Here is a 72,089-nt window from a genome sequence, read left to right on the forward strand (position 1 = left end):
CCGATAAGCCGTTCATAGGACTGCATGTTGGAAACTGGCATTATGGAAAACTGTATGCAGGTTCCCTAAGTGAATACACCAAGAACTACCCTGTGGCAACCCAAAGGCCCTCCAGGACAGATACAATTAGAACATCATCCTTGCAAATCACGATAGCACTCCTACATTGCTTGCAGACCTATTTATGATAACCAAGATATGGCACCCAAAAGACGGCCCAAAAACATATGATTGAAAAAAGATATAGTACATATATACAGAAGACTACTATACAACCATTACAAAGGATGAAAAAATGCAACTATAAAAACCTGGGGGGACATGAATGAGTCACATTTAGGATACTCAGTTAAACTGAAAAAGAAATTACATAGGATATCATTTCTCATTGGGTTTAAAAGTTGCTACAAGGAAACTATACATTAAAAACAAAGACCGAGTCACAGACATAGAAACAAATTTGTACCACATGGAGAAGGTTGTGAGAGGTATAACCTAGGAGACTGAGCTTAACATATGCACACTAAAATATAAGAAACTAATATAAGCCAAGACCTACATGGAACTCAAACAAATGTTCCCAACACTGTGGAATAAACTTCATGGGATCATAATCTAAAAGAGAATAGATATATGTACATATAGAAGAGCGTCAAGTGTCTGGAGCACTACCAAAACACAAAAAACTAATTAATTATGTTGCACTATAAAATAAAAATTCAGTTAATAATAAAATAAAAGAATGCACCCCTATTCCCCTCAGGCCTCGTTAAACTTGTCTGGAGTAACATCTTTGGAGCGTGAGCAGGCTTCGGTCCCAACGCTGGACTGTGGCCGGACTGAGTCAGCTGGGGAGGAGTTGCCAGCCAAGCAGACCCACATGAAGCTGTTAAACCACGTGCACCTTGGACGGCAGCACTATCTCCATATGTAGGAGTGCCTTCCTACAGCTAGCCAAGCACAATGAACTCAAAGAATGACGGATCCTGCGGCTGAAAACCGCTCTGACACCACCCGGTTTCAAGGTGTTTTGGTGTTGGGGTTCTCACCTCTAGCCTTGCTCCTCAGAATTGTCCCAGTTCCCTACCTCAACACTCTCGTCTCGGGGGACTTAACGAGATGCGGATCTGTCAATTACTGGAGTGTCAGGGGGAGAAAGTAATGAGACACACACTTTTGGGTGTTTGTGATGGCACATTCCACTCTAATTTCAATTCTGTAACACGAGTTTTCCGAAGGTCAGGATTCCCGGATAACAGGACAGTGCTAAAAAATAATTCTGCCCCCCTGTGACCGCTTCTTGTAACAGCATCTTAAAAATCGGTGGTTAGTGGAACTTCATAAGGAAAAATGCAGAGCCGCAATAAAGGACACCTACCCTCCAGAAAAGTCCTCGGGAAGGTCGTTGAAAAAGGATGCAAATGTGGGCCATGGTTCAACACGCCACTTTCAAGAGGTACATTTTATTCCCAGTGTTCTTCAAAATAAACTCACAATAGTGATCTACATCACTAAGTATTTGGAAAAGGGAAAGCAACTTACAGCAAGGTATCACTCCGCAGCAGTCAGAATGGGCAAGGTCAAATGTCTACAGGCAATCCATACGAGAGAGGACGTGGAGAAGTGAGAATTCCCCCAAGGCATTCGTAGCAGTGCCCATTAGAAACTTGTCTCATGGAAAACAGTATGCAGGTTCCCGCATATGTACACACAGTACTAACCTATGATCCGACAATGGCTTTCATGGAAGTATATGCGCAGAACACCATCCCTGAAAATCAGAAAGGCACCATTTTGTTCCTTGCAGAACCGTATATGTTAGCTGTGATACGCAGAAACCCCAATGCCCACCCACAGAGGAATGAAAATAGACTCTGAGGTACACATATAAAATGGAGGATTACACACCCATAAAAAAGTATGCACAAAATGCCCACTACAGCAACATGGATGGACCTGGATTTGATCACATTCAGGATTGTAAGTGAGACAGAGAAAGACACATATCCTGAGATATCTCTTATGGGTGGGGTTTAAAACTTGACACAAATAAACTCTACTATACAACACAGAAACCAGGTCCCAGACGTAGAGACCAAAGTATCGGTACCAAAGGGAGAAGTTTGGGGGGAGGCATAAACAAGGAGGTTGGGATTAACATATGCACACTAATATACATATTAAACAGAACACCAGCCAGGACTTAAGACTCAGTAAAATGTTCCCAACACTCTGCGATAAACTATACGGAGAGAGTATTGAAAAGAGCATATATAGATATAGATAGAGATATATACATACAGATATATAGATATACACGTATAACGGATTCAAGTGGCTGTGCACCCAGAGAACCACAGCAGTGTAAATTAAGGATGTTCCAGTATAAAATAAAAATTCAATTTAAATTAAAGGAATATTTCCTGTATTCCCTAAGGCCTTGGTGACCAAGCCAGGGGTCACATCACTGGAGCTGCAGTAGGCTTGGGTTAAAAAGCTGTACTGTGCTGGGACTGAGGCAGATGGGGCGGGTTTCCCACCAGAGGGTTCCAGCTTGCACCTGTAGTGCCTCGTCCACAATGAATGGCAAGATTATCTCCACATCGAGGAGTGCCTTCCTATAGCTACCTAAGCCCAGTGCACCCAAAGAATGATGGAACCTGTGGCTGCAAGAGCGATGTGAAAACACCCGGTGTTCAGGTCTCTTGGTGCTTGGGTTCCCACATCCAGGTACCTTCCTCAGAGTCGCCCCGATTACCGACGGCAAAACTCTCATCTCGGCGATTTACCCGGGATGGGGATCTGTCGAGTACTTGGAGGGTAAAAGGGAACAAATAATGGGACAGAATTCCTTGGGTACATGTTTGGCGCTTCCCGCTATAATTTGAATTCTGGGACAAGATTTTCCCGAACAACTGGAAATCCAGGTAACGGGACTCTGCTTGGAAGAGATCCTGCCGATCTGTGGCTGCTTTTTGTAACAACAACTTAAAAACCGGTTCTTAGGGGAACTTCATAATCAAAAAGTCAACGCCGCTGTAAAGGACACCTACACTCCAGTTATGTCCTGAGGAAGGTCACTGAAAAAGGATTCAAATCAAGGCTCTCTGTCAACAAGCCAATTTCAAAAGGTACATTTATTCCCAGGGTTTTTAAAAAGTAACTCACTCACCAGGAAAAGTGATCTACATCACTAACTATTTAAGAAAGGGAAATGCAACATGAAGCACGATATCACCTCACAAGACTCAGAATGCCTGTGTTCAAAATGTCTACAGGCAATACATGTGAGAGAGGCCTTGGAGAAGTGAGAATCCCACTAAGCTGTTCAGAGGACTGCATATTGGAAGGTGGCATTATGGAAAACTGTATGCAGGTTCCCTAAGTGAATACACCAAGAACTACCCTGTGGCAACCCAATGGCCCTCCGGGACAGATACAACTAGAACATCATCCTTGTAAATCACACCGGCACTCCCACATTGCTTGCAGACCTATTTATGATAACCAAGATATGGCACCCACCAAACGGCCCATCAAAAAATGATTGAAAAAAGATGTGGTACTTATATACAGTGGACTCTTACACAGCCATAGAAAAGGACGAAAAATGCAAATATAAAAACATGAAGGACCTGGATGGATCACATTCAGGACAGTAAGTTAGACAGAGAAAGACACATATCCTGGGATATCTCTATGGGTGGGATATAAAACTTGACACAATAAACTATGCTTTACAACACAGAAAATGAGTCACACACATATAGACCAAAGTATGGGTACCAAAGGGTGAATTTTGGGAGGAGGCATAAACAAGGAGTTTGGGATTAACATATGCACACTAATATACATATAAAAGAGAACACCAGCCAGGACTAAAGTTTTACTCAGGCAAATGTTCCCAACACTGCGGAATAAGCTATACGGAGAGAGAATTGAAAAGAGCATATATAGATATAGATAGAGATATATAGATAGAGATATATAGAGATATATAGATATACACGTAAAAAGGATTCAAGTGGCTGTACATCCAAAGAAATACAGCAGTTTAAATTAAGGATGTTCCAGTATAAAATAAAACTTCAATTTAAATTAAAGGAATACTTCCTGTATTATCTAAGGAATCGGTGACCTGGACAGGGGTCACACACCTGCAGCTGCAGTAGGCTTGGGTCCCAAAGCTGTACTGTGGTGGGACTGTGGAAGCTGGGGAGGATTGGCCAGCAGAGGGTTCCAGCTTGCACCTGTAGGGCCTCGTCCACTATGAACGGCAAGATTATCTCCACATCCAGGAGTGCTTTCCTATAGCTAGCTAAGCCCAATGCACCCAAAGAATGATGGAACCTGTGGCTGGAAGAGTGCTGTAAAAACACCCAGCGTCCAGGTCTCTTGGTGCTGGGGTTCGCACATCCAGCTTCCTTCATCAGAGTCGCCCCAATTACCGACGGCAAAACTCTCATCTCAGCGATTTTGCCGGGATGGGGATCTGTCGAGTAATTGGAGGGTAAAAGGGAAGAAGTCATGGGACACAATTGTTTGGTAACATGTTGTGGCACTTCCTGCTGAAATTTGAATTCTGAAAAATGATTTTCCCGAACATCTGGAAACCCCGATAACTGGACTCTGGTTGAAAAATTCCTGCCGATCTTTGGCCGCTTTTTGTACCACAACTTAAAAACCGTTTCTTACGGGAACTTCAAAATCAAAAAGTCAACAGCACTGTAAAGAACACCTACATTCCAGTTATGTCCTGTGGAAGGTCACTAAAAAGATTCAAATCAACGCTCTCTGTCAACAAGCCATTTTCAACGGGTACATTTTATTCCCGGTGTTCTTAAAAAATAACTCACCCACATGGAAAAGTGATCTATATCACTAACTATTTAAGAAAGGGAAATGCAATCTACAGCAAGCTATCACCTCACAAGAGTCAGAATGCCTGTGGTCAAAATGTCTACAGGCAATACTTGTGGGAGACGGCTTGGAGAAATAATAATCCCGCTAAGCCGTTCAGAGGACTGCATATTGGAAACTGGCATTATGCAAAACTGTATGCAGGTTCCCTAAATTAATACACCGAGAACTACCCTATGGAAACCTATTGGCCCTCTGGGACAGAAACAAACAGAACACCATCCTTGCAAATCATACAGGCACCCCTACGTTGCTTGTAGACCTATTTATGATAACCAAGACATGGCACCCACCAGACAGTCCATTAACAGATGATTTTAAAACGATGCGGTACATATATACAGTGGACTATTACACAGCCATAAAACAAGATGAAAAAATGGAAATATAAAAAGTGAAAGGACCTCGATGGATCACATTCAGGATACTAAGTTAGAAAAAGACATTTCATAGGATATCTCTTATTGTTTGGTTGAAAACTTGATACAAGTAAACTATACTTTAGAAACACAGACTGACAGACGTAGAAACAAATTTGTACCACATGGTGAAGGTTGGGAGACATATAAACTAGGAGGCTGGGTTTAACACATGCACACTAATGTATATCAAACTGATACCAGCCACGACCTACACTGAACTCAAACAACTGTTCCCAACACTGTGGAATAAATTTCATGGGAACACAATCCAAAAGAGAATACATATATGTACATATAGAATGGAGTCAAGCGTCTGGAGCACTACAAAAACACAACACACGAGTTAATTATGTTGCACTATAAAATAAAAATTCAATTAATAATAAAATAAAAGAATGCGCCCCTATTCCCCTCAGGCCTCGTTGACCTTGTCTGGAGTCACATCCTTGGAGGGTGAGCAGGCTTGGATCCCAACGCTGGACTGTGGTGGGAACGAGGCAGTTGGGGAGGATTTGCCAGCAAAGCAGTCCCACGGGCAGCTGTAGTGCCTCGTCCACCTTGGACGGCACCGCTATCTCCATATGTAGGAGTGCCTTCCTACAGCTAGCCAAGCACAATAAACTCTAAGAATGACGGATCCTGTGGCTGAAAGACCGCTCTGAAAACACCCGGTGTCCAGATGTTTTGGTGCTGGGGTTCTCACCTCTACCCTTCTTCCTCAGAATCGTCCCAGTTACCTACCTCAACACTCTCGTCTCGGGGAAGTTGCCGGGATGCGGGTCTGTCAAATATTGGAATGTCACGGGGAGAAAGTAATGAGACACACTCCTTTGGGTGTTTGTGATGGCACATTTCACTCTAATTTCCATTCCGGGACACGAGATTTCCAAAAATCAGGATTCCCGGATAATGGGACAAGCTAAAAATTCTGCCCCCTTGTGGCCGTTTCTTGTAACAGCAACTTAAAAACCGGTGGTTAGCGGAACTTCATAATCAAAATCCTGAGGCACTCTAAAGTACACCTACCCTCCAGAAAAGTCATGGGGAAGGTCGTTGAAAAAGGATTCAAATCAGGGCCCTTGTTCAACAAGCCAATTTCAAGAGGGACATTTTATTCCCTGTGTTCTTAAAAGTAACTCACAAGGAATAGTGATCTACGTCACTAAGTATTTGAGACAGGGAAACACAACTTACAGCAAGGTATCACTCCGCAGCAGTCAGAATCGGCAAGGTCAAATGTGTACAGGCAATACATATGAGAGAGGGCTTGGAGAAATGAGAATTCCCCCAAGGCATTCATAGCAGTGCCCATTAGAAACTGGCCTTATGGAAAACAGTATACAGTTTCCCACATATATACACCGAGTACTAACCTATGATCAGACAATGGCTTTCATGGAAGTATATGTGCAGAGCGCCATCCCTGAAAATCACAAAGGCACCCCTTTGCTCCTTGCAGAGTCATGTATCATAGCCCTGATACACTGAAACCACATTGCCCACCCACAGAGGTATGAAAATAGACAGTGGGCTACATATATACAATGGAGGATTACACAGCCATAAAAATGTATGAAAAAACGCCCACTAAAGCAATATGGAAGGACCTGGATTTGATCACATTCAGGATAGTAAGTTAGGCAGAGAAAGACACATATCCTGAGTTATCTCTTATGGGTGAGGTTTACAACTTGACACAAATAAACTATACTTTACAACACAGAAACTGAGTCACAAATGTAGACACTAAAGTATGTGTACCAAAGGGAGAAAGTTGGGTGGAAGCATAAACTACCAGTTTCGGATTCACATATGCACACTAATATACATAAAAGAGAATACCAGTCAGGAATAAAGTTGAACTAAGTCAGATTTTCCCAACACACTGGAATAACCTAAATGGAAACAGAATAGAAAATAGCCTAGATACATATACATGTATAATGGATTCAAGAGGCTATACAGCCAATGAAACACAACAGTGTAAATTAAGTGTGTTCCTGTAGAATATAAAACTTCAATTTAAATTAAAGGAATACCTCCTGTATTCCCTACGTCTTCGGTGACCCGGCCGGGGTCACATCCTTGGAGTCTCGGATGGCTTGGTTCACAAAGCTGTACTGTGGTGGGACTGAGGCAGCTGGGGAGGATTTTCCAGCTAAGGGGTCAAGCCTGCATCTGTAGTGCCTCATCCACTCTGAACGGCACCAGTATCTCCACATCCAGGAGTGCTTTGCTATAGCTACCTAAGGCCAATGGACCCAAAGAATGATGGACCATGAGGCTGCAAGTACGTGTGAAAACACGCATTGTCCAGGTTTCGTGGTGCTGGGGTTCTCACATCCAACCACCTACCTCAGAGTCTCCACATCTGCTGATGGCAAGACTCTCATCTAGGAGATTCTGCCAGGTTGGTGATCTGTCAAGTGGTTGGAGGGTAACGGGGAAGATGTAATGGGACACAATCCCTTGGGTATTTGTTTTTGTACCTATCGTTCTACTTTTAATTGTGGGACACAATTTTCCCGAATGACTGGATTCCCGGATAACCAGACTCTGGTTGATAAAAATCCTGCCGAGTTTTGGCTGCTTCTTTTAACAACAACCTAAAAACCGGTGCTTAGGGGAACTTCATAATCAAAAAGTCAGTGGCACTGTGAAGGACATCTACCCTCCAGGAAGGTCCTGGGGATGGTCATTGATAAATGATTCCAATCAGGGACCACTTTCAACAAGCCAATTTCAAGAGGAACATTTTATTCAAAGTGTTCTTGAAAAATAACTGAGACACAAGGAAATGTGACCTACATAGGTAAGTATTTCAGAAAGGGAAATGCAACTTACAGAAAGGTATCACCCTGCAGCAGTCAGAATGGGCAAGGGCAAAATGTCTACAGGCAATACATGTGGGAGGGGTCTTTGAGAAAAGAGAATCCCACTAAGCCATTCATAGGACTGCATATTGGAAATTGGCATTATAGAAAACTGTATGCAGGTTCCTTAAATTAATACACCAACACCTAACCTATGGAAACCCAATGGCCCTCCAGGAGAGATACAAATAGAACACCATCGTAGCAAATCACACTGGCACCCCTACATTGCTTGCAGATCTATTTATGATAACCAAGATATGGCACCCACCAGACGGCCCATCAACAGATGACTGAAAAAAGATGTGGTACATGTATACAGTGGACTATTACACAGCCATAGAAAAGGATGAAAAAATGAAAATACAAAACGTTGTAGGACCTGGATGGATCACATTCAGGATAGTCCGTTAGACAGAGAAAGACACATACCCTGGGATATCTCTTATGCGTGGGGTTTAAAACTTGACACAAATAAACTATACTTTACAACACAGAAACCGAGTCACAGACGTAGAGACCAGATTATGGGAACCAAATGGAGAAGTTTGGGGTGAGGCATAAACAAGGAGGTTGGGATTAACATATGTACACTAATATGCATATAAAAGAGAACACCAGCCGGGACTTAAGATTCACTCAGTCAAATGTTCCCAACACTCTGCAATAAACTATATGGAGAGAGTATTGAAAAGAGCATATATAGATATAGATAGAGATATATACATACAGATATATAGATATACACGTATAACGGATTCAAGTGGCTGTGCAGCCAAAGAACCACAGCAGTGTAAATTAACGATGTTCCAGTATAAAATAAAAATTCAATTAAAATTAAAGGAATACTTCCTGTATTCCCTAAGGCCTCGGTGACCAAGCCAGGGGTCACATCACTGGAGCCGCAGTAGGCTTGGGTGAAAAAGCTGTACTGAGCTGGGATTGAGGCAGTTGGGGCGGATTTCCCACCAGAGGGTTCCAGCTTGCACCTGTAGTGCCTTGTTCACTATGAACGGCAATATCATCTCGACATCCAGGAGTGCTTTCCTATAGCTAGCTACGTCCAGTGCACCCAAAGAATGATGCAATATATGGCTGGAAGGGCGCTGTGAAAACACCCAGCCTCCAGGTCTCTTGGTGCTGGGTTTCCTACATCCAGCTTCCTTCCTCAGAGTCGCCCCAATTACCGACGGCAAAACTCTCATCTCAGCGATTTTGCCGGGATGGGGATCTGTCGAGTAGTTGGAGGGTAAAAGGGAAGAAGTAATGGGACAGAATTCCTTGGGTACATGTTGTGGCACCTCCCGCTCTAATTTGAATTCTGGAACATGATTTTCCCGAACAACTGGAAAGCCCAATAACCGGACTCTGCTTGGAAAAAATCCTGCCGATCTGTGACCGCATTTTGTAACAACAACATAAAAACTAATTCTTAGGGGAACTTCAAAATCAAAAAGTCAACGGCACTGTAAAGGACACCTACATTCCAGTTATGTCCTGTGGAAGATCACTGAAAAAGGATTCAAATCAAGGCTCTCTCTCAACATGCCAATTTCAACACGTATATTTTATTCCCAGTGTTCTTAAAAATTAACTCACTCACAAGGAAAAGTGATCTACATCACTAACTATTTAAGAAAGGGAAATGCAACCTACAGCTAGGTATCACCTCACAAGGGTCAGAATGCCTGTGTTCAAAATGTCTACAGGCAATACATGTGGGAGAGTGCTTGGAGAAATGAGAATCCTTCTAAGGCATTCATAGGATCACATATTGGAAACTGGGATTATGGAAAACTGTATGCAGGTTCCTTAAAGTTATACACCAAGAACTACCCTATGGAACCAAATGGCCCTCCAGGAGAGATACAAATAGAACACCATCCTTGCAAATCACACCAGCACCCCTACATTGCTTGCACCTATTTATGATAACCAAGATATGGCACCCACCAGATGGCCCATCAACAGATGATTGGAAAAAGATGTGGTACATATATACAGTGGACTATTACACAGCCATAAAAAAGGATGAAAAATGTAAATATAAAAAGGTGGAAAGACCTGGATGGATCATATTCAGGATAGTCCGTTAGACAGAGAAAGACACATATCCTGGGATATCTGTTTTGGGTGGGTTTAAAACTTGACACAAATAAACTCTACTTTACAGCACAGAAACCAAGTCACAGACGTAGTGACCAAAGTATGGATACCAAAGGGAGAATTTTGGGGGAGGCATAAACAAGGAGGTTGGGATTAACATATGCACACTAATATACATATAAAAGAGAACACCAGCCAGGACTTAAGTTTTACTCAGTCAAATGGTCCCAATACTCTGGAATAAGCTGTATGGAGAGAGAATTGTAAAGAGCATATATAGATATAGATAGAGATATATACATACAGATATATAGATATACATGTATAATGGATTCAAGTGGCTGTACAGCCAATGAAACACAGCAGTGTTAATTAAGGATGTTCCAGTATAAAAAGAAATTCAATTTAAATTAAAGGAATACTTCCTGTATTCCCTAAGGCCTCTGTGACCAAGAGGTTGTACAGCTAAAAAAAGACCAGGCAGAATGGCCGTGGTCAAAATGTCTACAGGGAAAACATGCGGGAGAGGGTCTGGAGAAATTAGAATCCCTCTAAGCAGTTCGTAGGACTGCACCGAGAACTACCCAATAATCAGAGAATGCTCCTCCTGGACATGTATGCATAGAACACCATCCCTGAAAATCACACAGGCATTTCTCATGTAAAACATTGGCAAGCAGAAGGAACTAGGATTATATATTTCAACTGCTGAAAGAGAAAAAAAAACTGTCAACTGAGAATTCTATATCCACCAAAATTTCCCTTTTAAAATGAATGAGAATTTAGACATTCCCAGATACACAGAAGCTGACAGTGTTTATTTAATAGACCTGTCCTAAGAATTACCTAAGGGAATATCTACAGGTTAAACTAAAATAATTCTAGACAGTAATTAAAAACCATGTAAGAACGTGAATATCTCCATTAAAGAAAAATAAAAGTCAATATTTTGCAATTTTGGTTTCTAACCTCAGTTATTCTTTGTACAGGATTTTAAAGACAAATATATATAAATAATTATAAATCTTTTTCATTGGGCATAAAACGTATAAGGAAATTTTTTGATATTGGTAACATAAAGGAGGGTTAAAATAGTTGCATCATTGTATAGAGTAGAGATTTAGTATGGAATTTAAGTTTAATTGGTAACAATTTAAATTATATTATTATAGCTTTAGAATATTTGATGCAATCCCCATAATGATCATAACTACAATTTCTATAGAATGTACACAAAAGCAACTGAGAAGTTAACAATCTACTACAGAAATTTAACAAAACATAAAGAAATGTAATGGAGAAAATAAAGGACAAAAACTACATGTATAGGAAACAAACAACAAAATATGTGGAGTACGGTCTCCCTTATCATTAATTTCTTTAAATGTAAATAGATTAAAGTCTATAATCAAAGGAACATATTGGCAGAATAAATTTTTTTAAGAACACTAACTATATGCTTCCTGTACAGTGAGTCTTATCTAGAGCAAAAGACACAGATAGGTTGAAAATAAAGGGTTAGAAAAAAATTCATTTAATTAGCAATCAAATACTTGTAGCGGTTATATTATTACAAGACAAAATATACTTTAAGTCTAAAACTATTACAAGAAACAAAAAAGGAACATTTTATACATGTATATGTACCAAAGAACAAAAACCAATAGAGAAAAGAAGTATGCACGGAATTAAGGGAGAAATGGATAATTCTATAATAACAGTTGAAGCTTTCAAAACACAACTTTGAAACAAACAAATAGAGATTAAGAAGGAAATATAGGACTTGAACAACACTATAAACCAATTGGACATAATAGATATTGATATTAGGTCTCTACCAACAAAAGCAAAATACACATTTTAAAAAGTGCACTTGTAAGATTCTTGTAAGATTCTCCATGAGGGAGTTAAGCCACCAAACAACTATTAATAAATTTTATAAGGCAAAAATTGTAAAATGTGTTTTCTCAGATTACAATGAACTAAAACTAGGGATCAGTAATAGAAGATAAGGGGTCAATTTCCACATATCTATAAGTTGGAAACTTATAGATATGTGGAAATTGTATAATATACTCTAACAACACATTAAAATATGTAAGCGAAATTAGAACATACCTTAAGAAAATTTAAAATAAAATAAAATATTCCAAAATCGATGGGATATGGCAAAGGCAGATTGAAAAACAAAATTCTAGCTGTAATTGCATACTTTAAAGAAGAATCTCAAATCAATTACCCAATCTGCACATTAAGAAAATAGAAAGACAGAGAAAACTCAACCCAATGCTAATGAAAGGAAGGATTCGATATAATTTAGAATGGAGATAAAAAACATAGAGAACAGAAAATCAACATGAAAAATTAACAAAATCAAAAGTTGGCTCTTGCAGAAGATTGACTAAATTGACTAGCTGTAGCTAATTTAACTAATGAAAAAGAGAAGACAAAAATTACTGTATCAGAAATGAAAGTTTGGAAATTACCCTTGATTTGATAAAAAAAAAAACCAATAATCAATTCTATGTGTACAAATTGGATAACCTAGATGAAATGGACAAGTTCCTAGAAACAAAATTAAGAAAAATGAGTCATGATAGTGTTACTGCCCAGGGTCCTTGGCCTCCTTAATCAATAGAAATTGATCAGGGGTCAGACAAGAAATTCAGGCAAGCCTTTATTGGGGCCTCTGCTGCAGCACGGGGGAGCGAGAACAAGTAACAGGTGCCCTTGCTTGCTCGCTCCCTGAGGGGGGCAAGCTGGTTCCTTATATGGGGTGAGGGTAGGGGTGTGTCCAGGGGTCGGGCTGGAGGTGTGGCTTAGGTGGTCTGCCCACCCCTTTGGTGGTGTTGAGTGAAGGGGGCATGCACAGTGCCCTGCTTTTGATTCTGACCACCCTGCTTTTGCTCCTGGCTCTTCAGAAGTGGCAATTGAGGGTTTTTTTGGTCTCTGTATCTTTGGTGCAGAATTTACCCTAACTGCACGTTCACGCAGTTATTTTTAGTCCCATAGAGTTTCTTTGTATTTTGTTGCTAAAGGAGAGGTGCGTCCAGATGCAAACGTTGCAGGAAAGGGTCCCAGGTCCCAGCCTGTCTCAGTAGAGCTAATAAATAATTTTCCCATTTGAAAACTTAGTTTTAAACTACAGTAATAAAAATAATGTAGTACTGGTATAAAGACAAATATATACAGGACCTGAGGAGAAAACCCCAACTCTTGTCTTGCTAAATTGATTTTCATCAGAGGTGAAACGTGCCAAGACCATTCAATTTGGATGTTTGCCTTATACCATATATAAAATTTACCCAAATTGTTAGAAACCCTATACATGGAAGCCAAAACTGTAAATGCTTAGAAATAAATATACAGGAAAATCTTCATGGCATTGGATTTGCCAATGATTCCTTAGATATAACACAAAAAGTTCAGGTGACAAACAAAAGTTAGAATACATTAGACTTTGTTAAAATCTGAAACTTTTCCTCATCACAGGCTACTATCAGAAAGATGAATATATACTTTAAATATATCATGTCACTTCCTTTTGCAAAGTCTCTGGAAAAAAATTAGCTAATAGCCTTATGGAAGTTCTGTTGTTTTTTCCCTTCTGCCTTTAAAATTCTTTCTTTATCTTTAATTTTGCCATTTTTATTATATGTCCTGGTGTGAGTCTGTTTGTGTTCATCTTTTTGGGACTCTTCGTGATTCTTATTACTGGAAATCTGTTCCATTGTTCAGTTTGTGAAGTTCTCAGTCATAATTTCATCAAATACATTTTCTACCCCTTTCTCTTTAAAAGGTTTTCATTTTTTTTTACTTTTGGCTGTGTTGGGTCTTCGTTACGGCACGCGGGCTTTCTCTAGTTCTGGCGAGTGGGGGCTACTCTTCGTTGTGGTGGCTTCTCTCGTTGCAGAGCACGGGCTCTAGGTGCATGGGCACAGTAGTTGTGTCACACGGGCCCTAGAGCACACAGGCTTCAGTAACGGCGGAGCATGGGCTCAGTAGTTGTGGCGCACAGGCTTAGCTGCTCCTCAGCATGTGGGATCTTCCCGGACCAGGGATCAAACTGATGTCCCCTGAATTGGCAGGCAGATTCTTAACCACTGCGCCACCAGGGAAGTTTCTACCCCTTTCTCTCTTTTTTTCACCTTTTGGAACCCTTAAAATGTGAAAGTTAGTATACTTGAAGTTGTTCCAGAGTTCCCTTAAACTGTCCTCATTTTTTAAATTTTGGTTTTCTCTTTATTGTTCTGATTGAGCAGTTTCCATTATTTTATCTTTCAGATAACACGCATTCTTCTGTATCACCTAGTCTGCTATTAATTCCTTCTAGTGTACTTTTCATTTCAGTTATTGTATTCTTAACCTCTGACTGGTTCTTCTTTATATTTTCTAGTTCGTGGTTTACATTTCACTGTGTTCATCTATTATCTTTCCAGTTCGATTATCATTGTCATTACTGTTACTTTGAACTCTATCTGGTACATTATTTATCTGTTTCATTAGATTTATTTCCCAGATGTTTTTGTTGTTGTTATTTCATTTGAAACATATTCCTCCATCTTCTCATGTTGGTTAACATTTTCTGTCCTTATGAAATTAGGTGACACAGTTACCTGTCCTGGTTTTGAAGTGATGTCTTTGTGCAGAGATGTTCCCTCACAGTAGCTTTAATGGGAGAGCTGGGTTGGAAGTGAGAATGGAATATTTTTTTCCCTTTTGAGTTTGCTGGCAGTTACCACCTTGGTGGGAAATAGGGCTGGAGATGGACAGGGTAGAGTCAGAGCTAGGTATAAGCTAGGGTTTCTCTTATGCTCAGTGGGAGTCACTGCCCTACCACAAGTCCATCAGGCACCCTAAAGGAGTTGGGTTTCTCCCTTGTGTGTGACGTCAGCTCCATCTTGGTTGGCATAGTGGCAGGAGACTGAGGGGTTGCACTTCTGTACTTGTTTCACTTTTACCCCAAGTGTGCATACATTGATTAGAGGCTGCAATGGGGCTAGAGGTATTTGTGTCACACTATTGAAATTGTTTTCTCCTTCCAGCAATGTCTTTTCCCTGGAGTTAGTTTTACTCCTCCTTAATGTGGGCAGGGGTGTGCATGGTCATAATGGCTGCATCCACCCTTATCAGAGGCAAAGTCATGTCTGAGCTGGCTCCATTTCCTCTAAGTGTGCACACTCTGGTTGACAATGGCAGCCTCTGTCTTAGTGGAGAATAGTGCTGGGACAAGGGGGTATAGAGCAGGTTTGGTGTGGGCTAGGGTGAACTCTGGGCATGTCCTGCCAAGCCAGCCATAGTCCCAGGAAGTTTTCAATCTCCTACCTTCATGCTGTGACTGGGAGTAAGCAAGTATGCCATTGCACTCTTGAGGAGTGGAGTCTTCGCTTCTTACAGACTTCCAGTAGGCTTCACTGGGTTTCAGACCAGTAAAGGGACTCATCTTCCTAGTGTTTGACCCCAGAACTGGGATGCCTAATAAGTGGCTCAAACCCCTCACTCCCCAAGGATGATCCCTGAGCCTGTGACATCTTCCTCTTCTTCTGGGTCCCTTGGCAGGGGTGCAGGTCCTGACCAGATGGATTTTTTTCCCTTTCCATAAGACTGTGGATTTTGCTCTACAGCCTTGGTTATAGAAGAAGCTTTATGTCAGTCTTCAGGTTGTTTTCAGGGGAATTATTTCACATTTAGAAATAGATTTTATATGTATATAGATTATATATATATATATATAATAGATTTTATATATATATATTTTTTTTTTTGGTCAGACCACACAGCATGTGGGACCTTAGCTCCCCAACCAGGGATTGAACCCACGCCCCGTGAAATGGAAGTACAGAGTCTTAACCACTGGACCACCAGGGAAGTCCCTATATTTAGGTATATTTTTGATGTGTTCATGGGGGGAGGTGAGCTCAGTGTCCTCCTACTCTGCTACCATAATCTCTCCTCTGGCTCTTACTTTTTTTTAATGGGAGAAAAATACCAATACAAATGTTCATCAAGATTTGCAGAAATTCATACATTGCTAGTGGAAATGTAAAGTTGTGCAGTTGCTGTGGAAAATAGTATACCATATAATCTAGCAACTCTACTTCTAGGTATGTACATAAAATATTTGAAAACACAGACTCAAACATATATTTGAACACCAATAATTAAATCAGCATTATTTGAAATGCCCAGAACTTAGAAATGACCCAAACGTTCACCAACAGATGAATTGATATTGGGAAGACATAAAGATGGTGGAGGAAGAGGATGAGGACCTAACCTCTCTCAACAAACACATCAGAAATACATCAATATGAGGAGTAATGCTAATGGAAAAGTAACTGGGCACTGATGAAGGACTCTTATACAACCAAGGGTATAAGAATGATACACATGTAATTGAGTAGAATGGGAAGGAAAACATCAGGTCAGGACTTGTGCCACTGGGAAGGGACTAAGAAAAAAAGGGAGATCACATGGATGGATGCTTGCACTGGGGTGTGAGCAGGTTGAGCGGCAGATTGTGAGTACCAGTCTGGGGGTTCTTTGTATAGGAGACAACCTCCTTTGGCTGCTTGGAAAACTGCTGGGATGGATAGAAATGCTAGAGAAGCATAGACTACACTGCAGAAGTGTACAGGTGCTGGCTTGCCCCTAGGCAAGGGAGAGAGGAGTCTGCACTAGAAGTCTGCTACCACCTTATTACACTCCCTAGTCTGAGCCAAGTGAACACACAGGCCCTACTCACTCCATATCACAGCTTGGCACTGGGTCTAGAGTGTCCTGGACCTGGGAAAAGACTCGATCTAGGGATGCAGAGGCTATCCAGAGATCTGAGGCATAGCCCAGGTGCGGTGGCATTAGCCATTGTTAGCACTTACTATAGCTATACCCAGAAAGAGCCAAGATTTCTGACTTCAGTGCAGCTGACTGAATTCCCAAAAATACCTCACTGCATGCCTTAGCACAAGCTGAGTGAACACTCAAGGCTCACCCGCTCTATGTCATAACCTAGCACTGGATGAGGGCCAGCTGCAACAGGGGAAAAATATGACCATGGGCTGCATCTGAGCAGAGTCTTAGACAACTACACAGGCAGAGCATCAGACCTCTGTAAGGGCATGAGCCCCATTTGCTTCAGCACTCCCCTTCTTTGAGGTAAAATCCTCAGTGGTGGGGAGAAGGAAACACACACACTTAAATGGAACACAGCCAGGTTGAGCCCAACCCTGACAACTTCTTCTTGAGTAAGTTGGGAGAACACCCTGCTCCTGAAAAGGCCTGCCTCACACCCTGCATAGGCTCTAGCTCCTCTATTACTATCCACACTCACTACCAAGATGATAGCTTCTGGCACACCCTGAGAGAAGATGTGAATGGTGTCCACATCAAATCCAGCACTGCCCCTAAAGGCATGGGGCACATGCTTTCTAAACAGGAATGCCCCAACAAAGGAAGACCACTTCAACACCACAATAGATACCTGTTTCCCTTAAATTCATAGACACAGAGAAAACTAAGTAAAATAAAAAGGCAGAGGAACTACTCTTGATAGAAAGAGCAAGACAAAACTCATTAAAAAATGAAATAAATATAAGCAATTTATAAGACAAAGAATTCAAAACATTGGTAGTAAAAATGCTAACTGAATTCGGGAAGAGGATTGAACTAAACACAAATTATTTTTAAAAGGAAATAGAAACTATTAAAAAAAAGATCCAATCAAAAATGTATAATTTGGGGCTTCCCTGGTGGCACAGTGGTTGAGAATCTGTCTGCCAATGCAGGGACATGGGTTCGAGCCCTGCTGGGATGATCCCACATGCCATGGAGCAACTAGGCCTGTGAGCCACAATTACTGAGCCTGCGCATCTGGAGCCTGTGCTCCACAACAAGAGAGGCTGCAATAGTGAGAGGCCCGTGCACCATGATGAAGAGTGACCCCCACTTGCCACAACTAGGGAGAGCCCTCACACAGAAACGGAGACCCAACACAGCCAAAAATAAAATAAATAATTTAGAAAAAAATTATATATATATATAATTCAATACCTGCGATTAAAAACAGACTAGAAGGAATAAATAGCAGACTAAATGACACAGAAAAATGCATACATGATCTGGAAGATTGAATAATGGGTATCACCCCATCAGAACAGAAGACAGAAAGACAATTATAAAAAAATACATTAGATCTATGGGATGATATAAAATATGTCAACTTACCCAAAATATGGTTTCCAGAAGGAGAACAGTAGGAGAAGATGATAAAAAATATATTTGAAGAAATTATGGAATACTTCCAAAACCTAAAGAAGGAAACAGGTATCCAGGTACAGGAAGCACAGAGGGTCCAAAACAAGATGAACATGAACAGATCCACACAAAGACATATAATTGAAATGGCAAAAAATTAAAGAAAAATGCAATGAGAAAATTAAAGTGTCATATACATGGGGAATCCCCACAGGGCAATTAGCTGATTTCTCGGCAGAAACCTTGCATGCCAGAAGAGAGAAGTATAATATACTCAAATTGCTGAAAGGAAAACCTGCAACCCAGGACTTTACCCAAAAAGATCATTATTTAGTATAGAAGGAGACATTAAAAAATGCTTAGGCAAGCAAAAATTAAATTATGCCAAACCTACTCTAAAATAAATTTTGAAGTATCTTATCTAAATGATAAAGAAATCACAATGTATATGAAAGGGAAAATTACACAACAAAGGCAAATATATAAAATAATATAAAATGATTTAAATAAGCCAATGCAGAGATTAAAAGACAAAATAATTATAAAAGCAAATACGACTACAGGAAAGAGTAAAGGGGTAATAATTAACATGTAAAATATGACATAAAAACACAAAATATGGGGAAGGGAGAAAATATAGATCTTTTAGAATGTGCTTAAACTTAAATGACTCTCAGTTTAAGTCAAGTAGATATAACTATGGGTCAACATATATAGACCATGGGGCACCATGAATTAAAAACCTATGATAGATACACAAAATAAAAAGAAAAGAATCCAAGCATACTACAAAAGAAAATTATTAAACCACAAAAGGAAAAACAAAAAGAAGAAATGAACAAAGAAGAATGACAAAACACTGTCAAACAAGGAATAAAATGGTAATAAGTATATACCTATTGATAATCACTTTAAATGTCAATGGACTAAATGCTCCCATCAAAAGACACAGGGATGCTGATTGTATAAAAAAACAAAAAATCAGCCTTTCAAAATACTGCCTACAAGAGACTCACTTCAGTTCTAAAGACACACACAGACTGAAAGTGAAGGAATGGAGAAAGATATTTTATGCAAATGGAAATTAAAAGAAAGTAGGATACAATACTCATATCAAATAAAACAGACTTTAAAATAAAGGCTATATCAAAACACAAAGAAGGGCATTATATAACAATAAAGGGACAAATACAAGAAGAGGATATTATACTCATTATCATATACGCACACAATTCAGGTGTACCTAAATATATAAAGCAAATACCAACAGAAATAAAAGGAGAAATTGAGAATAATATAACAATAATAGGAGACTATAACATCCCAGTGACATCAATGGACAGATTATCCAGACAGAAAATCAATAAGCAACAGTGGTCAATAGACCAGTTGGATTTAATAGACATCTGCAGGATGTTACAACTCCAAAACAGCAGAACACAAGTGTAAATGGATCTTTCTCCAGGATAGATCAAATACCAGGACACAAAACAAACCTCAACAAATTTAAGAGGTAGAAATTATATCAAGCTTTCTTTCCTGCAATCCCAAGGGTGTGAAACTAGAAATCAACTACACAGAGAAAAATGAGAAAGAACAAACATACTGATACTGAACAACATGCTAGTAAAAAAAACAATGGTTCAATGATGAAATCAGAAAATACAAGACAAACCAAAATGGAAACACAACCTTCCAAATTCTATGGAAGGCAGCAAAAGCAATAGTAAGATGGAAATTTATAGCAATTCAGACCTTCCTCAAAAAAGAAACAGAAAATCTCGGATAAACAACAGAAATTACCACCTAAGAAATGGAAAAAGAACAAAGCCCAAAGTCAGAAGGAGGAAGGAAAACTAAAGATCAGAGAGGAGCTAAATAAAACAGAGATATAAATAAATAAGAGAAAAGAATCAATGAAACCAAGAGCTGATTTTTATGAACAGATAAACAAAATTGATAAGTGCTGAGACAGGCTCACCAAGAATAAAACAGAGAGGACCCAAATAAAGAAATTAAGAAATGAAAGAGAAGTAACAACTGATACCACAGAAATACAAAAAATAATAATAATAAGGGAATACTATGAACAGTTATATGCCAACAAATTGGACAACTCTGAAGAAATGAATAAATTTCTAGAAATATATAGTCTGTTAAGATGGGTCAAGGAGAAGCAGACAATTTGAACTGACTGATAAGTACAAACAAAATTGAATTTGTAATAAAAACAATACTATCAAACAAAAGTCCAAGACCAGACAGCTTCACAAATGAATTCTACCAAACATGTAAAGAAAAACTGATATCTATTCTTCTCAAAGTATTCCAAAAAATTGGGCTTCCCTGGTGGTGCAGTGGTTGAGAGTCCGCCTGCCAATGCAGGGGACACGGGTTCGTGCCCTGGTCCGGGAAGATCCCACATGTTGCGGAGAGGCTGGGCCCATAGGCCATAGCCGCTGAGCCTGTGCATCCGGAACCTGTGCTCCACAACGGGAGAGGCCACAACAGTGAGAGGCCCACGTACCGTGAAAAAAAAAAAAGTATTCCAAAAAATTGAAGAGGATGGAACACTCCCAAATTCATTCTACATGACCACCGTTACCCTGATGTAAAAGTCACAAAAAGATACTACCAAAAAAAAAAAAATTACAGGCAAATATCTTTGATGAATAACAGTACTCTTAAATACAGTAAAATGAAAAGATATCCATTGTTCTTGGACTGGAAGAAATTGTAGAAATAATTTTTTGGGTTAGTCACCTAAGGTAAAAGAAATAAAAGGAAAAATAAACAAATGGGGTCTAATTAAACTTAAAACTCTTGCACAGCAAAGGAAATCACCCATGAAATGAAAAGATTGATTCAGCCAACAAAGGTTTTATATCCAAAATATACATACAGCTCATACAACTCCGTATCTAACAACCCAATCAAAAAATGGGCAGAAGACCCAAATAGGCATTTTTCTAAAGAAGACAAGCAGATGGATTACAGGGACAAGAAAAGATGCTCAACATTGCTAATTATTATAGAAATGCAAATCCAGATGAGATATCACCTCACACCTGTGAGAATGGCTATAATCAAAATGCTTACAAATATCAAAACACAGGATCAGGAGAAAGGGAAACAGTTGTACGCTGTTGGTGGGAAAATAAATTGCTGCAGCCACTATGGAAAACAGTATCACAGGTACATAAGACAAACTTATGGTTACCAAAGTGGAGAAGGAAAGGGGGAGGGACAATTTAGGAATATTGGATTAACAGGTACAAAATACTATGTACAAAATAGATAAGCAAAAGTGATATACTATACAGCACAAGGAATTATAGCCATTATGTTGTAATAACCTGTAATGGAGTAGTACAATCTGCAAAAAATACTGAGTCATTATTCTGTACACCTGAAACTAATGTATTATTATAAATCAACTATATTTAAATTTTAAAAATGTGTATACCCCTCCCCATGGCTGTTTCACTAATTTTGCACTCATTCCTTAAAGTTACATACTCTAACTAAAGTCTAGCTAATACAGAAATCTTTGTGTTAGGGAAAGTCCATCGTATGTGTTTCGTATGATACCAAAGTCACACACAAAAAGTTAGGCAATATAATTTGCAATTTTCTAGCAACATTTTTTTCTTAATGCAGGAATTTTTTTTGTAAATATATCTTGAATAGTATCCCTACTTAGTATTTGGCATGTAATTTGGGTTTCTGCCAAACTATATTAAGGAATTCATAGTGGAGAGATTGGCAAGTGGAGAATTTGCCAATTCATAGTGGAGAGATTGGCAAAGAAAATTTGAGCTGGTATTTGAGGTCCCATTGGACACTTTATAGCTTTTAGACTAAATAAGCTTTTATTATTTGCTTGTTTTCTAAATTCCTACATATGATATTATGTAATTTTCACATGATTTTCTTGATTACGGTATTCACTCTTAACATATTATTTAGTAGTTTCCACAATATTATTTGGTTACTTATACTTCAGTACACATTGGTACCAAGCCATCTATCTTGCATTATTATTTACATACAGTAGCGAACATTCTTTTGGTCTTTATCAATGACTTTACTTCTGAGAGCTAACTTTTAAAAATTAATATGAAAGTAAAATGAGCAAGAAAAAATATTATTGGACTTGCCTATGAGGAATTTGCTCAAACAGATCTCTTGTCATGTTCTAGTTAGTCATTTGCATCAAGAACTTTTTTCCCTGCCAGAACCTGTATTTATTCTAATCAGAGTTCAAAACCGAGACTGTTTAGAACACTGAAAAAGTGAGCCCCATGTAACCAGAAAGTATTGGAGAGAACACAGAGAGGGAGGAGGCTTATTTATAAACTTTATATTTATCACCAAGATGTACATGTTTTGATCTGACTCTAAATAACGTATAATATACTTTAAGAACTGAGTAAATGAATAGACTATTCCCTAATTCTTAGGCTTCCAACTAAATCTATATATTGGCACAGACTTTGAAAACAGAAATGACATTTAAACCATTTCCTGAGGAAAGAAATTGACATCAGAGAAAATGATGGAATAGAAAGTGTCAGGAATCCATCTCTACAATTGTACTGGCAGAAACTTTCTGAAGTAAATATTTTGGAACTTGAGTTTATTTAAATGTTTGCAATTTCCAGGTGACAGTTTGGTTAATATTGATCATTTTTAGCTGTTAGTATGGTGGCAGCTAACCATTTTTACCCCCAACCTCTTGATAAGATGCAAACTAAAGATTCTGGAACCACTTGCTGTTACCAGGGTGGGAAATAAGGACTTTGTCTTTGAAATATAAGTGTTGTGTTCTGATTGTGAATTGCTCTTCTGATGACTGAAGTGTGGATATGGAGGATGGCTATCACTGTTTTAACACCCATGGGACAAAGTAGCTTCCAGGTGACTTAAAGAGGTCACATTATCTTGAACATTAAAAACAACCATACATATTAGAAAGTTTAGAAAGATGCTACATTGATCTGGGAAAGACAAGAGCATAAGGAAAAATTCTGAGAAGACCTAATAAAAATTTCACCTCAGATTAGTCATTAGTACGGAGACACTGTACAACGATTTTTTAAAAACCTAGAAAGGGAGAGAATCTGGTTTAAGAGTTATAGTTATGAGATTTAAGTGTTCAGTTTTCAACATCAAGAAACCTGAAAGACACACATAGAAAGAGGAAAAGATTACCCATTCAAAGGAAAAAAATAATTGACAGAAAACAGACTTGAAAAAGCCAAGATATAAAACTTACTACACAAAAACTAAAACAACTTAAAACTTTAGCAAGCCATATTCAATAACACATGAAAAGGATTGTATATCATGACCAAGTGGAATTTATCTCTGGGATTCAAGAATGCTTCACTTATACAAATCAATACATGTAATGCATCACATCGATAAAATTAAAGATGAAAGTCACAAGATCATCTCAATAGATGCAGAAAAAGCATTTGATCAATATGCAACGTTCTTTCAAGGTTAACAACCCTCAACATATTGGGAATAGAAGGTATGTACCTCAATGTAAAGAGGGTCATATATAACATACTCACAGATAACCTTATATTCAAAGGTTAATAAGAAAAAAATGAAAGCTTTTCCTTTAAGATCAAGAACAAGACAACAGGGCTTCCCTGGTGGCACAGTGGTTAAGAATCTGTTTGCCAGTGCAGGGGACGTGGGGTCAAGCCCTGGTCGGGGAAGATCCCACATGCCGCGGAGCAACTAAGCCCATGTGCCACAACTACTGAGCCTGTGAGCCTGTGCTGTAGAGCCTGCAAGCCTCAACTCCTGAAGCCCGCGCACTTAGAGCCTGCGCTGTGCAGCAAGAGAAACCACCGCAATGAGAAGCCCGTGCACCGCAACGAAGAGTAGCCCCCGCTCGCCGCAACTAGAGAAAGCCTGTGTGCAGCAACAAAGACCCAATGCAGCCAAAAATTAATTTTTTAAAAAAAGAAGAATACAAATTAAAAAAAAAAAGAACAAGACAAGAATGTCCACTCTCACCATTCTAATTCAATATAGTACTGGAGTTTAATTAGAGTAATAAGGCATGAGAAAGAAATAAAAGGTATCCAAGTTGGAAAAAAAGAAGTAAAATATTACTATTGCAGACAATAAAATTTGGTATACAGAAAACTTCAAATACTCAACAAAAAACCTGTTGGGAGTGAAGTAAGTCAGAAAGAGAAAAACAAATACCGTGTGCTAACACATATATACGGAATCTAAAAAAAAAAAGGTTCTCATGAACCCAGGGGCAGGACAGGAATAAAGACACAGACATAGAGAATGGACTTGAGGACATGGGGAGGGGCAAGAGTAAGCTGGGACGAAGTGAGAGAGTAACATTGACATATATACAACACCCTATGTGAAATAGCTAGTGGGAAGCAGCTGCATAGCACAGGGAAATCAGCTCGGTGCTTTGTGACCACCTAGAGGGGTGGATAGGGAGGGTGGGAGGGATATGCAAGAGGCAGGGGATATGGGGATATAAGTATGCATATAGCTGATTCACTTTGTCATACAGCAGAAACTAACACAACATTGTAAAGCAGTTTTACTCCAATAAAGATGTTAAAACACCCCAAATATGTTGGACCTTAATGATTTCAATTAAGTTGAAGTATATATATTTCACATGAGAAATCAGTTTGCATTTTATACACTAACAATGAAACACCTGAATAAGAAATAAAGCAACCTATTCCATTATAGTAGCACAAAACAATAAAATGTTCAGACATAAATTTAATAAAGAAAGTATAAGACATGTACAGTGAAAACTAAAGACGTTGTTTAAAGTAATCATAGAAGACACAATAAAAAGATATGCTGTGCTCATGAATTAGAAGAATTAATATTGTTAAAATGTCCATTCCACCAAAAGCCAATCATAGATTGAAAGGACTCTCCACCAAAATAACAACGGCATTCTTCAAAAAATAAGAAAAAAATCCTAACATTTGTATGGAACCACAAAAGACACCAAATGGCAAAAACAATTGTGATGAAAAAGACAAAGCCAGAAGTATCACACTTTCTGATTTCAAACTACTACAGTAATAAAAACAGTATGATACTGCCATAAAAATAGAGAGATAAACCAATGGAACAGACTTAAGAGTCCAGAATTAATCCCCTGAATATATGGTCAATTAATATGCAACAAGGGAGCCAATAACCCATGGGAAAAAGACTGTGTCTTTAACAATACTGAAAAAACTGGATAAACACATGCAGAACAACACAATTAGACCCCTATCCTACATCGCTCACAAATATTAACATAAAATGTATTAAAGACTTATAGTTAAGACCTGACACCATAAAACTCCTTGAAGAAACTCTATGAAAGAAGTCCCTTGACACTGATCTTAGCAATGATTATTTGGATGTGACACCAAATGGAAATACAAAACAAGCAAAAATCAAGAAACGGGACTATATTAAACTTAAAAACTGCACAACAAAAGGAACAATTAAAAATGGAATGCAATCTATTGATGGGGGGAAATTTTTGCAAGCCATATACCAAATGAGGTGTTGTTTTATCCAAAGTAGATTTAAAAAAAAAACTCAGCTTAATGACAACAACAACCTCATTAAAAAATGGTCAGAGGAGGGCTTCCCTGGTGGCACAGTGGTTGAGAGGCTGCCTGCCCATGCAGGGGACACGGGTTCGTGCCCCGGTCCGGGAAGATCCCACATGCCGCGGAGCGGCTGGGCCCGTGAGCCATGGCCGCTGAGCCTGTGCATCCGGAGCCTGTGCTCCACAACGGGACAGGCCACAGCAGTGAGAGGCCCACGTACCGAAAAAAAAAAAAAAAAGGGCAGAGGAATAGAGAACAAATGTATAGACACCAAGGGGGGAAAGTGGCGGTGGTGGTGGGATGAATTGGGAGATTGGGATTGACACACATACACTAATATGTATAAAATAGATAACTATTAAGAACATGTTGTATAAAAAAATAAATAAAATTCAAAAAAAATAAAAATTAAAATGGGCAGAGGATGTATGTCAATCCTAATCTCCCAAATGACTTATATACACTATTATGTATAAAATAGATAACTAATGAGAACCTGATGTATAGCACAGGGAACTCCACTTCACTGTACAGTAGAAGCTAACACAACAAGAAAAAGTACTTCTGCAGGATAGCATCTGGGTCCCAAGGAATAAAAATTAAAAATTTTAAAGCTATCTCCAAAATTCCTCCTCAAAATGTTATACTCATTTACAAATGTACAGATATCATTTGATCCAGCAATTGTACCCCTAGGAATTCATGCTGCAGATATAGTCACAGCTATGTGATACAACTTACACACAGTGTTTTTTACTGTACAGTTATAATCAACTTATATATCCATCAGTTTTGTCACATCTATACAATGGAATGCCACAAAGCCATAAAAAAGGACGAGAAAGCTCTCTGTGTGTTTGTGTGAAAATTAAATTGCAGAGCATTGTGTATTTGCTTGTACATGCATAAAGTAGTCTTGTAAAAATTCATAAAAGATTCATCAAATTAATTGTCTGTAAAAGATAAACTGTTGGCAGGGAACTGGGTGGGAACTTTTATTATATAGTCTTTTGACCCATGTGAATATACTACCTATTCAAAAGTTAAGTAAAAAATATAAAAATTGAAAAAAATAAAAATGGGCAGAGGAAATAAACATTTTTTCCAAAGGAGCTATGCAAATGGCCAATAGGTGCATGAAAAGATGTCCAGGATCACAAATAATCAGAAAAATGTAAATCAAAACCACAATGAGATACCACATCACACCTCTCAGAATGGCTATCAGAGAGAAGACATGAGCTAACGAGCATTGGTCAGGATGTGAAAAAATGTGAAAATGGGAAAAACTGGGCACTGTTGTTTGCAATACAGATTTCTTCAGTCAGTATGGGGAACAATATGTAAGTTCCTCAAAAAATTAAAAATATACCTACCATATGATCCAGAAATTCCATTTCTGAATATATACTCAAAGGACTCATCAACAGATGAGTGGAAAAATATTATATATAATACATATCAGAATCACATGGCATGAGTCATTCCTTTTTCTCTCCCCTTTGATTTACAACTAATTACACATCCATAACTGAAAAAGAGTACATCTGCACAACATACCAGGACACCCAAGAGACCTGTGTTTCTTAAAGTCTGTGGATTAATCCGCAGAGGTAGCTGTGAAGTGAGGGGAATGGTGACAGAGCTGACAGTGGCTGAGTCAGTGGCAGCAGAGAGGTGAAAACAGGTCCAGCAGCAGGCCAGCACTGTCTTTCTTTCTGGCAGAGGAAGTGGAGAGTGTAGGTGGTGAGTGTGGGTCACCCAGCTGCACATGTCACAGCTGGAGGGACCTGATGCTCTCCTTGAGAAGGAACTGTGATAACCTGGGGGTGGGAAAGGAAAGGGAAGTAAGCAGACAAAGGAAACAAAGTTAAAGTGTTTCCTGCTGTTGGCTCAGGGATTCTCCTAAGATGACCACCTGCAGACCTCTGGAAGTCCCGCACTTGAGGATCCCCCTACAAAGCCTTGGGCACACCCAAAGTCCCATGTTCTAAGCACACACCTCCTCCAACTATGATGCCACCTCTTTTTTCTCCCCCATGTGAGTGCATGTGTGTGTGTGTGCATGTATGTGTGTGTGTGTGTGTGTGTGTGTGAACAACAGAGACAGATATCACAGTCAGTGGCGACTCAGCTCTGATAAGAGAAACCAAAACCTTGTGCTATACCACCACCTTCTGGAAAAGAAAAGGAAAAGTCCTAATTACCAATCTGTTGGTAAAAAAAATTAAACAAAACCTTGCCTAAATAAGAATGGTGTTCACCACCTCAAATGCAAATGTGGCAGTGACACATTTTATCCAACAATATAAAGAATTACAATACATTGTAGCACAAAATGATGATTTTCCAGCAACCAAACCCAAAGACACAGAATACTGTGATCTAACTGATAAAGAAATCAAAAGACCTGTTATGAAAAAAATTCAGTGAGCTAAAACAAAACTCAGAAAGACAACACAGTGGTATCAGAAATAAAAATGATGAACAGAAGGAGTACTTTAACAAGCCCATTGAAATTGTAAAAAAGGACTGACCAAATTCTGGAGCTGCAGAGCTCAATGAATAAGATGGAGAATGCATTATCTACCATAAGAAATAGAGCATATCAGATAGAAAAGAGAGAATAAGTGAGACAGGATATAAATATAGAAATAATTCAGGTGGAAGAGGAAAGGGAACTAAGTTTTTTTAAAAATTGAAGAAAACCTCAAAAACTATCAGACTCCATTAGGAGAGCCAACATAATATTAGTGGGTATACCAGAAGAAGAAGAGAAGAAGAAAGGAGGAGAGAGTTTATTTAAAGAAATAATAGCCAAGAACTCCCCAAATCTAGGGAAGAAATGGGGTATAAAAGTCCACAATGCTAATAGAAACTTTATTATCTCTATGAAACAAACTTTCTCCAAGATGCATATTATGAAAACTGTCAAAAGTCAATCATAAAAATAAGAAAGATTTTTCAGCAGAAACTCTACAGGCCAGGAGAGGGTGGAATGAGATATTCAAAATATTAAAAGATAAAAATGGCAGCCAATAATATTTTATTTGGCAAAGTTGTCCTTCAGACCTAAAAAAAAAAAAAAGCTGAGGAAATTTACCATCACTAGAGCAGCCTTACAAGAAATGTTGAAAAGAGTTGTTCGAGCTGAACCAAAAAGACAAGAATTAGAAAACAGTAAATCTTTTTAAGTGTAGTAAATTTTTATGTATCAGTAATTATTTTAAATGGATTGAACTCACCATTCAGAAGAATGCCGGATCGATAAAAACAACAACAAAAACAAGATCCAACTATATGCTGCCTAAAGGAGACTTATTTCAGCTCTAAAGACACATACAGGCTCAAAAGTGAAAGACTGGAAGATGATATTCCAACCAAATGAAAACCAAAAGAAGGTGGTGTAACCATACTTATATCAGAAAAATAGACTTCAAGTCATCTTTAGCTTGAGTGTAGCAAGAGACAAAAAAGATTATCAAATAATAATAAAAGTGTTAGTACTACAAGAAGACATAAAAACTGTAAAGATATACACTCCCAGCACCTGAGCACTAAAATATACTAAGGAAATAACAATAGACCTGAAGTGAGAAATAGGCAACAATACAATACTTGTAGAAAACACAATATACCACTAACAACAGTAGACAATCCAGACAGTAAATCAATAAGAAAACATTGGAACTGAACCACAGTTAGAACAAACAAACTTAATAGACGTTCTAAGAACGATCTATCCAACAGCAGCTGAATATACAGTCTTCTCAAGTACATATGTAATATTTTCCAGGATAGATTATATAAGAGACCACAAAACAAAAACCTGAAATTTTTATAAGATTGAAATCATACCAATTATCTTTTCTGACCAATATGTTATGAAACTAGAAGTTGACAAAGAGGAAAGTGAGAATATCTTAAAATATGTGGACACCAAACAGCACATTACTAAAGAATCATAAGGCAAAGAAGAAATCAAAAGGGGAATAAAAATGTAACTCAAAACAAATAAAAATACAAATACAGCATATCAAATAGTGTGGGTTGCAGTTAAGGCAGTTCTAAGAGAAAGATTTATAGCAACAATATATACCATATATTAAGAAAATAGAAAGATCTTAAAAGAAAAATTTAAGTTTACACCTCAGGGAACTAGAAAAAAAAGAACAAGTTAAGCCCAAAATTAGCAGAGGGAAGGAAATAAATGAAATAAAGATCAGAAAAATCAGTAGAAAGGATCAACAAAACTAATAGCTTTTTCTTTGAAAATATAAACAAAATGGACAATTCTTTAATTAGAGAAGAAAACAGAGATTCAATTAAATAAAATTAGAAATAAAAGAGAAGACATCACAACTAATGCTACACAAATGCATAGAATCATAAGACTACTATAAACAATTATATGCAACTAAATTTCATAACCTAGAAGAAATAGATGTATTTCTAGAAACACACAACCTACAAAGACTGAGTCCAGAAGAAATAGAAAATCTGAACAAAGCAGTAATGAATAAAGAGTTCGAGTCAGTAATCAAAAACCTACCAGCAGGTAAAACTCCAGGACCAGATGGCTTCACTAGAGAATTGTACCACACCCATAAAGAAGAATTTCACCAATTCTCACACTTTTCTAAAACATCAAAGAGGAGGGAATACTTCCAAATTCATCTTACGAAGCCAGCATTACTTTCATACATAAACCAGAAAAGAATACCACAAAAAGAAAATTATAGATCAATATACGTAATAAATATAGATGCAAAATTTCTCAGCAAAATATAAGCAAACTGAATTCAAGAACACATTTAAAGAATTATACACCATGACCAAATGAGATTTATCCTTAGCATGCAAAGATGGTTCAACATACATAAATCAATATATGTAATGCATCATACCAATAAAATGAAAGCTAAAAATCACATGATCATCTTAACAGAGGCAGAAAAGCATTTGACAAAATACAATATTCTTTCATGATAAAACCCTTGATAAATGGGGAATAGAAGAAATAGACTTCAATATAAGAAAGACCTTTTAGAATGAACCCACATTTAGCATTATGCTAAATAGAAGAAAACTGAAAATGTTTCTTCTAAGATCAGAAACAAGACAAGGCTGCCCATTTTCACCACTCCTATTTATTTATTTACTTATTTATAAATTTATTTATTTAATTTATTTGGCTGCGTGTGGTCTTTGTTGCTGCAGGCGGCCTTTTCTAGTTGCAGCGAGCGTGTGCTACTTTTTGTTGCATGGGTGTGCTTCTCATTTGCTGGATAGCACTGGCTCCAGACATGCAGGCTTCAGTAGTTGTGGCTCGCAGGTTCTAAAGCATAGGCTCAGTAGGTGTGGTGCATAGCCTTAGTTGCTCCATGGCATGCGGGATCTTTCTGGACCAGGGCTTGAACCTGTGTTCCCTGCATTGGCAGGCGGATTCTTAACCACTGAGCCACCAGGGAATTCCCTCACCCCTCCTATTTATAGAGCACTGTAGGTTCTAGTTAGAGCAGTTAAGCAAAACAAAGAAATAAAATGCATCCAAATTGGATAAAAGGAAGTAAAGTTGTCAATTTTTGTTGGTGACATAATCTTATGTATAGAAAATCTCAGTCAGTCAAAAATTTGTTGACATTAATCAACAATTTTACTAAAGTTGCTGGATCCAAAATCAACATACAGAAATCATTGCATTTTTTTACACCAATGGTGAAGAATAGCAAAAAGAAATTAAATAAACTAACCAATTCACAATAGCATCAAAACAGTAAAATACTGAGGAATAAATTTTTTTAACAGCAGGAACTATAATTTAATCACATCATAATGTATTACACTATGTAACATTCTATATTTTGCCTGTTGATATGTAACATAGTTAAGTTTATTACAAGCATTATTTCCTAAGACTTATGGTATAAGTGCTCCTTTCCAAGTATTACCACTTATTTAGTGTTTATATGTTAACATTAAGTAAATCAGTGATAAATGTATATAATGCAATATGCATTGTGCCATTTCTTCCTAGAATACCAAAACAACTATAAAATCTAAAACAAGGCTATCAACATCACAGATGCATGTCTTGAGTAGGTTAACAGCATTTCCCCCTTAACATGAAGGTATTTTCATCAAAGATGCTTCATTGGTTTTAGGCTAGCATTACTTTAGCAGTAGTTGGTCTTCAGGACAAGTAGATCAGAAGCTTCAAGTGCTAAAGACACTGAATTACTCTGAGAAACATCCTTCCACACAAATAATGAAAAAAAGTGAACTGCTGGTGTTACCTTAACAAAAAATTGTGCGTTTTCCCTTTCAATATGTGATTTAGTTCATTTATATGATGACAACAAAGTTTTGAAGTTCTCATGGCACACCAGGGAGATAGACTGATTTGTCAAGAAACCTCTTATTTGTTTTAATATTTAAATTATAACAATACAATAACTAGAAAAAGGTCAGTTCCTTGGTGGTTTTAAACCACATCAATTTCAATATTTGTTTTTCAACATAATGATGCAATTAAATCTATGCTTCTGCAACAATAGTGCGATAGAGTATCCTTTCCTAGATAAAGGAGATGAGGTTTATTCAAGTAGATGCTTTAAATAAGGTAGATTGTTGGCAATTACTTATCAATCTAGCATGTTTGACATAAAATATATTATGAAAGCTTAGGAACGGAAATATCTGCACAAGAAAATCTACAAAATTTTTCTGAAAGAAATTGAATACACAAACAAATAATAACATCTCATGTTTATAAATTGGAAGAATTAATATCATTAACATGACCATATTCCCCAAAGCCATGTACAGATTCAAATACCATCAAAATACCAAAGACATTCTTCACAGAAATAACAGAAACAATTCTAAAATTTGCGTGGAAACACAAGTAACCCCAAATGGCCAAAGCAATCCTGAGGAAAAAGAACAAAGCTAGAGGTATCAAGTTTCCAATTTCAAACTATACTGCAAAGCCATAAATACAGAATGGTACTGCCAGAAAAATAGACATATCAACCAAGGGAACAGAATAAAATGCTCAGTACTAAATACCAGTATATACAATTAATTAATATTTGACAATAGAGCCAAGAATACCCAATTCAGAATAATCTCTTCAACAAATGGTTCCTTGATTAAGAGAAAAGAAAGGTCTCAATTAAAGCATGTCCTTGACTAAACCGCCTCAAGGTACTGAAAAAAGAACAAACTCTGCCCAAAGTTAGCAGAAGGAAGAATATAAAGATTATAACAGAAGTAAATGATATAGAGACTGGAAAGAGAGTAGAAGAAAATCCAAAAAAAAGTGTTTTTCTTTTAAAATAAATAAAGTTGACAAATATTAGGTAGACTAACCAAAAAGAAAAATTAACAGGGATTTAAAGAAACAAAATAATAAATGAAAGAGGAAATGTTACACCTATACCAGAGAAATAGAAGGTATCATGAGTCATACCACTGAAAACTATCATATTAAAACAAATTGAACAACTTAGAAAAAAAATTAGAAACATACAACCAACCAAAACTGAATTGTAATGAAATGGAAAATCTGAACAGAAAATTATGGAATCAGGAGATTAAATCATTAAAAAAAAATTTCCCAATTAAGGAAAGATCTAGGACCAGATGGCTTCATGGATGAATTCTGCCAAACTCTGAAAGCATAGTAACTGCCAATACTTTTCAAATTTTTTGAAAACATTAAAGAGGAGGAAACACTTCCAAACTGATTTTTGAGGTAGCATTACCCTGAAAGCATAGTCTGATACTGCACTACAAGAAAAGAAAATTACAAGAAAATGTTTCTGATGAACATAGATGCAAATATTGTCAACAAAATACTAGGTTATGGAATTTAACAGCACATAAAATGGATCAAACATATCAAATGAGACATAATAGGATGTAAGGATGGTTTATCATATGGAAATCAATAAACATGATACACAACATTAACAAAAGAGTAAAATCACATGATTATCTCAATAGACTCAGAAAAGCACTTGACAAATTTTAATAATCTGTCATAATAAAAAAACTCAACAAATTAGGTATAAAAGAAACGTACTTCAATGTAATAAACTTCCTATATGACAATACACAGCTATCATAATAATTGTGAAAAGCTGACAGTTTTTGGGGGGGTTTTTTTCTCTAAAATCAGGAAAAAACAAAAAGGGTACCCCTGCTTACCAATTGTCTTCAACATGATATTGGAAGTCCCAGCTAGATCAATTGATTAGAGAGAAAGAAAGAAAGAGAGAGAGAGAAACAAGGAAGGAAGGATGGAAGGGCGGAAGGAAGGGAGAAAGAAAGAAAGGTAGAAAAAAAAAGGAAGGAAAGGAAGGAAGGAAGGAAGGGAGGGAGAAAGGAAGGAAATAAGGAAGGGAGAGAGAAAGGGAGGAAGGAAGGAAGGAGAGGAAGGAGGGGTGAGTAAGGGAGAAAGGAAGGAAGAGAGAAAGAAAGAGGGAAAGGATGGAAGGAAAGAAGGAAAAGAAAGGAAGGAAAGGAAGAAAGAAAAAGAAGGAGAAAGAGAAGGAAAAAGACAGAAAGAGAAACAAAGAAAAATAAATACAAACAGAAAAACAAAAGTGAAGAAAGAAAAGGAAACAAATTTTAAAAAACATAGTCTCTGTCTGAAGATGATGTAATCTTATATATAGAAAATTTTAAACACTCCACCAAAAAGCTATTAGAATTAATTAATTAATTCAGCAAAGTTGCAGTGTACAAAAATCAGTTACATTTCAATACATTAATGATGAAGTATTCAAAATAGAAGTTAAATAAACAATTCCATTTATGATATTATCAAAAACAATGAAATAATAATAAATTTAACCAATGAGGTAAAAGTTCTGTAAACTGAAAACTATAAGACATTGATGAAAGAAATTGGAGAAGTACAAATAAATGGAAAGATATCCCTATTCTTGGCTTGGAAGAATTAATGTGATATTGTTCATAGTACTCAAAGTCATGTATAGATTTAAAGCAATCTTAATCAAAATTCCAATGGCATTTTTTTCCCCAGTGAAGTAGAACAGTTGTGGCTCAAAGCAATGGAATAAAAAAAAAAAAAGCCACAGCATTTTTGGAAAAAAAAAAGTAAGGAACAAAGAAGGGGGAATCACTCTTCCTGACTTCAGACTATATTGAAAGTTAACATAAATCAAATATATATATGTGTGTGTGTGTGTGTATGTGTGTGTGTGTGTGTGTGTGTGTGTGTATTTTTTGGACTATTATAGGGAGCCCAGTGGAATATTTATTATAGGGAGCTCAGAAAATGCCCACATATATATGGTCAACTGATACATGTCAAAGATGCTTAGAATATATAGTGGGGGCAATGAGAGTCTCTTCAATAACTGGTGTTGGGAAAACTGGATATCTAAACATACAAAAAAATGAAACTGGTTTTTCAGACCAATCACGCAAATCAACTCAAGACTGATTAGTGATTTAAATGTGAGGCATGAAACTGTGAAACTCCTAGAAGAAAACATAGTAAAAACTCCTTGATATTGGCCTTGTCAATGTCTTTTTGAATATGCTATCAAAAGCACAGGCAACAGAAATCCCAAGTGGGACTGTATCAAACTAAAAAGCTTCTGTAAGTAAAGGTTGTGATCAGGCAATCAGTGAAAAGTTAACCTATGAAATGAGAGAAATATTTAGAAACACTATATCTGATAAGTTAATATCCAAAAAACATATTTTTTGTTTTTTGGAGTGGGAGAAAAGACTGACTACAAATAGGCCCAAAGAGTGTTTTTGTGCTTATAGAAATATAATACTTAAAGATGGTAAAAGTTTCATTACTCTGTAAGATTACTAAATAATATAGAATTGTTTTCTTATAATATGTGAATTTTATAACACATTAATAAACATGTTTTTAAATGGGCCTTCCTGAAGACAATAGAGAAACAAAGCAGTGGATAGTTGAAGAAGGAGATGGCAGTCACATTCACAATGGCTTCTCTTCCACCATGCAATCTGCTCAGCAACTGCCCTCAACCTCCTGTTCTAGTTTAGCAACAGGCGTCCCAGTAGTGTCCAATCCCAGCACTGACTCTAGACCAGCTGCCTCAAAACAAACATTGATGGCAGTTGCCCACCATAACCACTAAAAACATCATCAGCTTTATGTCCTATGATTAAATTAGCTAGGTCTACCTCATCTATGAAAGAATGAACTTGGTCTGCCAGAGAATGTTGAATCAGGAATTTGTATAAATAGAGAGGTATAATATATTTCAGTAACAATTTAAAACACAACTTGCAAGAAGAGAATCAGAAACTAACAAAAAAACTGTTAATTACCTGCTCATGAAGACATCTTTACTGCTACTGAAACAAGATTTTCAGTATTAAATATGACTTTCCTAAAGTATGTGGATTCGAATCTCTGTTGCTTCATCTCAGAAAATGTTACTGATGAAATTATGGTGAGCTGAGAAATGTCAGTTCTACCAGATTCTCCCAACGAGCTCATGAAGGACTTAAAGAGTTAGGGGTATTTTCTCCACGGCAATGGAATATTTTGATGAGAAAATTGTTTTAATTCTTCAGAAAAAATTACCATAATCGAATTAGTCTGGAATACTCATGGTTTTTCCTCCAGTTTCAGAACATTCTGCAGCCCTAACAATAACTCAGTGTTCTCCAAGCAAAGCCCTTAAACACAAGAGGTTACCAAACTCTAACAGCACATTAAATAAGTAATGCTGATGTGGCTGTTCTCAGGTGTGAAATTTCGGAGCTTTATGTAAACCCAAATGAAAGAACAGCAAAAGCAGCTTCAAGACCAACACTAGAGCCTGCTAAAACAAATGCAGTACATAGGTGAACAGTATGCATGGGTAGAGGGAACATGAACTGTAAGTGATGGACTATACAGTTGAAATCTCCTCAGGGTGTGGGCAGAATGAATAGCCTCCTCAGAATTTTGTTTTAAAAATGGAACAAAGCCAAAGATTCTTTTAGAAAATCTAAATGCCTTCAGAATGAAATATAAATTGAGTGTGATCGTAGCTGCAGAAGAGATAGCTTAGTAGCGTAAGTAATTATATACATATGAGAATTATGTGAGCAACATGGTGTCCCATAGGCTTTAGACATTCAGAACACAAACTGGAATTTTCACGGGTAGAATATGCTTACCACTTCTCCTGGTTGGATTATTGCATAGAATCTTTTTATTTTGTGATAAATTTTGATTAATCATACTAGCTCTATCATGTTTTGAAGAATAAATATTTTTGTGCTGTCAACAAAGTACACTAGTTTATTTCTGCAGATATGTACCTACACATATATTTTAAACAAATCCAGACTTGACACACTAGAGCTTAAGTTTAATACTATACACATGAAAGAGAAGACCTGCTTTTCAAATAGACACTACACTGCTTTTGGAAAAAAGTAAACTTTTTGTTTAAATGAGCTTTGTCTGGAATGTATGAAAAGTGGTTGATGCTTTTGTGAAGTTATGAGTAACTAAAAGGCCACTTATGTAGTATTTATGGTAAAAAAAAAATCCTTTACAGTATTGACTATACATTTTTATTACCTATTGACAGAGAGCGTAGCCAGTCACTATATACATGTTGTCAGTTCTCTTCTGAGGCCATGTCTTACAATGCATGGATGGATGCATGAATCCATCCATGATCAATCCATTTATGTTCTTGCTTTGGTATTGATCTTGTATTAGATGTTTCTTCACTTTTTTTAACATCTTTATGGAGTATAACTGCTTCACAATGATGTATTAGTTTCTGCTTTATAACAAAGCGAATCAGCTATACATATACATATATCTCCGTATCTCCTCCCTCTTGCGTCTCCCTCCCACCCTCCCTAGCCCACCCCTCTAGGTGGTCACAAAGCACGGAGCTCACCTCCCTGTGCTATGTGGCTGCTTCCCACTAGCAATCTATTTTACATTTGGTAGTATATATAAGTCCATGCCACTTTATCACTTCATCCAATCTCACCCTTCCCCCTCCCCATGTCCTCAAGTCAATTCTCTATGCCTGCGTCTTTATTCCTGTCCTGCCCCTAGGTTCTTCATAACCACTTTGTTTTTCTTCATTAGATTCCACATGTATGTGTTAGCATGCGGTATTTGTTTTTCTCTTTCTGACTAACTTCACTCTGTATGACAGACTGTAAGTCCATCCACCTCACTACAAATAACTCAATTTCATTTCTTTTTATGGCTGAGTAATATTCCATTGTATATATGTGCCACATCTTCTTTATCCATTCATCTGTTGATGGACACTTAGGTTACTTCCATGTCCTGGCTATTGTAAATAGAGCTGCAATGAACATTGCGGTACATGACTCTTTTTCAATTATGGTGTTTCAGGCTATATGCCCAGTAGTGGGATTGCTAGGGTCATATGGTACTTCTATTTTTAGTTTTTTAAAAACCTCCATACTTTTCTCCATATTGGGTGTATCAATTTACATTCCCACCAACAGTGCAAGAGAGTTCCTTTTTCTGCACACCCTGTCCAGCATTTATTGTTTGTAGATATTTTATTGATGGCCATTCTGACTAGTGTGAGGGGATAGCAAATTGCAGTTTTGATTTGCATTTCTCTAATGATTAGTGACATTGAGCATGCTTTCATGTGTTTGTTGGCAATCTGTATAATTCTTTGGAGAAATGTGTATTTAGGTATTCTGCCCATTTTTGGATTGGGTTATTTGTTCTGTTGATATTGAACTGCATGAGCTGCCTGTATATTTTGGAGATTAACCCTTTGTCAGATGCTTTATTTGCAAATATTTTCTCCCATTCTGAGGGTTGCCTTTTCATCTTGTTTATGTTTTCCTTTGCTGTGCAAAAGCTTTTAAGTTTCATTAGGTCCCATTTGTTTATTTTGTTTTATTGCCATTTCTCTAGGAGGTGGGTCAAAAAGAGTCTTGCTGTGATATATGTCATAGAGTGTTCTGCCTATGTTTTCCTCTAAGAGTTTGATAGTGTCTGCCCTTACATTTAGATCTTTAATCCATTTTGAGTTTATTTTTGTGTATGGTGTTAGAGAGTGTTCTAATTTCATTCTTTTACATGTAGCTGTCCAGTTTTCCCAGCACAACTTATTGAAGAGGCTGTCTTTTCTCCATTGTATATTCTTGCCTCCTTTATCACAAATAAGGTGACCATATATGCATGGGTTTATCTCTGGCCTTTCTATCTTGTTCCATTGATCTATATTTCTGTTTTTGTGCCAGTACCATACTGCCTTGATTACTGTAGCTTGGTAGTATAGTCTGAAGTCAGGGAGCCTGATGATTCCTCCAGCTCTATTTTTCTTTCTGAAGATTGCTTTGGTTATTCGGGGTCTTTTGTGTTTCCATACAAATTGTGCAATTTTTTGTTCTAGTTCGGTGAAAAATGCCACTGGTAGTTTTCTAGAAATTGCACTGAATCTGTAGATTGCTTTGGATAGTATAGTCATTATGACAATGTTGATTCTTCGAATCCAAGAACATGGTATATTTCTCTCTCTCTTTGTATCATCTTTAATTTCTTTCATCAGTGTCTTATAGATTTCTGCCTACAGGTCTTTTGTCTCCTTAGGTAGATTTATTCCCAGGTATTTTATTTTTTTTGTTGCAATGGTAAATGAGAGTGTTTCCTTAATTTCTGTTTCAGATTTTGCATCATTAGTGTATTGGAATGTAAGAGATTTCTGTGCATTAATTTTGTATCCTGCTACTTTACCAAATTCATTGATTAACTCTAGTAGTTTTCTGGTAGCATCTTTAGGATTCTCTATGTATAGTATCATGTCATCTGCAACAGTGACAGCTTTACTTCTTTCTGATTTGGATTCCTTTTATTTCTTTTTCTTCTGTGATGGCTCTGGCTAAAACTTCCAAAACTACGTGAATAATAGTGGTGAGAGTGGACAACCTTGTCTTGTTTCTGACCTTAGAGGAAATGGTTTCGGTTTTTCACCATTGAGAAGGATGTTGGCTGTGGGTTTGTCATATATGACCTTTATTATGTTGAGGAAACTTCCCTCTATACCTACTTTCTGGAGCGTTTTTATCATAAATGGGTGTTGAATTTTGTCAAAAGCATTTTCTGCATCTATTGAGATGATCATATGGTTTTTCTCCTTCAATTTGTTAATATGGTTTATCACATTGATTGATTTGGGTATATTGAAGAATCCTTGCATTCTTGTGATAAACCCCACTTGATCATGGTGTATGATCCTTTTAATGTGCTGTTGGATTCTGTTTGCTAGTATTTTGTTGAGGAGTTTTGCATGTATGTTCATCAGTGATATTGGCCTGTAGTTTTCTTTCTTTGTGACATCTTTGTCTGGTTTTGGTTTCAGCATGATGGTGGCTTCATAGAATGAGTTTGGGAGTGTTCCTCCCTCTGCTATATTTTGGAAGAGTTTTAGAAGGTAGGTGTTAGGTCTTCTATAAATGTTTGATAGAATTCACCTGTGAAGCCTTCTGGTCCTGGGCTTTTTTTTGTTGGAAGATTTTTAATCACAGTTTCAATTTCAGTGCTTGTGATTGGTCTGTTTATATTTTCTATTTCTTCCTGGTTCAGTCTCAGAAGGTTGTGCTTTTCTAAGAATTTGTACATTTCTTTTTTTTTTTTTTGGTACATGGGCCTCTCACTGTTGTGGCCTCTCCCATTGCGGAGCACAGGCTCCAGACATGCAAGCTCAGCAGCCATGGCTCATGGGCCCAGCCGCTCCATGGCATGTGGAATCTTCCTAGACCGGGGCACCAATCCGTGTCCCCTGCATTGGCAGGCAGACTTTCAACCACTGCGCCACCAGGGAAGCCCTGTCCATTTATTCTAGGTTGTCCATTTTATTTGCATATAGTTCCTAGTAGTAATCTCTCGTGATTCTTTGTACTTCAGCAGTGTCAGTTGTTACTTCTCCTTTTTCATTTCTAATTCTATTCATTTAGTCTTCTCCCTTTTTTGCTTGTTGAGTCTGGCTAACAGTTAATCAATTTTCTTTATCTTTTCAAAGAACCAGCTTTTAGTTTTATTGATCTTTGCTATTGTTTCCTTCATTTCTTTTTCATTTATTTCTGATCTGATCTTTATGATTTCTTTCCTTCCGCTAACTTTGGGTTTTTTTTTGTTTTTTCTCTAATTGCTTTAGGTATAAGGTTATATTATTTATCTGAGATGTTTCTTATTTTTGAGGTAGGATTGACTTGCTATAATCTTCCCTCTTAGAACTGCTTTTGCTGCATCACATAGGTTTTGGGTCGTCATGTTTTCATTGTCATTGGTGTCTAGGTATTTTTTGATTTCATCAGTGATCTCTTGGTTATTTAGTAGTGTATTGTTTAGCCTCCATGTACTTGTATTTTTTACAATTTTTTACCTGTAATTGATATCTAGTCTCATAGAGTTGTGGTTGGAAAAGATACTTGATACGATTTCAAGTTTTTAAATTTACCAAGTCTTGATTTGTGACCCAAATATGCTTCATCCTGGAGAATATTCTGTGAGCACTTGAGAAGAAAGTGTATTCTGTTGTTTTTGAATGGAATGTCCTATAAATATAAATTAAGTCCATCTTTTTTAATGTATCATTTAAACTTGTGTTTCCTTATTTATTTTCATTTTGCATGATCTGTCCCTTGGTGAAAGTGGGGTGTTAAAGTCCCCTACTCTGGTTGTGTTATTGTTGCTTTCCCCTTTTATGGCTCTTAGCATTTGCCTTATGTATTGAGGTTTTCCTATGTTGGGTGCATAAATATTTACAATTGTTATATCTTCTTCTTGGCTTGATCGCTTGATCATTATGTAGTGTCTTTTTTTTTGTCTCTTGTAATAGTCTTTATTTTAAAGTCTATTTTGTCTGATATAATAATTGTACATATATAAATTTTTTTTAACTGGAAAATACATGTGGTCAAACATACGGTTGTTCAGAGAAACCAGATGCCTCAAGTAAGTGATTTTAGTGTTTTTCTATGTATGGGAGATGCTGGAATCTGGGATCAATAAAATTCTTCCTTAAATATGCATCTTAATTATTGAGAAGCCCATAGATCCAAAGCACAGAATTCTTCATCTTATTTTTCCCATCCTAAATTCCCCACAGGGTCCACTGCTGGTGGACAACTGCGGTGGATTTTGACTTAACTCTTTGTGTAACTGGATGATGAGTGACTCTTTTCTTGGGTGGTTAAAGTAGATGTACAATATTTGTTTGACAGGCTATAAGACAGGCTGTCTTATTTAGCATACAGTTCAAGCAAAATCATGTGTAAGCTAGAATGCTTCCTCATACTTCAATAGGGGAAAATTTCTTGCATCACCTTGAAAAAGCATATTGAACATTTTATTTCTGAAGATACACTTCTTAACATTAACTTTAAACTTTATTCTCCATCTTTGAACCAAAGTTTTGGTTTTGTTTACATTTCTATTTTCAGTTGTACCTAGAAAAACATGTCTTATACTGTCCAATCTTATAAGTGCTCACCTTAAGAAATTTTAAATTGTGTACAGTGGTTATTTATATTTTTGTGACTTTCAATTATCACTCTCCTAGTTGTATTTTAATATATAAATTATGTAGTTATTATTTGACTAAGTATTTAAAATAACCCTTGCCTTATGCTTCAGTTATTCCAAGTAAATTTAGATGTAAAAATAAAATATATTTCTGGGGGGAGTCTGACATCTTCATAAAACCTAAGGTTTTGGTGTTATTTTAGGGAAATATAAACACAATGTTTCCACATTTTACATTCATCCAATGTGACATGATTATGCATCTTTTTGACTAACTTTACCAAATGAAAATTTTTCTTATTCATTTTTAATACTGTCCTTAGATTTTGATCAATTGTATATCAACCCTTGACATTCCATTTTCAATACAGTATTTTTTAATGAAAAACCATGATGTAGTATCCAAGTTCACAGTTTGTTTGGGAGATAATTTTATACCATTAACAAAAAATGAATTTTCCTGTGTGTTGTTTTTTAAGAATTTTTCAGCATTCCATCTATTTTAGGATTTAAAAATTTTCATCTTTATATATTTATAGTGTTTTTAAGTGTACCTTTATAGTTTTTATGGTGGTTTGGATATTACCATACATGTGTGACATCACAATCTACTGGTATCAACATTTTTCACTTCAAAAGAAATGCTTAATTTACCTTTACATCTTTTATATTTCCTACTTTTAAATACTAAAATTCTGAGTATCAGATAGTGTTACAATTTTTGTTTCAACCATCAAATATTATCATAAAACTTATGGGGAAGAAAACATTGTATGTATCTACATTGCTGCACTTTTTGTTGTTTCTCCTTCGTTTGTGATACTCCAAAATTCCTTCTGTTAGCATTTCCTTTCTTTCAACCCATGAAAAATATTTTGCCACTTCTTTCTTACATCCATTAGTTCAGATTATAAATTCACTGTTGTTGAGTTGTTCGCTTATGATAATACATCATTTCTCTCTGGCTGCTTTCAAGATGTATTTTTTATCTTTAATTTTCAAAAGTCTAGCAACAATATGTCTTGGTGTTGATTTCTCTGAATTTATCCTATCTCTGGTTCACTCATCTCCTTCAGTCTTTACATTTGTGTGTCTTGTCAAATTTGGGAAGATATTTGATCTGGTTTCTGCCAATAATATTTCCCTACTTCCCTCTTTCTCCTTTCTTTTTTAGATTGTAATGATACAAAAATTGACCTTTTTGGTTATTTCTCTCATGTTCCTAAGATTCCGGTCATTCTTTTTCCAGGATATTTTCCCTCTATTGGTTAGACTACCTGAATTTTATTCTTTTGTTCCCAAGCTTGGTAACCCTATCCTGTTACCTTTTACTATTGAGTTCACTGTACAAATTTTATTATTTTGGTTATTGTATTGATGTTTTTGTGTTCTATAATTTTCACTTGTTCTTTTTATAATTTCTCTTTCTTTGTCAAGATTTTTCTATTTTTTACTTGTTTTATTCAATTTGTAACTGCTATACAAATGTTTTCATGATGATTTCTTTAAAAATCTTGTCATATAATTTCAACTCAGTGCTTGTATCAGTTAATTACCTTTTCTGATTTCAGTTGTAATTTTCTTATTTTTGATATGATAGTTGATTTTTATTGTATTCTGGATATTTTGTCAATTATGTTAGGAGTCTTTGGGTCTTTAAATCTTTTTATTTTAGTAGGCAATGACTCTGTTTATGTATAATACATATGGCTTGGGCTACTTTGTCAGTTGCAGTTTCAATTGCCATTTGACATTCAGACTCTTTGTTCTATTTCGTTTACCTGATACAGTTGAGATTCCACTGATTCTCAGAAGTTCCGCTCAAGAATGTAGTCAGATGTGTGTTGATGAGAGAGAAGTGCGCCCCTGTTGGTTCTACTTGAATGATGCAGTGTCTTTGACAGAGCCACATATCTTAGTTGAAAAAGGGATACTTAGTTCTGGTTAAAGATAGTGCCCCCTTGATTTATTTCTGGCATGGCTTTCAATTGATATCTCTTGACAGCAGTGTTTTGTTTACATGGAATTTTCTTTTCTTGTGTGTGTATGTGTGTCTTTCTTTGTCTTTTTTATTATTATTATTATTTTGTATCTTTTTGGAGTATAATTGCTTTAAACTGGTGTGTTAGTTTCTGCGTTATAACAAAGTGAATCAGCTATACGTATACATATATCCGCATATCACCTCCCTCTTTCATCTCCCTCCCACCCTCCCTAACCTACCCCTCTGGGTGGTCACAAAGCATCAAGCTGATCTCCCTGTGCTATGCAGCTGCTTCCCTCTAGCTATGTATTTTACATTTGGTAGTGTATATATGTCCATGCCAGTCTCTCACTTCGCCCCAACTTACCTTTCTCCCTCCCTCGTCCTCAAGTCCATTCTCTGCATCTGCGTCTTTATTCCTGTCCTGCCCCTAGGTTCATCAGTGCCATTTTTTTAGATTCCATATATGTACTGGGATTCACGTTTGACTCAGGGAAGAAATGATTTGTCTTCTGCTGTTGAATAGGGTCAGGAAAAGTTGGCTCTGGTTGGCCTTCCTCTATTAGGTGAAACATTCAAGATGCTCTGTTGCTATAATGTTCCTCCTTTGATCTACTCTGGCATTAACTTCAGGGTACATGATTATGTTTAATGGCAAAAAGCAAGAGGAAACAGATACATGCCATTTTGCCCTGCAATGTAAACTTTTAAACAAACTTTATCCCCACTAAATGTAGGACTTACTGGGAAAATGACTGATTCCAGGATAGGGCAAGGGAAGTAAAAAATGAAACTGAAGTATTTTCAGATATTCTGGAATACACTTCCGGAAGGTAAGAAACTGACATTTTGAAAGGATATGGACAACAGCATGTAAGCATTTCCACTTATCAAATATGGGGAGATTTGTATATTAAATAATTATAAATTGTAATAGATCCTAATCCATTCAGCAAAAAAAAATCCATGAACCCATGTTCAAGAAATACTAATTTATTAATTAATTACGTAGAAGAAAAAAGCACTTTCTTTCAGTAGAATACCAACTATTAATTTTTGCAATCATTGTATGCCCTTGATTCAGGAAAGAATCATCAAAGAAAGCTGTAGTTTGTGGGTGATAGTTTGATAAGAAACAAGACATTTATATTGTTTCAGAGTAAATACCCATAAGTTAATTACTAGCTACCAAGGAAAAACAGTAATTTTCATGGAGAATTCTAGCAGACACCATTTTAACTGAGGGATAGAAGTTAACAAAAAGATGATGCTAACATCATGTGTTTTCAGTTGTCCTGAGGACACATCTCTTCTGTAATATTCTTGTGAAGGATGAGTTCCTGATTATAATCAAGAGAAAATACCAGAAATCTAAAATGAGAGACTTTCTGCAAAATAAATGTCCTGTGCTCCTGACAAATGTTAAGATCATAAAATATAAGGAAAAACTGATAAATGTTTATAGAGAAGGTGACAAGGATTATGATAATTAAATGCTATGCATAATTTTAGATTGTTTTCTGGATAAGAAAAATTCACTTTTTTTCATATGAAAGACATCATTGGGATAATTGCAGAAACTTGAATAAATTCTGATATCACAAAGGAGTATTATGACAATGTTGTTTCCTAATTTTGATAATACTTGTTGTTAGGGATTGAATGTTTGTCTGCCCTTCTCTGAGGTTTGTATGTTGAAGCCTTAACACCTTAATCCTCAGTGTGTCTGCATTTGGAAACCACAGAGGTCTGGTATGAATTTACCTTAGTGTTTTATTGTTGTTGTTCTTGTTTGTTTGTTTGTTTTTTAAGTCTTGACAAATAGAGTCTTTTGTATTAAAAAAAATTCAAGGACATAATTAAGGCTGAATGATGCCATAAAAATGGGGCTCTAATTTGATAGAAATAGTATCCTTTTAAAAAAAGAGCTAGCACTCCCCACCATCCCTGTCTTAGTCTGACTCTCTCTCTCGATACTTTATATAAGTGAAATTTTACAGAATTTGTCATTTTGTAACTGGGTCATTTTATTTTGCATAATGTCCTTAAGACTTACACATATTGTGGTATATCTCAGATTTGTTTTTTTTAAGAAGATGTTGGGGATAGGAGTTTATTAATTTATTTATTTATGGCTGTGTTGGGTCTTCGTTTCTGTGCGAGGGCTTTCTCTAGTTGTGGCAAGCGGGGACCACTCTTCATTGTGGTGCGCGGGCCTCTCACTATCGCGGCCTCTCTTGTTGCAGAGCACAGGCTCCAGACGCGCAGGCTCAGTAGTTGTGGCTCACGGGCCTAGTTGCTCTGCGGTATGTGGGATCTTCCCAGACCAGGGCTCGAACCCATGTCCCCTGCATTAGCAGGCAGATTCTCAACCACTGTGCCACCAGGGAAGGTCTCAGATTCTTTTCCTTTTTAAAACTGAATATTTCTTCATATGCATATAACAGATTCTATTTATCCACCTGTTGGTGAACACTTTTTGATTATGATAAAGCACATAATTTTATATTTTAACCATCTTTAGATGTACAGTTTGGTAGTGTTAAATATGTTTACATTATTGTGAAACAGATCTCAAGAACTTTCTTCTTGCAAACCTGAAATCTCACGCTCATTACACAACAGCCTATTTCCCTTTTCTTCTCACCTCCTGGTAACTATTAATCTGCTGCTCTGATTTTGTAAATTTTACTACCTTAGGTACTTCATATAGGTGAATCATACAGTTTTTTCTTTTGTGATGCTTATTTCACTTTGCATACTGTCCACAGGGCCAATTCATGTTGTAACATTACACATGATTTCCTTCTTTTTTTGGCTGTATAATATTCCATTGTGTGTATTTACTACATTATCATTCATTCATTTATCAAATGATATTTGGATTGCTCCCACCTTTTGGTTATTGTGAATAATGATGCTGTGTTTAGGGGTGTACAAATATCTATTTGAGACTCTGATTTTAATTCTTTGGGTTGCGTACTAAGAGGTGGTATTTCTAGATCATATGAAATTTGTAAGTTTAATTTTAAGAACTACCATAGTATTTTCCATTTTGGCTATACCATTTTACATTTCCAATCAATAGTGCACAAGTGTTCTAATTTCTCCACATCATTGCCAACACTTTTATTTTCTCTTATAATTATTTTAAAATAACGATCTCAATGGGTATGAGGTCATTTCTCAATGTGGTTTTTTAAAATATTTATTTATTTATTTGGTTGTGCCAGGTCTTAGTTGTGGCAGGCGGGCTCCTTTAGTTGCATCTTGCAGACTCCTTAGTTGAAGCATGCAAACTCTTAGTTGTGGCATGCATGTGGGATCTCCTTGTCTGACTAGGGATTGAACCCAGGCCCCCTGCATTGGGAGCATGGAGTCTTAACCAGTGCGCCACCAGGGAAGTCCCCTCATTTTGTTTTTTTGTGTTAATTTTCCTAGTAATTATTGGTGTTGAGCATCTTTTCACATACTTCTTTGAAGAAATGTCCATTTAAATCATGTGTCCATTTTTGAATTGGGTTGCTTGTTTTTGTTGAGTTAGGAGTTCTTTATATATTCCAGAAATTGAATCATTATTAGATATATGATTGGCAAATACTTTCTTCAGTTCTTTAGTCTGCCTTGTTGACTATGTTCTTTGGTGCACAGAAGTATTACATTTTGATGTAGTTTCTTTATTTTTGCTTTTGTTGCATGTGCTTTTGGTGTCACACACACAAAAATTATTGCTGGTGTCATAAAAGCTTTTCCACTATGTTTTCCTCAGAGAGTTTTATAGTTTTAGATACTATGTTTAGGTCTTTATACATTTTGATTTAATTCATCAAACTTCACTCTTTCAAATGTGGATATACAGTTTTCCCAACACCACTTGTTGCAAACACTGTCCTTTCCCTATTGAATGGTCATTTGACCATATATATGAGGATTTATTAATGAGGATTCATTTCTGAGTTCTCTATTATATTCCTTTGGTCAGTATGTCTGTCTTTATGCCAGTACCACATTGTCTTGATTACTGTAAGTTTATAATAATTTTTAAAAACAGGAAATGTAAGACTTCCAAATTTATCCTTTTTAAATGATTATTTTGCAATTGAGAGTCCCTTGACATTTCATATAAATGCAGGATTTTTTTTTCAAGACACCTTTGGGATTTTGAGAGGGATTGAATAAATTTGTTAATTGCTTCAGGTAGTAGTGGCATCATAATTACAGTAAGTCTTCCGATTCATGAATAAAAGGAATATTTTTATTTATTTATGTCTTTAATTAATTTAACACTGTTCTATAGTTTTGAATGTATGTTTTCACCTCTTTGATTAAACTTACAACGAAGAATAATATTCCTTTTATGCTGTTGTAACTGGAATTATTTTCTTAATCTTTCGTAGAATTCTGTATTTTTAGTGTATAGAAATGCAACTGATTTTCAATGTTAATTTGCAATTTTGCTGAGTTTTCTATTTGGCTTAACAGTTTTTCTACAGAATTTTTAGATTTTCTACAAATAAATTTTGTAATCTATTAACAGAAATATTTTCATTTTATTTATCCAATTTAGATATTTTTGGTTTAGTTTCATTGCATTATTGCTCCAGCTCAGACTTCCAGAACTATGTTGAATAGAAGTGGCAAAAGAGGACATTTTTGTTATGCTTCTAAGGCAAGCTGTGGGAATTCACATATGGCTTTAGTTATGTTGTAGCAGCTTCCTTTTACTTCTGTTCATTTAGTTATTAAAATATATATTTTTTCTCTATTTTATTATGTATTTCTCATGTTGAAGTAGTTCTTATTTGGGTGGTAGAGCAATAAGGGATAAGTTCAGGGCTTGTAAGTTTTCGATAGTTGCATTACCAAAGACCTACCTTTCTCAATAGAAGAGACTTGAAACTTAAATGTTTTATGGGCAGAAAGTAGACTAAGATGCATATCCTCCAGTGAAATCATTCCTTCAGTGTCCTTTGTAGTATTGAAGGAAGGTGCCAGTTATCCTTACCTCCTGATATTCATGGCTTTGTAGAGTCCCCTTCCACACTGCAGCAGAATTTTTCCTTGTTACCAACAGAAAGCAGCAGAAATTATTATGTGTGGTGTCTGAGGTGAGGCTATAAGAAACATCCTACTTCAGCCTTCGACTTTTAGACTTCTTACTCTGGAGGAAGAAAACCATTTTATCATACGGACACTGGAGAAACTTGAGAAGAGATCTGCATGGGCAGAAAGTAAGCCCTGTCACACACACACACACACACACACACACACACACAGTAACAGTTTTCCAATCATGTGTGTAAGCTACTGTGCAAGAAAATCCTCCAGGATTTAAGCCTTCAGACCTGTAGTGAAAGCTGACACCTCTAGGTTTTACCCCTGAGTTTTTTCAGCTCTCTTACCTATTTCAGTTTTTCCCTTCAGTAGCCTGAGACTATGTGGGTGTTCAGATCATTGAGGGGCCAGCTCTTATGTGGGTCCCCAGTGCAGCAAGTTTTTAATTAAAATGAGTGGGTTACCCCATAGGGATGGCTGCATGATATAGGGTCTTGTCTCCAGATCTCCCACAAGTTTCCCAGTTGCCTGAGAAATCCAGGAGGAGAGGTCCCTTCATCAGAGCTGAAAGTTTCATGAGATATCTTCACTTTTATTCCAACAAACTCTATTAAAAAAGCCAATTCAAGTGACAGGTCATTCTCCCACCTAACTACCTACACCAGCCTCTACTTGGTGTCTTTCAGCTAAGCAAAGTCTTCCCAGTCTTTCAGCTGAGGATAACCCAGGTACCTCTTCTTGAAATTAAGTTTCAAGGATAACCTGTTCTTCCAGAGAGTGGTTTAACACCACCTGAAAAAACTCAGGATTGTCAACCAATAATCAGGAGACCCAAGGATCAGTAGAGAATCACCCAAATTTGTCTGGACTCTCTGATGAGGCTGATGGGCAGAAGAGGACTCTGTTATTGGGACCAAGGCTCTGGATCCTCCTAGAGTTCAGGTAAAGGAGAGAAGTCTGCTCTGGGTCCCTTTTTTGGTCACCAAAACTGTCAAGTTAAAAAAAAAAAGCAAACCTAATAGTTGAGAATTATGTTTTATTTGGTGGACTTACTGAGGACTATAGCCTGGGATAAAGCATCTCAGACAGCTCTGAGGTATGGCTCCAAAGAGGTAAGTGAGGAGCCAGGATATATAGGAGTTTTTGCTGAAAAACAAAAAGAAAAAAACACCCAAAAACATGTAGTCAAACATGTAAAAAACAGACATCTCAAGGTAATAATTTTCATGCCTTTCTATCTGTGAAAATGCATGTCTGGGCTTGACCTCAGAGATGCAGCAGTGACCAGTGGCTTGAAGTGAGATCTTAGTTCCCTGCCCAGGAATTGAACCTGGGTATCCTTGATGAAAACCAGGAATCGTAGTCATTAGAACACCAAGGACTAGAGGCTAGAAGCAAGGTTTCCCTGGCTCTTGCCTCCACTTGAAAGCAAGAATGTTATAAGGAGGCAAAAGCTCTAAAAACAGGTGCGAAGTTTATTATTAGAGGCACAGCACAACAAGTGGGAGAGCACACAGAGAAGCAGTTTGTTTATTTAAGACTGAAGCAAGGCAGAGATAACACGCCTCATTTTCACCTCCAAGGAGCCTTTCTTGGCATGTGCAGTATCTCCCTTGCCCGAAGGAGAGAATGTGCATGTGCAGTGTGCAGTGGCTCCCTTGCCCCAAGGATGAGAAATATGTGGCCTCTTGATCTATTACTCAAACAGGATTTAGCCCCTCTGTCCCTGCTGTAACTGTTATCTTAAAGTGTCTACAGGAAACAAAGTCCAGCTATTTACCCTGTTTCTGTTGTTATTTCCATCTCACAGTGCAAACAGGAGGCTGGTTGTAAATATCCAGCCTAGAACCCACCTGCATCCTTCCTCAGAAAATGCAAACAGGAGGCTAGTTTTAAGTGTTCCATCTGAAGCCCATCTTTTTCTCACCCCAAGATATGTAAACAGGAAGCTGGTTGTAAATGACTAGCCTGGAGCCCATCTACCTCCTGCCTCAGGCTCACTGAAATTTTTCCTTTGAATTTCAATTCCACTGAATTAATCCTTTCAAGTTATTCCTTAACAATGTAGGGCCAGTATTCTGTCTTTATCTTGAGTCCCCTCAGGTTGCATCACTGGGGCGGTTGCAGTGGCTGATAACTTTTGTGTGTGTGTGGTATGGGGGCCTCTCACTGTCGTGGCCTCTGCCATTGCGGAGCACAGGCTCCCGACGCACAGGCTCAGTGGCCACAGCTCACGGGCCCAGCCGCTCCACGGCATGTGGGATCTTCCTGGACTGGGGCACGAACCCGTGTCCCCTGCATCGGCAGGCGGACTCTCAACCACTGCGCCACCAGGAAATCCCAGTGGCTGATAACTTTATGGCTGAAACATCCTTCATCTACTGAAATGTCAGGTGACATTCTTTGTCCGCAACTGAAACAAAAGGGAACCTCTAGGGAAGGCTGTATTATCCAGATCAGCCTTCAGAATTTGTGAGAAATAAGGACCCAATAAAACTCTGAGGCATGGTAGGCATACAGGTTAGGGTGTCACCATACAAAGAGAATCAGGCATGCCTTTCTTGATGTAAGAGAAGGCATTTTAGGCCTAAGTCATTTTGTGATCTAAGCCTGAACCCAATACTTGTCCTTACTGAAGAATAGGTCTCATCAGTTAATGATTTTAAGGGAACAAAAGAATGTAAAAACAAACAGGTACTACCAGGGCAGAGAGATAACCACACCAGAGGCAAAATATCAGCTGTACAGGTTACCCTTTCTATTTCAAAGGTAAGGATTAGTCTGAAGCATATTCTTGAGCTACAGGATCCTCTAGGGATCAATCACCAGACTAACTGGAACCTAAGGAATGATGAAGTTCAACTTTGTTGACCCGCCTGACTTCAATCAACTTGGACTCTGTTGACCCAATTCTATGCTGAATTTTCCTCTGCTCAAGCCCAAAGAACTTACTTACGGTGAGAATGAATGTTAGTAAAAAGAAGGTTGGGAACCATGAAGCCAAATCTGGCTTCTGTACCCCAACACCAAATTAAATCTCAGAGACAGAGTTTGGGTGAAGCAGAACAGAAGAGCTTTATTGCTTTGCCAGGCAAAGGGGGCCACAGTGGGCTCATGCCCTCAAAACTGCATGTCCCACCCTGGAGGGGGTAGTGAGGAGTTTTATAGCAATGGTTCACAGAGGGTGTGATCAGCTCGTGGACATTTTTCTGATTGGTTGGTGGGGAGGTAAGTGGTAGTCAGAGCCATCCACCTTATGGGTCCAACCGGTCTGGGGTCTGTGTGCTTGTGGGCAGCAGACAGTAAACTTCTCCCACCTGGTGGGGGTTTCAGCATCGGCAAAACAGCTCAAAGATATTGTTATGTGTATCCCTTGAGGGGAACCAGGACCCTGCCCCAAGGCTGCACTGTTGTTCCTTGACTGTTCCTCCTTTGTCTCTGCATCCCCTCCCTCCCCTAATTAGCAACTGTTTGAACTGCTCCTTGGAACTCAAGAAAAATCATGGAGGCTGAATGAAGCCTAATTCCTATAATCAAGAAATGGGGAACACAGAAAGGCCTTTGTGCCCAGGAACCCCACAGGGCCCTGTAGTATCAATGACAGGGTGTCAAGGGATAACAATGTTATTCATTGCTCCCAGGTCCTAAAAATCCTCCATTCTTGGCCCTTATGTTTTTGGTTTTTTTTTTCAGGCTCAGCGGCCATGGCTCACTGGCCCAGCTGCTCCGCGGCATGTGGGATCCTCCCGGACTGAGGCACGAACCTGTGTTCCCTGTTTCGACAGGCGGACTCTCAACCACTGCACCACCAGGGAAGCCCGGCTCTTAGGTTTTCTTACTGATAATGTGAGAGTGTTACAGGAGCTATTACAAGAGATAATAAGAACCTGAGTCTCGTAGTCTTCTGTAATGGCCTTTATGTTTTGAAGCACCTCTTTATTAACTCTTTTATGGGAAGAGGTATTGAGGGGTTTATTTGAATCTTTTTGGAAAGTTTGCTGTAAATTTTGCCAACATCAGTTGAAGATTTTTGCCTGTAGGAAAGATGGTAGCTGATTCAATAGGGACAAATGATCAGCTTTTCCAGAATGTGCTTTCGTACTGACAGAGATGGAACAAATAAAAGATGTCAAAGGGTCATTTAATTCACCTGGTTGATGACTTTGATGACTACTGTCAATTCTAGAATTAGTTTCCATTTTGGGGAGGAGCAATCCCAGCATGATGCTCCTGTAAGAAGTCTCTGCCTAATACATGAAAAGCGGTGGAGGAAGCAGTGAGAAAAGGGTGTGTGTCTCTCAAAGCGCCCGAACAAAAGGGCATAGGTTCAGAGACAGGAACCTCTTGAGGTTCATTAGAGATCCCACTCTGAAAGATTTCAGTGCTCCAAGGCAGGGGCTCTTGGTAGTAGAGGGGTAGAGCACCAAGAGTGTGGCTCCAGTGTTAGTTAGGGCCGGAAGCAGGTTCATCCTGAGTGCGGAGAACTGCTTCCCCAAGCTGCTTAACAGGGAGGAGTGGGAAGAGCCCCTGTAGTTCCTCAGAGCTCCATCACTGAGAACTGGGATTGATTTTGGACGCAGGCAACAGTAAGTGGCAGCTTGCAGCAGATCTCAGCTCCCAGACCAGGAGTCCTAACCACAGGGGCCAGCGGCTAGTGCCTGGATCCCTAGTTGTTGCCTGCCTACTCGAGAATGAATTCAGGTGAGAAGGCAGAAGGTAAAGAGAAAAGTAAAAATTTATTGGAAAAGCAAAGTACTTGCAGAAAGGTGCATGGGCGAACTCAGAGAGTCGTGCCTTTGGGAAACTCTTAAATTCTTTATAAAAGGGCAGCTCTTCCAGGTCTTTGTCTTCCTTCTTGCCAGTCGTCTTGTTTTGCCCCCCTACTCCCACCCCAGCCCTGGCTAATTTGTCTCAGGACCTTTCCCCTAGGTGTGCACGCACCTCTCAGCCAAGATGGACCCCCACGCACAGGCATCTGGGAGAAGCAAGAGTCACCACAGCCTGGAGTTGTTCCCTGACTTTTAACCCCCAAGGAGTCTTTCTGCACATGTGTAGTGTCTCCCTTGCCCCAAGGAGGGGAGACGTGGAGATCCCTTGGCTTTTACTCAAACAAGGTTTTGCCCCTCTCTGTTCCTGCCATGACTGTTATCTTAAAGCATCCGCAAAAGACAAAGCCTGATTGTTTACCCTGTTTCTGTACTAACTTTCATTCTAGAGAGCAAACAGGAGGCTGATTGTAAATGCCTAAGCTGGAGCCCACCTGTCTCCTGCCTCATGAAATGCAAACAGTAGGCTAGTTGTAAGTGTCTGTCCTGAAGCCCACTTTTCCTGCCCTATGAAATACAAACAGGAGGCCAATTGTAAATGTCCATCTTATCTTATCTGGGGCCCATCTTATCTCCTGCCTCAGGAGGATGTGAAAGGCTGGTTACAGGGTCAAAGTGCCTCCTGAAATACTTAAATTAACAACCTCTTTTTCAATCTCCTGCCTCTTTGCAAAAACAGTAGAAACTAGAGGGATTTTTGTTTCATTTAGGATACTTCATTTGCTGGAGTTGAAGATGAAGAATTTCAGCAGTGTTGCTTTTAGGTGACTTACCTAGAAGGTGAGAGAGCTGGCTTACCAGATTAAGAAGGTGAGAGAGCTGGCTTACCAGATTAACTAAATCTGGGCGGACATAGTTTCCCATTCCATCCTAGTCCTTTTTAAAACAAGGGGAAAACAGTTCTCATTCAGTCCATTATTAAACATAGAGTTTAAATCTACCCAGATGGAATCAGTATCTGAAGGAAGAACAGAATTTTCTTTAAAAAAAGAGTCTGAAGTTGATTGTAATATTCATAAACAGGTTTTCCAGATTTTGTGTGCAAGCCTGAATATTGTTCCAATCAACAGGCTTTAGAAAAGCCCTAAGAATTTCTCCATTAAGTTGCCAGGTGACTGCCTGAGCCTGATCATATACTAAGTTTGTGAGCTAGTCTCAGGTTATAATTCTAGAGACCTATCCGAATTTTTTCATTTAGCAGTTTTCATCCAATGCTAGATCTGGCCTGCCGAGATAACAATATGAACAACTAATAAAAAGTTCATCAGGCTCTGTCTCCATGCCATCTTTCTCCTTTTCCTGTACCTATGCCTCCCCTATACCCTCAAATCCTCTATACTAATTCTGTTAACCAAACTTCCTTTTTCCCTGAAACTCTCCCCACCCGCTTTTCCTCTGTACCCATCGGAACTTGTCCCTTTAAAATTAAACCTTCTAAGGATCCAGAAGCTAAACCCTTAATTTCTTATTCTCACTGGACTAAAGCTGAACTGCAAGCCATAGTCAAAGATTTTCCTAACATAACCAAAGACTCTCATAGATTTGTTAACGAAATTAATATATTCATTCAAACTTATCAACCTAGTTTCTCTGACTTATATCAGCTGATAATGTGCTGTGAAGGGCATGCCCAGCCTCAGATGAAAACCCCTAATTGGGAAAGTCCTCAAAGGTCTCTAGAATTACAACTGGGAGATGAGCCCACTAACTTATTATATGATCACGCTCAGACAGTCATCAGGCAACTTCATGGAGAAATTCCTAGGGCTTTTCCAAAGCCTGCTGGTTGTAATGAAATTCAGGCTTGCACACAAAATCTGATGAACCTGTTCATGACTATTACAATTGACTTCAGATACTTGTTGAATTCTTGTTCTTCCTTTAAATGTTGATTCCACCTGGGTAGCTTTTAACTCTTGTTTACTAATGGACTAAACAAGGATTGTTTTCCCCTTGTGGTTAAAAGGACCAGGATGGAATGGGAAACTATGTCCACCCAGATTTAGTTAATCTGGTAAACCAGCTCTCTCACCTTCTAGGTAAGTCACCTAAAAGGAACACTGCTGAAATTCTTCATCTTAAACTCCAGCAAATGAAGTCTCCTTAATTTAAAAAAAAAAAAAAAATCCCTCTAGTTTCTACTGTTTCTGCCAAGAGGCAGAGATTGAAAAAGAGATTGTTAATTTAGGCATTTCAGGCACCTTGACCCAGTAACCAGCCTTTCACGTCCTCCCAGTTCTCAGTGATGGAGCTCTGAGGAACTACAGGGGCTCTTCCCACTCCTCCCTGTTAAGCAGCTTGGGGAAGCAGTTCTCCGCACTCAGGATGAACCTGCTTCCGGCCCTGACACTGGAGCCACACTCTTGGTGCTCTACCCCTCTACTACCAAGAGCCCCTGCCTTGGATCACTGAAATGTTTCAGAGTGGGATCTCTAACGAACCTTAAGAGGTTCCTGCCTCTGAACCTATGCCCTTTTGTTCGGGTGCTTTGAGAGACACACACCCTTTTCTCACTGGTTCCTCCACCCCTTTTCATGTATTAGGCAGAGACTTCTTACAGGAGCATCATGCTGGAATTTGTTTCTCTGAAAAGGAAGACAGGTAACATAAAAGTTAACAGTCAAGAAATTTTCTGGAAAAGCCAATTATTACAGAGTAGCAGAAGTGTATTCAAAAGCAGGAGACAGCTCGGGTGATTTCCAAGTAGGATAACGTCGTGGGCCTACTCTATACTTGATCCTCCTCTTGTAGCTCAGAGCCTGGCGCTCGAAAGATTCCATTTTCCTACCGGAACCGCCCACAATGTGTCTCACTTTCTCTAGCAGCGGGAAGTCAGTAGCTGTGGGCTACGCCTGCGCAGTAGCGGGGACGGAGGGGAGCGGTCGAGCTTGGGGGATGGGGAAGTCTTGAAGCCCCCTGCGCAGCCGTTTGCTTGCCAGTAAGCGTGGTTGCTTCGGAGTCTGCAACTACTAATTTCTTTCGGCACCTCGGAGGATTACCTGGCAGCGCCACCGACACCGGAACCCAGTTGGAAACGCTGAGGTCTTAGTTACCGCCATGCCCAAGAATAAAGGTAACGCCTTGGGTTCCGAAACCATGGTTTTGCTCGGCTTGGTGTCATTGGCAGTGACTCGCGGCGGTGGTAGTTCTTCCTTCTCGTGCTTGGCTGGTGTCTCTGAGCGGGAATCTGTTGTCGGGACAGGAGCTGGGAAGCTACTCCTATCTCCCTCCCACTTTGCTCACGTTGCTATACAACCGACGCCATTATTCTAAGGGCCTCTAGACGGAGAGTGTAAAATTTGTTCACGGCAGGCTAACTAGCGGCGCGTTACGAACCTGGAGAGCCTCTCCTGGGCCGCCTGGCCTCTCTGGCGTTGGGCCCTTCCCAGGACTGACCAGGACCACTTTTTAACCAGTGATTCTTGCTTTTGTGACCGTTACATATTTTCTTTGTGGACTGTTGGTGAAGACATTGCTTCTGTGTAAACACTAGGTGAAAGCTTGTGACGTATTTAGGTTCATCTCTGCCTGTTTACTTTCCTCCTTCCGTCACAAACTTGAACATTCTTGTTTACAAGGTATGTTATACATTTGCAAAAGTTTTCAGTCTTCTTTTCTCATAGCATAGATTCTGGTAGTAAATATTTCTACCCATCGTTATTCTGAGGCAAACCGTTCACGAATTATCACATTCGACAATAACGTTGCTTGGAGCTTCCAAAATGGGAGTCCTAAGTAAAGCAGAGCACTCGGACCGTCACTCCTTAAAGTTTTCCTTTCTAGAGACCTGAGTTCTGTCATTCTTAATCTCTACAGCGTCTCCTAGGAAACTGTAAGGGCAAAGAAGGCAGCATAGCACTACATTTCACAGTCCACAAGAAATCTCCCTTCATTATTCATTCTTGACATCCACATCTACTGTGTCTCCTTTCTACTTAACCGCTTGCTGCACGGATTCTACTTCATTTTCTCTTTGTAGCTGTCACAACTTACTTTGCCTTGCGATACTTGGTCACAGCTCTTTGCTTGCCCTGTTGAGTTCACTGCTGTCTGTGGCCCACAAACCAGCTCACAGATTCTTTTTCTAGCAAGTGTTTTCCTGCTAATTATTCAGTGCAACAGTAGGGTTGTCTTTCTAACCATATGTTCGGTAAATTAGATAAGGCTTATACCAGTGTTTTCCTTATGTATATAATTCATGATTATCTCACAAATAACAGTACATTTCAAAAAATATCTTGTTTCCACCCGTATTTCTGGTAATGAAGTTTCAGCCTCCCTCACTAGATTGTATATTCTAAAGGGAATAATACCTGTTTTATGAATCTTGGATTACTACAACTTGGTACTTATTGGATGTCTAATAAATTTTTGTTAATGTTGTCTTCCTATGCTTTGCTCCACCCTTAGGAACTTAGATAATAAGTTCCCTCCTTCTGTAGGACTTTTAAACTAACTGATGCCTAAGTAAGATCACATCAGAGAATATCTCCAAATCACATCTGATTTTTTTTTAGAAATTTTAATTAGAGTTGATTTACAACATCTGATTTAAGGAAGAGATCTGTGAAATTTGCCTGAACTTAGTTTTAGAAAGAAAGATGAACTATCTTTCAGTATCAATATTGATATTGAAATATTCAGTATCTGTATTGAATACAATACATTGTTGTATTCTCAGTTCTTTCAAAAGACAATTTTAAATGGATTTTATTACTTGATAGTAAAATAAGGGGTTTTTAAGGTATGGTTAATAAATATAGACTAAACTCCTGGAAATTATACTTCTGAATTAAGAATTACAACATACCTTCAGTTAAAGCCATCTGTGTACCTCTCTGAAATCTCCTTTCTTCCTCTGTTTCTGGAGATAATCATCCTGAATTCGATATTTCAATCTGTGTATGTAAAACCAATCTGTTATTTTCTAGGTTACTTAGTTGAAACCTGTTGTTAGGACTCCTGAATTTTTGAGGTGAAGTTTAGTAATGTAGAAATAAAACTCTATAGATATTTTTTTTCATTTGAAAATTCAAAAGCCCTGTGAATATAGTGTCAGTGAAGGTTACCCAAGTAGGGATATAAAATTACTTTGGACTATATGTTGAATAACTTTTGCTTTACTCATGTGGCTTGTTTTCTTTAGAAATGTTAGAAATCCATTCTTAAATCAGAAAAAAACAACAACACATCCTCTGACCCACTTAAGAAGAACATTTGGGGCAAGATGCTCCTACCCTTTAAAGACATCACTTTTTTCTTTTTCTAAAAATTTATTTTATTATATCTTATTTCTGATGGCGTTGGGTCTTCGTGGCTGCACGCGGGCTTTCTCTAGTTGCAGCGAGTGGGGGCTTCTCTTCATTGTGGTGCGCGTCTTCTCACTGTGGTGGCTTCTCTTGTTGCAGAGCATGGGCTCTAGGCGCATGGATTCAATAGTTGGAGCATGCAGGCTCAGTAGTTGCAGCCCGCAGGCTCTAGAGCCCGCGGGCTTCAGTAGTTGCGGCGTGTGGGCTCAGTAGTTGTGGCTCGCAGGCTCTAGAGCGCAGGCTGAGTAGTTAGTTGTGGCGCACAGCTTAGTTGCTCTGCGGCACGTGGGATCTTTCCGGATCAGGGATCGAACCCGTGAACCCTGCACTGGCAGGCGGATTCTTAACCACTGCACCACCAGGGAGGTCCTTCTATTTTTTTTTTTTAATACTTCCAGGAAATCTACATTTTATTGAAGCATTATGCCAAACTAAGGACATAAGATTTTTAAATTTTCATTCATTTAGAAATATAGGAACTACTCTTGGTTTATGTGAAAAACTGGCAAACTGTGATATATAAGTAAGCAAAGCAGGTATTACCCTTGTCCTAACAGAGCTTCCAGTGTATTTTGAAGTTCTGGCATGTTTTATATCTTGAAATAAACACTTTTTTCCCTCTTGAATGTTGTGTCCTTAATGTATAGGATAGTGAATCCAGATATGTCAGGGAATTGTGAAGACCACCTACCTTTTAGTATAGCACAGCAATGTGAGGCTGCCCCAGCAGGTAGAGGGTGCATTCAAGAAGATAGATGTCAGTTTTTACAGTGCCAGGTGCACATTTTAAATTCTGTTTGGGATTTTTGTTTCAAAGTCTTCCCATGGGTCCCTTATTACTATCTGTCACAGCCTTTCTCCCATCTATTGGAAATGGGTGCTCTTGCATAGGTTTTGGAATGGGAATAAAATGCTATGAAGAAGTAGCCTTATTCCTTGATTATGTAGTAGAAAGTTTCACAAGGAAATAATGTTATAGTCAAATACATTAAATTTTAGTGAAAGTAAAAATTCAAAAGTACAGCTAAGTATGATTTTAAATCTTTAGTATGGTATGGTTGTAGCAGAGGGCTAGATAATAGTCCTTCTTGGCTGATGGTAGTATAAATGAATATACTTCATCAGAAGTCTAAGGAGGTGGATACATAACCTTTATCCGGGAAATTCTACTTCTATAAATTTATCCTAAGGCACTTGTTTGTAGGATAATCTCAACTCAGCCTTATTAAATAACAGTAAAATATTAGAAGTAACCAAAATAAAGAATTAAGTTTACTCTGTTAAAATGTTCATCTTAGCCTATTGTTCAATTGACATGAAAAGTCATGCAAAACAAATTGAGTGGGATTAAAATAAATTGTAGAAGAGACTATATGGAATACAATTTTAATTTGAAAGCATGGACAATAAAATGTTAATAGTTATGCCTGTTAATGGGATTTTTGTTCTCTATACTTCCGTATAAGAAGTAGTTTTATATCAGAAAAATACAAATCTAAATGTCAAAGTAAGATATGTGCTTGATAATATGTTTATCTGGTAAGGGATTTAAAAGAAAACCTTTGACAAATTGTAATTATTGGGTAACCAAATTAGGTTAAATTTTAAAAATCTTACTTAGAGTTCTGTTAATATTGTACTGCTCTTTAAATGATAATTTTTTTTTACTTTTCTGTTTTTATAAAGTTTAAAGTCTTATTTTAGCTTGTTTCAAGTTTAGTTTGTAAGATATTATATAGATAATTACACTTAATTTTTTATTCACTTTTTAAATCAATTAGGTAAAGGAGGTAAAAACAGGCGCAGGGGTAAGAATGAGAATGAATCTGAAAAAAGAGAGTTAGTGTTTAAAGAAGATGGACAAGGTAAGAATTTTGAAGTTATTAATGTCTTTTTTTGATAATATGAATTCCAGTCTTTAACCTAAAATGGATCTTAGTCACAATCCAGAAGAGTTGCTTTTATTCATTAATAATACCCCATACTTCTTCAGAATTTGTCTGTTGAATAACCCATTGTATACTATTTTTGATAGAGGATTAATTGGTGGCATTTCTGTAAACATAGTTTTCTTTGTTCTATGTGGAAAAGCATGATATAAGTGAGAGTGAATTTCAGGGTTTAGAGCAGAGTAAGGGTGGCTGCCAACACTGAAAATTTCCTACTCTGGTGTAATAGTGGGTAATGTTATACATCATTCAGTAGAGTATGACAAATATATCCAAGACTATCAGACCCTCACTACTCCAGTGCCACTAGCACACGATCATAAAATTTAATAAAACAACTGATAATTGTTGACTGACTTTTTAAGTAAGTGCAGACTAAAATTAAAAATGAGTAAACTAAATTGACTGAAGCACTTTTTTCCTTTTAAAAGAAAAGTTAAGCCTACAGAAAAGTTGGAATATGAGTACACCAAACTCCCATCTATTCTTTACCTAGATTCACTAGTTTTTAAAGTTTTCTTTGTGTATTTATTTTCTCTTTGTATATGTACATGAAAATTTTTACTAACCTTTTTAACTTTCTTATTGGCAGATATAGTTATATACAGTTACAGACTTTAGCCAAGTCCTTCAGCATATGTCTCCTAAGAACAAGGGCTTTCTCCTGCATAGCTACAGTACAATGGTCACTAGAAATTTAACCTTAAGATTACACTGTTATTTAGTAAGTACTGTTTTTTATGGTAGCCACTAGCCATGTGTGGCTATTGAAATGAATTGAAATTAAATTTTGAGCTATCAATGAACATATTGTTTAATTCAGATATATAATTTTCCCTCAATGGAAAAATTCTACTGAATATTGCAGACTTAGTGTATAATCTACATTCACATTTCTCTGTTTGTTTTAGTAATTTCCAGCACTTTATTAAAAAACTGTGTACTTATTCATGCCATACTGCAAGCCACTAGAAAATCAGCATTTTTATTAATTATATGAAAACATGTTGTCTGGCTAAAGATAATCAGTTACTTAGACTTCATAGTATCTTCTTACATTAGAAGTTTGTTTTCATGGCCAATTTTTACATTCTTTTCTCTCTCATTTTCTCCCATGTTGAAGAAGAGCTGAGCAGTAAAGCTAGGTTAGTTGGCCTGTGGTGAAAGGGACTCGACTTATCAGCCCCACAGTGTAGATCTCATTTACCTCTCAGTGTAATTATAAATAGTCCAGGGTCTCTGTGACGTTAGTCCTTAGGAAGAAATTTAGTAGTGTGAAGGTTTTATATTAATTACCTGTTTCTTTCTCCTTACTCCCATGCCTGCTTTTGTCATTTAAATCTAGAAGAGATTGCTCCATACTGGCTAATGCTTATATCAGTGTTTTCAACTTCTGTAGGTTTTTATTTGCTCTAAAAATAAGAGGGTAAAGTGTATAAGCATAGCTGGAAAGGCTATAGAAATGGTTCAACAGATGAAGTGTGCTCTCATTTTCTTGGATAAGATTATTATATGTCTCCTTCAGATAGATCTCACATGGTAGAATACTTAAAATTTTCACTGAACAAGCCTTTCTTTTTAAAAAAATTACGGTTTGATCCAAAGTTAGCAGTAAAAGTGAAGTTACCAACTTAATATCAATTGTTACATTTTAAGAAAAATTAAACAGTATTTTACAGTTTTTTCTTTGTTTTTTTTCCTCCCTAAGAATATGCTCAGGTAATCAAAATGTTGGGAAATGGAAGATTGGAAGCAATGTGTTTTGATGGTGTGAAGAGGTTATGTCATATAAGAGGAAAATTGAGAAAAAAGGTAGGTATGGAGATTTATTTTACTTTAATACAAAATTTACCTTTTAAAAACTTGGCTCTGCTTTAGATAATATATGGGCCAAGCGACTCATTTTTGTGAGTTCCCGAAGACTTCAAAAATAGTGATTTATATGGCAATCTAAATACATAAAATTATAGAAGATCCGTGATAACTTTCATAATAGAGGATTATATTTACAAAGAATTATTTGTTTCACCTATGTTGGATTTATGCCAGAAATGTATACTATTGAGGAAACAATTAGATTCAGTCTATAAAACAAATGAGGTAGACTCTTAAATGTTATGCCATGAAAGAAACAAAAAAAGCTGGAGAATTGTTTTAAGATTAAAGAAGACTAAAGTAATTGCTAATTATATATAGTATGTGTTCCTTGGTTAAGATTTTGGTTTGGGGGAAACAGCTGTACATGATATTAGGAAAATTTGGAATATGTTAGATCATAGTTTTTAGTAGTTCAGGTGGATTTATTGATCACATTGTTTAAAAGTTCCTTCAACACTAATTTTTTTATTTAAAAAATATAGTTGGTCTGTTAAGTCATTCTTTTCCAATTAATGGTGGGATTTGGTTCTGTATTTATGTAGATTGGTGACTGGATGGCTGTATTTGTGTAGGTGACTGATTTTCATATATGTTAAATAACTAAATATCTCAGGAGTGATTTGTGATTAAAAGTCTTTCATTTACCTGACAAATAATGATGTTTTTGTAATTTTTAAACTCTCAGGTAATTGAAATAAAATAATTATGTATTTTTAACAGCCTAAAATAGAAAATTTGACACAAACTGTATACTGTAGCTTTTTCTTAATATACTGTCACTATAACTAGAGTCTGTCTCACACACGCATGTGTACACACACACACCCACAGTATACTATATTCTATAGTTTTTCCCTATTTCCTAGTAAATACGTTTTCCACACTGGGTGAATAGTACATATTTTTTGTAGGAAGAATGGTTTAACATTGCAGTCTATAACTTGTTTTTATTTTGAATATAATATACAATAAATTTTATTTTATAGGTTTGGATAAATACCTCAGACATTATATTGGTTGGTCTTCGAGACTATCAGGTAACAATCACATTTAAATTTGTAGTGCCCTTGTATTTAGTAAGTCTTTAATATTTAGAAGATGCAATAAAAGCATATTTAAGCAGTCCTAGCCAATTATGACTTCTCACCATTCTGTCGTCAAAATTTATTAAGGTCCAATTGTATTCAAGACTATAGGATATACCTTGTTTGGAATAGTTCCCATGACTGATTAAATGATACATGTGTTTTGTGGGAAGACTGGTTAGTACTGTTTTTATTTTAAATATCATGTGCAGTAAATATTCTCTTATAATTTTGGATAAATACCGTAGACCATCATTCTGTCCTCATTCATTTATTTTTTTTTAATTTTTTTTTTATTTTTTTTGCGGTATGTGGGCCTCTCACTGTTGTGGCCTCTCCCGTTGCGGAGCACAGGATCTGGATGCGCAGACTAAGCGGCCATGGCTTATGGGCCTAACTGCTCTGCAGCATATGGGATCTTCCTGGAGCGGGGTGTGAACCTGTGTCTCCTGCACTGGCAGGCGGACTCTCAACCACTGCGCCACCAGGGAAGCCCCTGTTATTATTATTATTTTTTTAATATTTATTTATATTTTATTTGGCTGCGTCGGGTCTTAGTTGTGGCAGGCGGGATCTTTGTTGCCACGTGGGGGATCTCCGTTGTGGCATGCAGGATCTTTTTTAGTTGCGGCACACGACCTCTTAGTTGTGCCATGTGGGATCTAGTTCCCTAACCAGGGATCGAACCTGGCCACCTGCATTGGGAGCACAGAGTCTTAGCCGCTGCACCACCAGGGAAGTCCTGTGTCCTCATTCATTTAATGTTCAGTTGTATTCTAGGCATTGTGCTAGATATTCAGGGGTTATGGTTCCCAAATGTCAGTCAGTGAAATATTTATTGGTGCAGGCTGATTTGTTTACTGTTCTGTAGTGAAATGAGAAGATATGCACGTTTTGTATGGTGTTTTTCACATAGCTAAATTATCCGTTTTCCTTTCTTTTTTTTTTTTTTTTTTCTTGGCTGTGCTGCAGCTTTGAGGCTCTTAATTCCCTGATGAGGGATTGAATCCATGCTACTGCAGTGAAAGTGCTGAGTGCTAACCACTGTACCACTGGGGAACTCCCCTCCATTTTGCTTGTTAAATATATTTTTTAAAATTACCTTTTGTGAAATAAGAACAGTAGTATATGATGGTGGTTTTTATTATGTTCTTACTCATCAAAACAAAAATTTAGTAATTTTATGGTGGCATCACAATTACTATTTTATTTTAAAATTTAAAGGTCTCAAGTCCAAGTTCGGTAAACCACTATTCTAGATGATGCAGCTGAATAAGTCAAACCTTCCAATCTCCAAAAGGGTTTTTACAGTTTTATAGTAGAAAGATAAAACATGCACTCAGTAGTTACAGTACAAACTATTTTTTAAGTGTATGTTATAAATTTGAGATGAACACTTAGAAAAGAACATGATAGTTGCCCTCTATGATGTCAGCCTTCAGACTATATATGCATTGTGAGTCTGAAATCCATCTGATTTCTATCGCACCCATCATCTGTGTTTAATTTGTTGTGAGTGAAATGATTGCTGTCTCTATTATCAGGTCAAGTTTTTCATAGATACCGGTTGGGTCTAACTGGTTTGTAAAGTTTCAGTCTTCTTCTTCCGTGTTGATTTTTTACATGATTGTTCTGTTTGTGATTGAAAGAGGCATTTTGAGGTCAATTAATATACTTTTCATCGCCATAATTTTTATTTTTTTAAATCCGTATCTCTTGATTTTCTCTATTTAGTGAAATATTCTGACAAAGTTTTTTTGACATGGTTTCTTTTACTTCTTTAAATATATTTATAGTAACTGATGTAAAGTCTTTGTTAAGTAAAACTTCTGGGTTTTCTTAGCAACAGTTAGTAATGACTTCTTTTCTTGTGTGTGACCACCCTTATTTCTGTGTCTGATAATTTTTTTGTTGAAAACTAGAAAATGCAAATATAACATGGCAAGACTGGAAATTAGATTTCTTCTCGCAGGGTTTGTTCTTGCTGTTGTCTGTTGAGGGATTTTTCTGAAACACATTCTGTATGGTCTGTATCTTTTTCTTGTGTGTGGTCACTGAATGCTTGGTTATCTTAGCAAACAGCCCATGTGTGGGATTTCATTAAAACCAGTAAGCCTCCCAGCTTTTGCATATGGAATCTGTGCATGTTGGAGCATACCTTCTAACACTCATCCAGGCAGTAATACTTTCTTATTCTTAATTTCATGCTTGTGCAGAATTTCAGGGTCACTCAGAACTGGGAGATTAGGACCTTTCCAGATCCTTGATGAGTTTATGCACAGCCCAGATTCCACATATGAGTGAGATCATACAGTATTTGTCTTTCTCTGTCTGACTTACTTCTCTTCGCAAACTGCCCTCCAGGTTCATCCATGTTGTTGCAAATGGCAGGATTTATATATGTTGGATATTAATCCCTTTTTGGTCATATCATTTGCAAATATTTTCTCGTATCTAGTAGGTTGTCTTTTAATTTCATTGATGATTTCCTCTGCTGTGCAAAAGCTTTTTAGAGTGATGTAGTTCCACTTGTGGGTTTTTTGCTTTTGTTGCTTATGCCTTTGGTGTCATATCCATAAAACAGTTGCCAAGATAAATATCAAGTACCTTTTCTTTGTTCTCTTTCAGTAGTTTTATGGCTTCAGGGCTTGTGTTTAAGTCCTTGATCTATTTCAGGTTAATTTCAGGGAGTTTTTGGTGTAAGAAAGGGGTCGATTTCATGTAAGTATTCAGGTTTCCCAATCCTATTTATTGAAGAGTGTCTTTTCTACACTGTGTTGTCTTGGTTCCCTTGTTAAGAATTAGTTGACCATTTTTGCAAAATTTTATTGCTTGGTTCTCAATTCTCTTCCATTAGTCAACAGGACTCTTTTAATGCCAGTGCCTTACTGTTTTGACAACTGTATTTTGAAATCAGGAAGTGTGATGCCTCCAGCTTTGTACTTTCTCAAGACTGCTTTGGCGATTTGGAGTGTTTGTGGTTCCATATAACTTTATCTGTCTGTGAAAAAAAATGCCACTAAAATTTTTATAGGAATTACGTTGAATCTGTAAATTACTTTGGGTAATATGGACACTTTAGTAGTAGTAATTATTTCAGTTCAAGAATGTGGGATACATTTTCTGTTTGTATCTTCAGTTTCTTTCATCAGTATCTTATAGTTGTCAGTGTATAGATCTTTTACCTCCTTGGTTAAATTTATTTCTGAGTATTTGTGTTCGATGCTATAAATCGATGCTATAAATGAGGTTTTCTTGATTTCTTTTTTAGATAGTTCATTGCTAGTTTATACAGACATAACTGATTTTTGTGTTGACTTTATAACCTGAAACTTTACTGAATTTGCTTCGTGTATCTATTTTTATGAACTGGATCATACATTGATAGTCTTTTCTTTTTTAATATTCTATAATAAAAACTTGTTAATCTGTCCATAAAAATATATCATTTTCATGTCCATTTTCTTGGTTTAACTTTATATAAACCCCCAAAGTGGAGAGAACAGTTATTAATTCCCAGTTTAACTCTGTTTTGTGGACAGTAAAGCCACAATTCTTAAGGGATTCCTATTCTAACATTAATGTGGTAGCTACGAACAGCTCTTCTGATTCTTAATCTTTTGCGAATAATTACATATCCTTGCTCTTCAAAGTAATCCAAAGATAATAGCAGCATCACCACCATCTGGAAGCAAGTTAACAGGTTATTAGCCCGATCTCATATCTACTGAGTCAGTATGAGAATTTTAACACAATCCCTGTGTGTTTTGTGTGCACATTACAGTTTGAGAAGTGTTGGTTTATATTACATTGCAGTTGCATCACTGTGATGATTTCAGTTGCCTTTTCTTTAGGTCTTTTCTAGGTTAATTGTCAGCATTCAAACTCATTTTTTCTTCCGTAAATGACTCAGATTCTTTAAAATGGAGAAATGTGAACATTTTAGGGCAGTAGTTCTGAGGGATATTTGCCTCAAACACCCAAAAGAGCTTTTTAAATACAGATTTTTGGACTTTACCTCAGGTCTGTCAATTTTCAGGAGATATGGTTATCTTTTTAAAGTTCCACAAACAATTCTAATAGGTAAGGTACCCTAAGAACCACTGTTTATAGAAAGGCATATTAATTTTCTTGGGTAATAATACCACTTGCAGTTTGAATTATAGCATGGCCAAGGACCACATTGCATCTTTTTCTCTTTTTCTTTCCTCCCTGCTCCCCTTTTTTTCCTTTTTTCTCTTTATTTTATTAAAGTGAATTCTATAAGTAATTTTTCTAGGCTATTCATTATTTGAATGCAAACTTCTTGTCAAGGTTTTTTTTTTAAAGAAGATAGAGGGAATGTGAAGAAAAACAGAATTTGTAACAGAACAGTGAGCTTTCTCTTAGTGTGTTTAATTCGAAAGTAATTTATGAGACAACTGATGATATTTTGGCATAACCGGTTTTGTTGGTTACTTGTTATTCTCCAAGGATAACAAAGCTGATGTAATTTTAAAGTACAATGCAGATGAAGCTAGAAGTCTGAAGGCTTATGGCGAGCTTCCAGAACATGGTAATTAATGTTAAAGTTATTACATTTCCCTGTCTTACAGTAATATTAGCTCGTTAGTGTTTAGGTGAAGCAGTTTTGACAGAATTATCTCTTTTACATATTTTTTACATATGTGATTAAATTAGCTTTAAGTATGTATATCCTTCAAAATATTAATAATTTAGTAATAAATTGAATTCTCTTCCTAATAAATGTTCTTTTGGTGGGGAGTGTAAAAGTTTATAAACTCTGGACTTGTATATAATATCTATTAAAAGTATACATTAGTTACAGTGTTTTAAACAGTTCTTAAGAGATGATCTGTCTTCAGCTAAATGAGGGCAACAGTTATGGTACTTGTATTGATTTTTATAGAAAACAATGTTCAGTTTAACTTAGCATAGTACTATCCCAGATAGTTTTGTGGAGTGTGTGTGTTTTTAACAGATACTCCTTTTATTTCTTAAAGAGAAAAGTATTGCATTCTTACTGTAGTAAACTTGAAAAGATTAAAGTAAATTTCTAGTAACGTAAAAGAGGCAATATGATAAGCTCACATTTTTAACTTGGAAGCTATTTTATTTGATTTACTTTACTCCATTGCATTTTATTATAAAATTATGAGATTTTTGAATAAGCATGAAACTTCTGATGAAATTATTGGCCTTTTAAGAAATAGTAAGATATCTGGAAATCAGATCAATACTTTGTTACTTTTGTTGCTTAGGAATAAGCATGATTTGAAAGTTTTTCTGACTGATTTGCTAAGTCTATCCAGTGGTTAACACTCATTTGGTTAGTTATCCAATGGTTGGTGAAGTGGATGTTCTTAGGAGAAGTTTATACGTGCCAAGGGTAAGTTGTTAACATGTACAAGCCTTTTTTGAAGCATACTTCAGAAATATAATAGCTACTAAGTTAGTGTAATTAGAGCCAGCCTGCCTTACTTATATTTTTTTGAACAAAATAAAATTATAGTGCATATACTCTTCATTGTAATGACTTTGCAGTAAACTTCTGGAGGTTTCAGCGTGAATTTGCTTTATGTGATGAGTTGTTTGTAGGAAGATTTTTCTTCGAATGAAATGGTTGAATTGAAGACTACTTATAAGTCTTGTTGTATAGTTCAGTGTTTTAGTATTCTTTACTGTTTCAGTATTATTTCTTTTAGTAGGCAATCCACCTAGTAACATCTTGATTTTATATATATGAGTATATTGTTACTGTGTTTTTAGCAAAAATTAATGAAACAGATACCTTTGGTGCTGGAGATGATGACGAAATCCAGTTTGATGATATTGGAGATGATGATGAAGACATTGATGATGTAAGTAGTGGATGAACCTTGTGGTTTTTTGATTATTTTGTTTATGAAGGTAATCAGATCTTTACTTTTAATCTCAGAATGTTGAACACTTAAATTGAATATATTTTGAGACTTATCCATAAATTTGAATATTCATTAGTATTCAGAAACCCTCTAGTCAGACTTTTTAAACTTTGAGAAACCTTGTAATTCTTGACACTCTTCTTTCTTTGAAAAGGTCAGTTAGCTTTAACAGTGGGTACTCCATAATGATAGCTTACTAGATAAGAATGTCTACAGTGATAGTTATTAAGAAGTTTAGCGGACAGCTTAAAAAATATGCCATCTCTCAAATAAAATGTTTGTATGTTAAAAGAAGAAAATCATGTTTAAGCCAACTTGCTGAAGCATTGAACTTGCAATCTTCTCCAAAGCCTTAAAACGGAGGCGTGTTGCCTGTGTGTTTAGAGGTTACATTATTTTATTTGTCATATATTACTGTTGGCCAAACTCTTGGTTTGGAGTTTGTGGAAAAAGGTTGTTTTTCTTAGTAATAAAACAGTGAGAGCAAGAGTGTTAAATGCCTAACTGTTCTCCTGTTACTATGTTTACGTGAAATTCGCCCTGATTTTCTTGAAATTGCATGTTAAGTAATTGGGATGGTGGTATGGCTTACCACCATCAAGCTTACCTCCAGTCAAGCTTATTAGGCCATTTTTTTTTTTTGTAACTCTGTATTAAAAGTGTAGTTTAGAAACAAAAAGTCCAAAAATATTAGTGTTTTATTGGATATGAAGGTGAAATTTTAGAATACCTAGAGTATTTGTTCCTGACAAAGATTGTGCAGCACAATTAGCCAAGTTTTTCAAGAAGAAAAGATTCACAATCTTTCAATCACCAACATCTTTATTAAGAGCATTTTCAGACAGAGAAATTGAATTTTAAATTGAACAATCACCCAGAAATAGGAAATGAAAAATGATTAGAAAAATATTGTTCTAGTGTTTTAGAATATTTTTTACGTTACACTCTTGCTATCAGAAGGTCCAAAAGTTTGATGTAACTGTTTCAGTTTGCATTATTTATTTATGATGCTTTTGTCATTGTCTGTTACATGTTTGTGATTTTAAATTATGTAAATGCTAAAATGAGCATCTCAAGTCTGCTAAATTGTGGCTGAAAAAAAATCAGTTAGCTGTGTTTTCGAAAAGTGAAGTCCCAGTTTTATGAATCAGAGTTACAAATCGGAAATTCTATAAACTGATCATATAAGAAGAAAAAATCCAGTAATTGAACAAATTCTGTTTAATGACATCTTTGTAGCATAGGTGGTCTCTAATGCTGACAACAGATTTCTTAGAAATGCTGTTCTCTCTATTTAACTTTTTGTTCAGTTTTGCCAGAGA

At 37.1% G+C, this 72,089-nt stretch overlaps 1 protein-coding gene and 1 pseudogene across 1 annotated transcript in view; both read left to right on the forward strand.

Annotated features, from left to right (window-relative positions):
* Window positions 1-32,324: 32,324 nt before the first annotated feature.
* On the forward strand, window positions 32,325-37,161 carry LOC114906401 (annotated as a pseudogene).
* Window positions 37,162-57,491: 20,330 nt separating this feature from the next.
* Window positions 57,492-72,089, forward strand: part of LOC114906569 (eukaryotic translation initiation factor 1A, X-chromosomal-like) — a 16,518-nt gene continuing 1,920 nt past the window's right edge. The window contains exons 1-6 of the mRNA XM_029241449.1: window positions 57,492-57,695; window positions 61,713-61,796; window positions 63,589-63,692; window positions 64,745-64,795; window positions 69,317-69,398; window positions 70,613-70,704. Coding sequence (XP_029097282.1) covers window positions 57,680-57,695; window positions 61,713-61,796; window positions 63,589-63,692; window positions 64,745-64,795; window positions 69,317-69,398; window positions 70,613-70,704 — 429 coding nt within the window. The 5' untranslated portion in view covers window positions 57,492-57,679. The remainder of the gene's footprint in view (window positions 57,696-61,712; window positions 61,797-63,588; window positions 63,693-64,744; window positions 64,796-69,316; window positions 69,399-70,612; window positions 70,705-72,089) is intronic.

This window comes from Monodon monoceros, unplaced genomic scaffold (genome assembly GCF_005190385.1).
Source record: "Monodon monoceros isolate NGI ecotype Baffin Bay Population unplaced genomic scaffold, NGI_Narwhal_1 Super_Scaffold_22, whole genome shotgun sequence".
Classification (NCBI taxonomy): domain Eukaryota; kingdom Metazoa; phylum Chordata; class Mammalia; order Artiodactyla; family Monodontidae; genus Monodon; species Monodon monoceros.